This window comes from Gastrolobium bilobum, unplaced genomic scaffold (genome assembly GCF_033153095.1).
Source record: "Gastrolobium bilobum isolate Gb01-03AN ecotype WA unplaced genomic scaffold, APGP_CSIRO_Gbil_v1 utg341, whole genome shotgun sequence".
In the NCBI taxonomy this organism is placed as follows: Eukaryota; Viridiplantae; Streptophyta; class Magnoliopsida; order Fabales; family Fabaceae; genus Gastrolobium; species Gastrolobium bilobum.
In genome coordinates this window covers 72,406-133,353 of record NW_026899046.1, presented here as the reverse complement: position 1 = coordinate 133,353, position 60,948 = coordinate 72,406, and the positions used below count along the sequence as shown (strand labels likewise).

Sequence of the window (60,948 nt, the reverse complement as noted above, 5' to 3'; positions counted from 1 at the left end):
CCACAACCTAAGGTTTGGTGTCAAATTTTCTAATTTGACACTTGTATTAAAGATCCTATCTTTTTTATGAGGAAGGTTATACTTACAACCTTTTATTTTTACAACCTCTTACAATCATATATCATAACCGTTGATTTCCGTCAATCAACGGTTGTCATTTATTATGAATTAATAATTAATTAATGAATTTAATTTGCGAAAATCATAACCGTTGATTGACGGAAATCAACGGTTATGATATATGGTTGTAAGAGGTTGAAAAAAAAAGTTGTAACTATAAAGTTTGACATTTTATTTTAGAGTTGTTAGCTCAAAAAAGATCAACAACTCTGATTTGTAAGCATGTGACATCATTGATCTTTTTTATCTAATGACTTTCAGATGAGGTGTCAAAGGATCCTACCTTTTATATATATATATATATATATATATATATATATATATATATAATTTGACACCTCATCTGAGAGCCGTTAGATCAAAAAAGATCAACAATGTCACATGCTTACAAATCAGAGACGTTGATCTTTTTTTATTTAACGGCTTTCAGATGAGGTGTCAAAGGATCCTACCTCTCTCTCTCTATATATATAACCTCTATATATATATATACATAGGATTTTATAATTCTCATGTTGAAGGAGAATTGAAACCTTATGTTGTTGAGATAAAAAGCATGTGAGACCCATGTGTTAGAAAAAAATATATGTAGGACCCATGTCAGCACGGAAATCGAAGAGTGTGTAGGGAAATTATAATTCTCATGTTAAATGAGAATTATAAAACTCATATATATATATATATATATATATATATATATATATATATATATTTACTTAAATAATCGGTTATAGAGTCAAACCGTAGAGCAAAATTTACATAACTCTTGAAAAAATAATTGATTACTATTTCAATAATTAATTATTTGACCCAAAGAAAGAGCTTAAGATCTAATTAACTCCCGCATAACCAAATATTACTTACAATAATCCATTATCCTGTTGTCAACACAAAAAATTAAAGTTTTAGAAGCTAAAATAATAGGTTATGGAACAAAATGATATATTATTTAGGGAGATCCATTTATCATCATAAAAGTTTATCACCATTACAACTAACTTAATCACCGTTTCGTCAATCTAACAGTTATAATTTATTGAAACTTAATAATTAATTAATAAATGTGACTCAATAAATTATAACCTTTAGATTAACAGAAACTAACGGTTAAGATTTAGTGGTAAGAAAAAATGGTGGTAAGTAGATCCCTCCCCTATTATTTATGGGAAAAATATTTGTTATTTTAAAGAATATAATAATCATTTTAGTTAAAACTAGTATTTTTTATTTAAAATTTTAATTAAAAAAAACCATTCACTTTCTTCCTCGTTATTTTCATTGTCTATCTCTTTTTTTTTCACTTAAAATGATACAATTGTTTTATTATGTATCTATTTTTTCACTTAAAATAATACAATTCTATATCTTTAAAAAGACAAACATTATGTACCAAAAAAAATAAAAAAAGGACAAACATCATACCCATCATTTATATAAGTCTTCAGACTTCAAAATTTTCTGGGTTTACACACAAAATTTGTAGACCCTTTGAAGCGTTTGTGTTTGATTCTCTTTACATATAAATCTCATATGACACAATTCATTCCCAAAACAATATTCGACATTTTGAAACGAATGAATATTAGTTTTTTTTTTTTTTTGGGATAATTGAATATTAGTTTTATATAGTGCATCTTATCTGTCATATCATATAATTTTAGAATTTATTGTATTACCTATATCTCATATCGATATCCATACTTCCTCTGTTTATAATTTATACACATACACAACCATACACATTTTTGTTATACACATAAAAATATACAAAAGTTTTATTTTTTGTGCGGTCAATGTAAATAAATTATTTATATTGAGCCAAAAATGACGTCATTTTTGACAAAAATTAAGATATTTTTATAATTATAATTTATTTCAGGTTTATAACATTCTTTCTCATTAAAAATTAAAATGATGTCATTTTTGAAATTGATATAAATTACTTATCTACATTTATTGGAAACATCAAAAGCCATATACAAATGATCCTTTATTCCATAAAATTTATTTAAGTGCAATGAAAGAAAAAAAAAACGAGAGAAAAAGTTCATCATTTAACTTTGCTGAGCCCATCGTACAGCAAAATGGACAATGCTGAGTCCATCATACCCAAACGGGCTTTTGAACTTTTAACAATTAACTTCAACGGCACAAATACCCAACGGCTCTATCTTATTCTCTATACTCAAAAAAAAAAAAAAAAAAAAAAGAGTCACGCTTCGTCGGCTTCATCCAAAGAGGAAACCTAACACACAACGCCTTCACTGGGTTTCAGTACAAGATTGAATTTTGATTATGTTTTTGCATACCCATTTTCGTAATTAAGAAAAAAAATGGGGGTTGGTGGTAATTTCTGGGACCTGCTTAAACCCTATGCACGCAACGAGGGTTTTGATTTCTTGAGGAACAAGCGAGTTGCTGTGGACCTGTCCTTCTGGATTGTTCAGCACGAGAATGCCATCAAGAACCATGCCAGGAAACCCCATCTTAGGCTCATGTTCTTCCGCACCATCAATCTCTTCTCCAAGGTTCTCTCTTTCTCTTTTTTTTTTTTCTTGCTGGTGGAGGATGCAGTGGAAAGTTATAGAATTTTGGCTTATTTTTTGGGGGAAATGTTAGTTTTTTTAAGAACCTTTTGATCGGATGATTATAAAAAAGCAGAAGAGATTAACTCGTTAGTTAATGAAATATGTTATTATATTTTTTATTTTGCTTGAGTATGCTTCTTTTGTGTAAGGCTTAATGATTTTAAATTTAAATTACTTGAATGGAGTGTCACTAGTACTCTAAATTATTATTATTATTATTTTTTTATTTTAAAAAATAAATCATAGTATGTTGATTTGGCATGGAACAATTAAACAAAGCTTGGAAGTGTGATGTTTGATAATGATATAGTTGTTTTGCAGTTTGGAGCATTTCCAGTGTTCATTGTTGATGGTACTCCGTCCCCTTTGAAATCACATGCTAGGATTTCAAGATTTTTCCGGTCTTCTGGCATTGAATTGACTAGCTTGCCAGTTCCTGAAGAAGGTGTTTCAGCCGAAAGGAATCGATCATTTTCAAGTTGTGTTCAAGAATGTGTGGTGTGATAATTCTTCTACCTTGCTGCATACCATCAACTTGAGACTGTTCTAATGTTTCTACTTTGGCATTTAGCTTCTACACATGTGCATTCATCCATATTTTCTTCCCAAATGTTTCTACTTTGGCATTTAGCTTCTACACATGTGCATTCATCCATATTTTCTTCCCAAATGTTACTTTCATACCTTATATCAAGAACACTTCCTTAGTTATATACTTGCCAGACATGGATACATGTTTTTTGTTTTTGTTTTGTTTGTTGTTCTTTTGGAAGGCCTTTCATGTATTTCATGTTAGTTACTTGTTGTTCGGTGATAGGAACTTGTTGAGCTACTTGGAATGCCTGTATTAAAATCTAAAGGAGAGGCCGAAGCACTCTGTGCTCAATTGAATAGCGAAGGTCATGTAGATGCCTGCATCACAGCAGATAGTGATGCATTCCTCTTTGGGGCCAAATGCATTATAAAATGTTTCCATACCAATTCCAAAGTAAGTGATCATCTTCATTTTATTTTATTTATATTTCATTTCATCCCTTGGCAATTTATAATATAGGCTATTATTTATCTATTTGAATATATTGGTTGCGTCTATTTTTTTGCTTAGTCCATAGGTTTTTATGTCAGATGACTTTTACTAAATGGTATCATGAATCTCGATACTGGTATTGATTGATCACTTGAGTTTTGAGTTTTTATTGCATACAACTTACAAACTTGTTTGGCCCGATATAGTTCAAAGTTAAATTTATGATATCTATCAAAGGCACTTCAGTGTTTCTTCTTTGTAATGTCATGTCATAAAAGGAATCTCTTATCTGGTTCTTGTCTTTTTGAAAAACTTGATAAAGTTGTAGTATTTGTCTATCTCATATCTCCCATAACTTAGCAATGCCAGAAATTGATTGATATCCCACATTTGCTTAAAAGTTTCACTTATATATTTGAATTATAATGTCCTCCTGACTGTCTCAACAATTACAAACTTATGGCTGCGCCTTTTCTGCTTAGAGGGTGTACTTGAGAACACTTTATTGACATTTTAGAGAGATGAAATACACTTTATGCAATACACAAATATTTACCTAGAAAGAACAATTTAAACCTTCGAAAGTACTTGTTTTTTTTTTTTTAATAACTTGTATCCTGCACTTCCCTCTTCCCCTCATTTGTTAAAAGTTGATATGCGTTTAGTTCCTTGCCTTTTTTAGCAAGTTTGAGATTCATTGCATACAGGAACCATTTGAATGCTACGATATGTCTGATATTGAAGCTGGCCTTGAGTTGAAGAGGAAACACTTCATAGCTATCTCTCTTTTGGTCGGAAATGATCATGATATGAATGGTGTTCAAGGGATTGGGCTTGATACTGCTCTTAAGTTTGTTCAAGCTTTTAGTGAAGATGATATATTGAATAGGTATATATCCTTCAGAGTTAAATACTTATATATCAGCCAAATGTTTTTAATGTTACAGAACATCCGCTTGAGATGGGACAGATTACAAGAATCTCTCTTTTTTAAATTTTAACAAATTCACTTTTAATTTCCTTCTCCGAGAAGGTGTTTGGAATCTACCCCATTTTTATTGTAATATTTTGAAAGCTCAGGGGAAAGGTGTATCTATTTGATTCAATCCTTAAATATATCTTAGCTTTTATGTGTAGTCATGAGATTGTGGTTTTAAAGTGAGACGTAGATGACGTGAATAAATTTTTCCGGTGTTGGCAGTCTGGATTGATAATGATCTTTAACGCAGATTACGTGAGATAGGCAAAGGGAATGTTTCACAAGTTCCCTTCAGCATTAAATCTGACGATAATATGGATACGGATGGTAACTTTCCAAATACAAAACAACCTCACTGCTCATTCTGTGGGCATCCTGGCAAAAAAAGAGATCATATGAAGTTTTCATGTGAATATTGCATCACCAATGACAATGAAGGTTGCCTGAGAAAACCAGAGGGTTTTAAATGTGATTGCGTCCCCTGTGATATGGTAAGGCCTCTCGATCAGTTTAATCGCTTGCTGTTTTGTTGAAGTAGTTCGGAATGTCATATCACTGATTTGGTTTTTAATTTTTTATTATACCTTTAGTTGAATTTAAACAAATTGACATGTCGTAGTTCAGTAAAATATAAGGGTGCATTTGGTTTGTTTTATTGTTTCATTTTAGGTTGATATGTTTTCACTAATAATTAGAAAAATGATTCATTGTATTCACCATTTTGCTTTGCAAGTTCTTGAAAACGGGAAATAAAGTGAAAACAAGGTTGAATTTTTATAATTGTTGTAAAAAAAAAATTCATTTCTTGTAATTTGCAGTAGCACTTAATGATATTTGATTGCAGAATAGGAAACATAAGAGACAACAACAGCTGGAAAATCGGCACACAAAAATTTGTCACAAGATTGCTGACGAGCCAAATTTTCCCAAGGATGAAATCATTGACATGTATTTATGCAATGACAATGGTTACTTTTCTGGTACGTTGAACTGTGAGATGAATGTAATCAATGACTTTTTTTGTATATGGTTGTTCCATTAGAGTTGTTTATGTGTGCTATTGTTTTTATGCTCATTCTATACTTTATATACCTTTGTTTGCAGCAAATGATGGCCCTAGCATCTTATGGGAAAGACCCAATATTGAGATGTTGGTTGATTTTTTGAACTTCCATCAGCGCTGGGATCCGTCCTACGTTCGACGGATGATGTTTCCTATGATGTCCACAATCTTTTTGAGGGATATGGCTACAACTAGAGTAAAAAGTTTGTTATTTGGACAATATGAGTTTGATTCTTTAGAACGTGTGAAGATGAAATATGGACATCAGTTTTATGTGGTCAAGTGGAAGAAACATGCAGGAGGAAACATTGCCTCTAAAATTCCATCAAATGAATCTAGCACGCAACAAGATGTTCCAGAGCTCGATGAATCGACGGATCTACTGGATGACTGTGATATTCCTGAGATACATGAAAAAAATGGATGTAGTTTTCTGTTGACAGATGAAAATATGGACCTTGTAGGGGCTGCTTTTCCAGCACAAGTTGACAGGTTTTGGCAGGAACAGGTGTTTATCATTTCTCATCTACCTGTAGTTTGCAACAACTAGGATGATATCAAAATTACTTCTACTGTCCTGGTTATGTTATATTTTTGTTGTTGTTGCAAGTTTGAGTCTAAAGACATGTTGTGATTGAAATTTGCAGGAACTGAAGGATTTGAAAAGAAGAAAGAATTCTACTTCAAGATCTCAAGAAAACGAAAATCCAAAAACACCAAACTCTGTCCAGCTAAACATTACAGAGTTCTACCAATCAACAAAGCTTAAACATCAACAATCAAAACAAGGTGAAAAGTCATCAAAGAATATTGATAGCCAAGGCAGTGGAGCCTCAAAAATGAAAAGGAAAATTTCAAGTCCTAATCTTCCAAAATCTGTTAGGCGTCGCCTTTTATTTGACTAGTATATGCCTGAGCTCTGGAGAGTGTGTCAGTTACAATAGTCCTATGAGTTTTTACCTTAGATTTAGATAAGGTCACTTCTTTTTAGGAAGTCTCTGTAAGGCTCTAGCGTATAGATAGCCTTTTTATTTTTTTTTTGGAATGCCTGAGTCCGAATCTTTCAGGAGTCTGTGTAAGCTTAGCAGTTAAGAAAACTCCTATTGTCATATATATATTGTCATATTCTCTTAGGATTTCCAGTGCAAGCCCAGGGAAATCCCTTCCAATTGAAGTTTCGTAACTGAATCTTCTACTTTTTCATTCCTGCTCGAATTTAGCAAGTCCATTCAGAAACAAGAAAATGACATTGCGATTTGGGTTTGATCTCGACGAAAACAATACATCAATGAGAAGTTCGTTCAATAAGGTTAGTCCATTTTTTTTTCTATTATAATAGAGGATAGGTTAATATAGATATAATATAACTAATATATATAATAACTAATACTAATTAAAGGCGTCCAAAGTTGATTTTTCTTGAGGGTCGGAGAAGGGCCATCACTCATTAATATTAGTTTGCAATTATGTCATATCTCACTAAAGCTGTCGCAAAGTCCTATATTTTACCTTAGCTCATTATGACGTTTTTGTGTTAGGGTTTTTTTTTAGCTCTAATCCTCAAAGTCTTATAATTTAGCAGGCTGGGTTAGGGCTAGCCTGTGAATCAAATTTTTTTCTTCATCAAAATTTTTATTATTTAAAAAGTTATATGAATTTAAATATTTATAAATATAAAATAAATTATAAACATAATATAAGTAAAAATTATTGTTAATTCGATGGAGAATATAAGAGAGTGAAATATGAAAGAAAGGAAAATGAAGTGTAAGGATTCGTAGCGGGATTGAAGAAGCATCAAAGCAAACCAATATTTGTGGAAATTGCAAGAAACGAGGATATAACAAGCACACCTGCAAAGAATAAATAAGCATTCATTATAGATTTTTTTTTGTGGATTCAGTTCTTTATTTATAAAATTTGTTATTATTTATTTGTTGACTTTTTTTGTTGCAGATAATACGATGATTTTTCATACAATTACATAAGTTGACAAAGCTGACTCATACTTAGATTATTTTTTTTTTTACAGTTTCTGCTACTGTCATGTTGTAGTTCGATTTAAAAAATAGAGTGGAATGGAAATATTGTAATTTTGTCTTTGTGGTTCTATTTTACTGTCATGTTGTGGTTCTATTTACCAAGAAAGCATTTAGTGCTTTTTAATTATTAATTTTATTCCTGGCGTTTTTATCAATCCCGCTCTATAATAATTAATTAGTGTACAGTGGGTGTGTTTGAAGAGCTTCTAAATTTTTTTTTTTTTTTTTTTTTTGTAAATAAAGAGCTTCTAAATTTCAATACTCTACTGTGTTACTTATAGAGAACAATCAAGACTCAGCGAGAAAAATACAATTCAAAAAGGAAAGAATCAATTTTTATTTATATGGCAATTGCTCTGTTACATCTTAGTATGATTACAATTGAGATAAATACATTGAACTAAAGGAATATTACAAGTGGAAGAAGAACAACAGTCCATGTATTGAAAATTTACACATAATCAGCTTTTGCAACAATAATAGCTGCTGCCTTGTTATAAGCTACAATGAATAGCTGCTCCACCATTTTCCAAGCTTTCATATTGAAGTACCAATCTGTCCTGCTAGTTCTGTGGTTCAGAAATTGTTGGGTATTCAGTTGATTGTATATCAGAAACGGTTCCCTAAAGAGGATGGGCCAGTACACATCGCTTCTGACAGGAACAAAACATGTTTACATGCATAGCCATGGGCAGAGATGGGGTTTGCAGTGTGATGGGTCATTGCCGAGGGCCTTTTGGCAGTGGCTGCATTGGTGGGATTTGCAGTGTTGTTTGGCGGCGGTCTGTTGATATGACTGCCATTGCCACGGGCTGCAGGGACATCATGGTGTTGCTTTCCCTCATAGGTTGTGATAACAGCCCTTAGGTCATGTGAGGCTCGATGTATATGCTTCCTCACTGGACATCATAGGTTGTGTACACTTGTATTGACTCCTACAAGTCACAAGTTAAACACAATATCAGACAAGAAAGCTGACAGTACCATTATTATTCTAAATAACATGCATACAAGAGAAAAATGGAGGTTGCCAAATTTGACCAATAAATTTTAGACGAGGCAAAGAGGAACTGGTACTAACTAGCATGCTGTAGAGTTTAAACATCCCAAAAAGTCCCTAAAAAGATAGATAGAGAAATAGCATTCATAATGTTTTACCACATTTCAGTAGTTAAGAATTTATTGGCATGAATTTCTACAATTGAGCTCACCCTTTAGCCTAGAAGCAACACTGCCATTGGACATGTATGGATAAACTAAAAGCCTTTCTGTTGGTGTCATACAAAATCCATAAAGTTTTTTGGAGGTTTTTGTGCACTGCCAAGCTTATCATTTCAACTTCAATTTGAAATTGTACCTAATGGTATAGCATCTAGGGAAACAAATATATTGCTGTCAACATCAATACAAATGACCATGTAGAATATATCAAAGAAAAAACATGTGGGAAAGTTATGTAAGGAAAAATCATTCAATTTAAAAAATAACCATGACCAATTCTGAAGGGATCTTACTCGCAGTACTAATTCAAGTTCATGGACATGGGCATGAGAGTCATCCCAGGGCACTTTGATCCTTTTTCTGTGGCACCGACAAGGGGGATTCCATTAATAATGAAACAGCACAATGGAATGCTATTATTAAGCCTCCTGAAACCATTTTAAGAACTGTTAAGCTCTAGAAATCAGGTTACTAATAATAATGAAATCTTCTAAGCTTCAATCACAGTTAATAAATGATTACAGGTATTGGAGGTTCTCAGGTGACCCAGAGAGGGAGGAATTTCCCCATTGAAGAAGTTATCAGAGAGATCAAGACTTTGAAGCTTGGAGAGTTTTCCAATCTCTGAAGGGATTGGTCTAGTTATGTTGTTATCTCTGAAGGGATTTGGTCTGGTTGACAAATACATAAGTAACTCAGTATTCTATTAAACGATTCATCAAATATCAAATGCAATGAACTCATTAAGCTCAACTTCAAGAAAGGCCAATCTTTTCACTTGTGTACAGATGACTGATACATGGATATGTGCAACGGATGCCAGACTTCATTTTTGTATGAGCCAGACTTCATTTTCTGACCACCAATTCAACTGCTTCATGTATTGTAATATCACAGTGAAAGCAATTAAGTGAACTGAAAATGTAAAGGTCCAATACACTGTAATCAGAAATTTAAAAGCAATTTAAATGAGCCAAAAGAATGGACTGGATTTACAAATTTTCTTTGGAAGATTTCAATCATTATTTAGGAGGTAACAAAAGCAAAGTATGGAGCTTTTAAATGATGAAGCAAACTGTTTTCATAGTTAAATATATTGCAAGTAAAACTCATTCTCCAACTAGACGAAACAACACCACATGTCCACAGCCGTATTCAAATAAAATGAGGATGTCGAAAACCAATATTTTGGTCAGACCAGCTCAGAATAAACTTATTATCCAAAATCAGCCATAAGATGAAACTAGTTCAATTATAGCCTCAGCAACAGAATATGAGAAAATTAACATAGATTTCTATAGGCACAAATACACCAAAGAACTTTGACATTACAAATCGGCATAATTGTACTCAGTTAGCCAGTGATCTTAGTCCACAAACAGTACCTTCGAAAATGGAAACAAAAAATGACATTCATGCCTTGTGTAAGCTACAGCCTAACATGTATATTTCAAGGTTCCAGTATGACCATGCGTTGACCTATTCTGGAATAGTCTACAGAAGTATCATGGTCAAAAACCATACAATTAGTTGCCCAACAGAGTGAAGTGAAAGAAAAAGCATACAAATTTCAAGCACAAGTCATCAAACTCCATTCAATCAAAACCTGACATGATGCAACTATTACTCTTTTGATAAGATAGAAGCTTTCTTAGAAGGTCTAAATTGAAAGTTTGAGCATTAGCAATAATGAGTCAAAATTTAAATACCTAGAAAGAAAAAAAAAACCCCAACCTGCAGTGGCGAAGAGACTCATAGCGTTCCTTATCAGTAATAACAGTTTTTCCCTTATACTTGTGGGTGGTCTCATCATTGCAGCATCCAACAAGGAGATAAGTGTTTGGAAACCTTCAATTAAAAAAAAAACGATTGATAGAATAATTCAGCAGGCAACAAAAAAAACATGAAAGCTTCCACTATAGGGTCCGGATTCTGAGAAATCCCAAAAAAATAAAAAAAATAAAAACCTGGTTCAGAGTTTTGGGTTCACTTTGTAAAAAAATAAAAATAAGTCGTTGTGCAAAGACAAACCCCCCCAAAAAAAAAATAGAGAGAGAGAGAAAAAATTACAATGAATTAGGGAAAAGAATGGAGTCAGAGAGAGATATGTATATAATGCGGGTGAAAGATGTCAATGCCCGGCGGAGATAGGGTTGTCAGAGCTGCGTCTTCTCCATCGCAGGGGAGGAGAGAACCAGGGTGGAGTCAGAGAGAGAGAGAAAAGAGTAAAAAAAAATTATTTATGTTTTGAATTTGAACCGTTACATGATACTGGAATCTAACGATTTCGAAAACGGTAGATAGAATAACTTATCCTCTATATATATATATGAGAAATATTATTTTTTTTATATGAGGTAACTTATTTTATTTTTTCTCACTTCAATTTTCGTATCCCACTTTTTTCTTCTTTTTATTTTTTCTTGTAATGATGGGACTCACCTATTTTCTCTCTAATAATTATTTTACGTGGGAGGAGATTAATAAAACCATATATATATATATATATATATATATATATATATATATATATATATATAATACCAAGGATGATTGCAAAATCGTTTGTACACTCTTACATGTAATAAATTATGTCGTTTTCCAATGATACACCTTCTAACTAAGCGAAATTTAGTACCAAAGAGTAATATCCTAATCAAAATTTTCTTGGGTTTTAGAACGAATAAAATGAATCCCCATTTATCATGACTGGTTTACACATTGTACTAATACACACTAAGAAAAAAAAAATTAACTTCAGTTTACATTCATTACGAGTTATTATGTTACACCGATATCAATATGGGACACAGAATATAATATGACACACGATACTCTGACACGTTAATTTTAAAAAATATTAAATTTTGACATGTTAAGACACATTTTGATATTATATAATATTTATAATTTATGTAGTGTATATTATATTTAATATTTAAAAATTTAACAAAAAAATAAAGCTAAATGTATAATACCCATCAATTTTGCAAAGAAACATAAGATATCTTAAATGTTTATATCAAACTCAATAAAATAGTAATCGTAATCAAATAAATTAATAGTTGGAACTCAAAATGCAGCGCAATATAACCTTTGAACATTTTTTAAATCTTTGCAATGAGTATTGAAGTGTCGATGAATGTCGGACACCACACGGGGGATTTTGAAGTGTCTGTACTTCATAGATTAGGAGTTGGTAGAAAAGAATGATATCACAAAATCACTAATTTATATCAAAGTGTTGTATAGTAAAACAATAAAAAGATAGTCTTAAATTCAAATACTTGGGAATACAGATATCTTAACTTAATAGAGAGAGTTTTGTTGTCCATATCATTTTATCCATTCCAATCGAACTAATTGAATAATCCATAAATTGATGGATAATATTAAAAAAAAAATATATAGCAAAAATACATAATATGTGGGAAGATTCAAAACAGATTGCAACGAGAGTAACTACCAACGGAAAAACATGTCCCCTTTACCACTATGCTATCTTCAAACGCTCCCGCCAATATCTCACGCCGCAACGCTTAACTGCCGCCCCAAACCACTCCTGCCGGCGCATGATAGCACCACCGGCGCACGGGGGCGAACGCTATACGTAGCTTGTGCTGAGAGAAGCAACAAAACTTCGACGGGAAGCACAGACGATTACCATTCCACTCTCAGAGCTCTCAACTCCAAAGGCAGATTCCCTAGAAAATCTCTTGGCCAGGTTCTCACTCATTTTAGATTCTGTTTGTTTCCCGAGAAAATTTTAGATGACCGGTTGTGTTCTAGTACTCCAAAATCCAGTTTTTTTTTTCTTCTTGTCTGGAGGTGATATTTTCGGGAAATCGTTAGGGATGCTTAGTTGGGGCGTTTTATCGAACAGAGGGTGGGTGTGTTGTGTGTTGTGCTTGGTTTCGCCTGAATTTTGTGTTGTACCACTCCAAAATCTGAGTTTGTCTTTTTGTTTTGTTGTTTGGAAGTGATTTTTGAGGAAATTGTTTTGATACTCCATTGGGGCGTTTTATCAAACAGAGGGTGGATTCTTGGTGCTACCTGAATTTCATCTTTTAGCTCTCCAAAATCCCATCTTTTCTTTTTGTTTTCATATTTGGAGGTGGTTTTCCTGTCAATTGTTTGAGGACTTCAATTGGGAAGGGAGGGGTGCGCGTGAAATGAGTTTGCTTCTGAAATTTTTGCTCATTTGGGTGTTGATGTGATTTGCAGCATTATATGTTGAACGCCGACATAAATGAGCAACTTGCTGGTGCGGCTGGTGTCGAACAAGGTGATGTAGTGTTGGAAATTGGGCCCGGAACTGGTTCCTTGACCAACGTTCTTTTAACTTCTGGTGCATTTGTTCTCGCAGTTGAGAAGGTTTGTTGATTTTCATTAGTAGAACTAATCTTACTACAAAGATACACTACCTCATGCTTTCCACGACTTGTTAGTTTCTTTGAAGTTTGTCTACAATTGAGACAGTTAGTTGTACATGTTTGCATATGTGAAAGCATGTAATTATGAGTTTAGTTGTGTCTTTTTTGGCCATGTTGTTGTTAACTTGTATATCTCTATATTACATTTAAATGTTAATGGTTGCGACTTAGGTTGTGTAAATTTTCGTATTTTGTGGTAAGTTGGAGTGGTGATTCTTCATTGCTGTCTTCTACTTTAACTCAAGTTTATGCTTTTGTATCTTTCATGGGATTCAGGATAAACACATGGCTGCCCTCGTGAATGAAAGATTTTCAAGTACTGGAAAGTTGAAGGTACAGCTCATGGTGAATTTAAACTTTATATTGTGTGGCATTGGAATTAATTGAGATATAATTTAGTTACCATGTTGTAGGTAAAAGGGGTATATTCCCTATAGTTTTGTTAGCTGATGTTGTTTAACATTGAAATCTAGTTACTTATGGTGCTAACCAAGATTATATTTTATCTTGACACACATCACATGATTGGGATTACTAATGCTCCTTGCTTGGCCTCATTGTTAGAGTCAGAGTGTGGAACTACACTTAATGTGGTATAGTAGTGTCATCTTGGTTTCCCTTTGGTGATTGCTACTAGTTTTTCTTTAGTTTCTTCTTAAAGCATTTAGAAGTTATCTTATGCCACACCTCACCTTGTAACTTCTCCGTAATTCTTGATATTTCAGTTCATTTGTTACTTCTGTTTGTTCATTGTATTGCCTGACAGTATTTCGAATGCCTATGTCACGATTTTAATGCTAGAATTATGATAATTTAGGACCGGTTCTGCTGTATATACTACGATTAATGTTGACCTTTTGATAAAATACCTGTAGGTTGTGACTGAGGATATTGTCAAATGTCATGTGCGCTCTCATATGTCATCATGGGTTGGAAGCCTAAAGCAAATGGATCCAGAAACTAGAAATGCAAAAGTGAGGACTCGACTTCCTAAACTAGCCAGCAACATTGTTTTGTCATTTGTCAATTTTTAGAAGAAATGTCATACTACATCTGATTCATTTTGTTTTTCGAATAAAAAGAGTTGGTAATGCTTTCATTTTATGATCTCCACAGTTCAAATCATGTTTGAAGCTTAAGCCTTACAACTACTTAGATATGATAATTTTATTAAAAATAAATAAATCCAAGGTTCTCTTGATTCACTTGTGAGGTATCGATTTGGGCTGGCCCGCTATGGGCTTTGAATTTTTTTGACTCAGGCTAACATTTTGCGGGCCAAGCCCAGCCCTATGCTGGTTGATGGCTGGGCAGGTCATTTATCTGGTCCCATGCATGAACTTAGAAAAACGAAAAAAAAAATCCTTAACAGAGTCTTTCTAGACGCAATACTGCAGTTTTTTCCATTGTAAAAAGCTTCTCATGTACCTTTGGAATCAGAACAAATCCTTTGAAAATAAATATTGCCTTTGCCACTTGATAAAGGGGGATTTTGATCTTAAATTTCTGCTCCACTCATTACTGTGAGGAAATAGAAAGCATAGCTTGCACTTTGCACAGGTAGCAGAGGGGACTTTGGGGATGCAATGGGCCAATTGCTATCGGTCAGGTCAGCCCAGTATGGGCAAGCTTATATCAGGCCTGGCCTGGTCACATTTATGCAGGGCTAGTTCATCTCACTTGACTCCTTTTGACATCCCTAGTCACTTCTTCTGTTTTACCCTTTATATCTATGTTGGTCTGTATAGGCGTACAGCGAGTCTGTCACTATTTATGTTATAAACCTAAATAAAGTCATTTGACAGCTTAACTACATGGACCCTAAACTAGGTAGCAATATATTAACCATTAAGTTTTGGTGTTCTGCTTGCAAGATTATTCCAGAAAATATGCAACTTAATGTAAATCCTGAATTGGACTGTTTTGGAATGTTGTGTTCAGGTGGTTGCCAACATTCCCTTTAATATCAGTACAGATGTGATTAAACTACTACTTCCAATGGGTGACATTTTCTCAGAAGTGGTTCTATTACTCCAGGTTAGAATTAATAGTTCTCTAGTGTATATCATTTACTTTTGCTACTTATAGTTTCAGAATTTTTTTCTCATTAGCTCCTACGTATTAATTACTGATGTTTCCATCCCGATCATTCAACCCCCTACCCATCATTTACTTGATCCAAAGTGCAAGAGCTTCTCGTGTTCAAGTTTAAGATGGAAATCATTTACTTGCTTTAGTTTAGCATCATTTACTTGCTTAAGCATCATTTATGTGTGCCTTCACCCTGTGTTACTTATTTCTGCTTCAATTTTTCGTCTTCTATAGTAAATCCACCAAAGTTACTGACATCACATCACAGTGATATCAGTATCCGCAGAAGAATAATACAGGAGATTATGTTTTGATCCAGTTTCTCTCAGCCTCCCTTTTAAATGTTCAGTCTTTATTCTTTTGATCTTTCATCTTTGAAATTTACACCAATGACCTAATGGAATGAGATTAGAAATTCCAATAATAAGTGAAACTTAATGTAACAATTATTGACCAAACAAATCAAACCATTGCAGGAGGAGACTGCCTTGCGCTTGGTGGTATCATCACTCCGGACCCCTGAGTATCGTCCCATCAATATATTTGTTAATTTCTACTCAGGTACATATGTAGCACATAATAGTTAAGTGTTATGTACTAACGTTAATGGTTATTGTTCAACAACTGCTGTCCACAATCAAGGATCACAATTTGTCTTATGGTAAACAAGGGCAAATCCCACTCCACAAGTCTCCTCGACTTTTGGGGTGAGGGCCAATTATATATACAGCTTTACACTTTCATTTTTGCAAAGAGGTTGTTCGTTAACTCAAACATGTGAACTTTCGGTCACAAAGGAGCAATCTCACCGTTGCTTTTCTTTTTGTAAAAAAAAAAAAAAAAAAAAAAAAAAAAAAAAAAAAAAAAAAAAAAAAAACCCTGTAACACTGATCCGGTTACTGAAAAGATTGAACTGTCAGACCATCTGTCTTGACATTTATGATAGAAGGAGCTGTAAATCAAGGAAATGCTTGTAAAAATTTGGGTTTAACTGCTGTGGATGTGGTTTCTTAATAAATTACTTATACATCAAAATGCAACTTGAGATTTTGCTATCCCTTACACACAATTTGGTTAATGCGGAAGTTCTGGCTTTCCTTTGCAGATCCTGAGTACAAATTTAAGGTCCCAAGAACAAATTTTTTCCCTCAGCCTAATGTAAGTGATCTGATACTTAAATGTGTCTGTATGATCTTGATTGTGGCATTTTGTTTTAATGCACTTGAGGACAGATAAACTACACAGTATCTCCTCGAAGAAGCTTAGCTGTTTTTTGTCTCCATGTAATTTATTTAGGATAATCCATTATATACAAGAGCCATTGCCTGTATATATGATTCTTTTGATATCAAGAGATAAAAGTGGGTGATGTCCTGTGAAGCAACTTGTTTGCAAGGAAGTGAAAGACATTACTGGTAATGAAAGTAAAGAAAACCTTTTTTTTATAACCAACAATAATAATGAAAGTAATGTCCATACAGCACTTGTAATAGGTAAGAGAAAGGCAGGATCTGTGGTCATCCCCGCTTACATTACCTAACAGAAGATTTTGTGGTTAGGAAGAGAAATCAGTCTGATTTGTTTTCATGTCCCTGCAGGTTGATGCAGCCGTTGTCTCATTCAAGCTGAAGCTACCAACAGAATATCCCAAAGTTTCTTCCAGTAAAAGCTTCTTCTCAATGGTAGCCCTTTCTCCAGCATATACTGTCATGCATTGAGTTTCCAAGGATTTTCATCTTTACTTTCATTAGAAGTCTAATTGCACTGAAATATCCCATGATGCATTAATTGCTGAAGATGTCCATTTGCTAATTTTTATTCCTAAATACTGTAAACCAAGATAATGTTACACACCTCTTTTCACCATTTCAATGACCTTTTAGTTCTGTATACTAATAGGTTAATTCAGCGTTCAATGAGAAGCGTAAAATGCTGCGCAAGTCACTTCAACACATATGCACATCCCTTGAGATCGAAGAAGCTTTAAAAAGCTTAGGTCTTCTAGCCACCGTAAGTGATCAGTGTGTGATACTTTTTTTTTTTCATGCCCTCACTAAACCTCATTTGTTCTGATATTTTGTTGCTCAAGGACTCTGCTGAACCATTTGTACTTTTGATGTTTACAGTCAAGACCTGAAGAACTAACATTGGATGATTTTGTGAAGTTGCATAGCTTGATTGCCAAAGAGTAGCAATCTGGATTACAGTGGAATTGAAGAGCAACCTCTAGCAGAAGAAGGCCCTAGAGGTTCACATATTCATAAGGCTCTTTGTTGCAGCATATACATGATGCGGAGAGCAAGGGTTTTAAGGAGAGCTATGGCATCTCAGGTGGGGGATATATTAGATTCCCAGCAGTTTTATTCTTCTTATGTTTCAAGGATAGGGGCATCTTCATATCGGAAAGAAAGATTGCAGGATCAAGTTATCCAAAAAAGAAAAAAGATTGCAGGATCAAACCCATGTCCATTCAGTGAATATAATTAGACTAGACTTCCTTGTGCTATGTATAATCTAGTAAATTGCATTGCTATAGAAGCAGTGTAGCTAGACTGAATCACACCAGATTGTGTAAATAAAGAGCAATGTATTCCTGAAGCTAAAACAGGTGTTTGCCACATCATAAGGGAAAGGGAAGATATTTTTAATTCTGGTTCTAATGTTGATTAAGTATCTAACTAAATGTTATCAAATCGTGAATAGTAAAACTAATTTTTGAATCAAGGAACCGTAAAATTCAGAGACAACAAAAAACAACTCGAAATATATCATATAAATAATGTATAATGCTCAATGTAAATAATTTTGAATAAGAAATTAGGAATTAACAGAACAACTTAACAAAATTATATGTCATAAATCATAATGTGACTGCACGAAGCCTATATTTAGAAGAACAAAAACAAAGTATTTCGAATAAGGTGCTCATAGACTAAGTCTAACTTTGTAAAGCTTCTAGACCTTAGCATAACACCTTAGCATTACAAGGATGAGTTGATTTATGCAGCCTTAGCTCACTCTGCATTCAAAATTTTCTATGTCTGAGGACCATAATTATCAACAAAAATTAGTTCCCCAGATGAAAAATCAAAACCAGAATAAAAGAAAATAGAGCAAATCAACAACATCATATATGTTGTGTGTCACATATGAAACTAGCCATGAAACTGGTAGACAAGGTCCAATGCCCTCAACCTCATAGCATGTGGATCATAATCCTTCACTCTCCCCACAAACCCATCATCGGACAACCGTTTTTCCTCCACAAAAGCCGCCGCAGACGGCGAAAGTGGCCTTTTTTGGCGCTTATTCTTGATGAAGCAATTCCTCATTTTCTCCTCAACCTTATCAATTGTGCATTTGGAAGTCCCTTCATCATCATCATCGTCGTCATCTTCGTCGTCCCCCATCTGCATAGGTTCACCATCTGGGGCGGCGCCGTTGGCGGAGGAGAAGGAGTTCTCCGCCGCCGGCGGAGGATGAGGAGAAGGGTATTGGAGTGTGGAGAGGAAGTTGGAGAGATGGTGATGGGCATGGTGAAGGCAAGTGTGGATTTGGTGGATATGGGTTGGATTATTGGTGGATGATAGCTGTTTTGCCATGATGGTGGCTTGATGCAGAGACAGAATCAGTTCTGCTAATGATGGGGTTGGTTCATCCATGAAAAAGTTTAAAACTTTTTTTTTTTTCTTCTTTCTTCTTTTTAATTTGTGTTGATGATGATGGTACTACAAAACAATGTGTGTCTTGTGGGATATGAGTTTTTGTGACTTTTGTGGGCGATGTTAAATAAACAGTGTACTAGGTTGGTCTAGAAAGCGTGTTCTAGCACAAGTTTGGTGATGTTTTTTTGGTCGTTACTGACATTCTTCTCTGTATGAAACCCTCCCTTGAATCTCTCGTTTTTTTTTTTTTTTAATTCAACTGCAGTTACTAATGGGTGTGAGAGTGGACCCAAACAGAGTTGGGTTAGATTAGGCTACACTTTGATATAAACAAATTAGATTTATATAAAATATTTTGAGTTTAGTATAATTTATTAGTTTATTAATTGGGAAAAGTGTTTGTCATTTTAAATGACAGAAAGTTACGTCATTTGAAGAGAGATATAGACACGGAAAATTTGAATTTTAAATTAAAAAAACCACCCGCTCTCCTATGATTTTCGTTTTTCTGTGTCTATCTCTCTCTTAAAATGACATAACTTATGTCATTTAAAATGACAAACACCAAACCCTTATTAATTTTGTCTCATTTATATTTAAAAATCAAAAAATCTTATTCAAGTCTATTAGCCAATATAAATCTAGTGGATTAATTTTCTTATTTTATATATTACACACACTTAATATATGAGTGGGGTTCACTAAAAAATAAGAAGATAAAAAAATTAAAATGAGATCCGTCTTTTAATTGTATTCGTAATATGAATAATACTTGTGTTGGGTTCATAAAAAATAAGAAGATAAAAAAATCAAAATGGGATCCACCTTTTAAGTAACATGAGAAAATGTTCTGATGTAAAATGAGAAAATTATTTCCCATAAATCTATGAAATCCTTAAAATCTATTAAGAATTAAACATAATAATAAACATAAATAACATAATATAAGTAGCTCTATAAACTCATGCCTTGTTGTATAAGGTATGGGACCTAGATTTTAAAACCTGAACTTGTTTTATGTTACAAAATATATTAAATCAAGCCAAGTCTCATGTAAATCGAGCAGTAAGTCTTAATAGACCGTTGGTTTATTTACACTCTTACCCCCTAAATATTCAAATTGGATATTTTGCAAAGAAATATTAAATTGCAATCTTTTACTCTAATCAAATTTGTTTTATTTTTATGTATAATAAAAAAATAATTTTATTATTTAATCATAAATTTGAAGATAAAGTTTATAAAAAAGTTTAAAAAAAAATATTTTAATTATTAATCTTTGATCTTTGGGTGACAAAATTATATTGAAAGGTGAATGAGACTCTCAGACAGAGGCAGAATTAGGGGGCTAGGGAGGCGGCCGCAAACTCCACCCCCCTCCCAATTTTATTTTTTTTGAAGGAAAGTATATATATAAAAATAGTGCTTAATGGGTTGTTTACTTGTTTCCCTGATAAGATCATGTGCACAATCTATTGTAGAGTTTGCTTAATTGTCACATATTGTTATAAGTTATCTACAGTTGCGGTTTAAGGGATGGGTTATGTGTGAGACTTCACTTATTAGAGATGATGGTGTTGGTGGGGGTACACAGGAAAGCTGATAAGTGATTAGTTCATACTTTATCAGCCAACAAAGTTAAAGTTTTTTTTTCTTATTTATATTCTTTTATTTTTAATGTATTTAAAACTTAAAAAAAAAAAAATCTGGCGCTGCCCTCAAACCCCTACAACTAAATTTGCAAATATAAATAATATTTTTTTTTTAGAAATATTTCAATCGGTTCATTCCTTCGCAACTAATTCAATTTGAGGCGGGTCCAAGATTAAGATAAATAATATTTTCTGAATTCGTCACTTCCCCTGATATAAATTTCTGGTTCCACCATTAATATGAGAGAAATCATTTTTTAGGAAGTTCTCAATTAAACTTTATTTCTAGCCAAAAGAGACTAGAAGGTTCCAAATTTTCTTAGAAATGGTATATGATATGATATAGCGGTATTCCTTTGCCTCTCAAGTTTTTTACCATTTTACGTTACAATAATAATAGAGTAAACACCCGTTTTAGTCCCTGTCCCTTTTTAGTCCCTGGCAATAAAAAAGGACCAAATTGGTCCCTGAAATTACAAAAAAGGGCCATGTTAGTCCTTATGTCAACTCCCAAATATGTAGAGTGACCATTTTCTTGTACTTTCAGGGACCAATTTGGTCCTTTTTTATTGCTAGGGACTGAAAAGGACTTCGTAGATATTGTCAGGGACTAAAAAGGGTGTTTACTCATAATAATAACTTTTTCTGGATGTTTACAAATTTTCGTTTTACATATGATTCTTTTTAAGAAAAAATTGTTTTGAACTGATCCATTCTTATGAAAAGATAAAGAAGAAAAATAAGGTTTTATCTAGTGAGCTTTTAATTCTGTTTTTAATTTTTTTGGTCAAGTTAGAACTTAAAAGAATGAGTAAAAAATTTATTTGAACAATTACATATAAGTTCACATTATGTTTTTTCTATAAATTGGTGAAAATTTTATCTCTTATACTACATTAAGTTGACATTATATACTTTTTCTTTTTCTTTTTAAAGATATTTTAATCGAGCCATTGTTTCGCAATTAGTCAATTCGAGACTAGTCTTAGGATTAAGGCTTTAAACTCCTCAAAGACAATATTGAAATAAATTTTTTTTTTTTTTTTGTCTTTTCTCATTGTAAGATCCCACCAACATTCATATATATATAGAGAGAGAGAGAGAGGGGTAAATATTTCTACAACCACTTTAGATAAGGTTATCTACAATTATCTCAAAAACTACGTCGTTTTAATTAATGATGGGTATTTTTGTAATTGTAGGTGAATTAATGAAAGGTGTTTCTGTAATTTTGTTTATTTTTTTTATTATATGCATTTTTTTGAAATACCCTTTATTAATTCACCTAAAATTACAGAAACAACATTCATTAATCAAAATGACGTAATTTTTGGAGTAGCTATAGATAACATTATCTAAAGTAGATGTAGAAATATTTTTTTCCATATATATATATATATATCAAATTTTTTGAAGTGTCGGTACATCATAGGTAGACACTTTTGAACTTTGATGGAATATTTAACTAGATTAATATGTGTAATAAAGTAGGCAACAATTATACTTATTATTATTTTAGTCTTATTATTCTTACTATCTGATTGGTTATCGTTGAATCAATTTAAAAAATAGGAAAAATTAACTCTCATTGATTTCAAATTGATCTAAGGTAACAAATCAGGTAATAATAGTAGTAAGGCTAAAATAATAGTAAATATAATCTTTCCTAATAAAATATGGACGTTTTAAATTTATTAAAATTAATACACTTGCTTTGTATAAAGCTTTTTAAAGATAACAAAATTTTTGAAAAAATTGGAAAGGTTTGAAAAGATAAAATTTAAGATAAAGAAGGGGAAATTGAATGTCATTAAAACAAAATAAATTAGTTTAAATAAAAAATTAATAATAAAAAAATTATCAAGTGAGTTTTTGTGAAAGAACATGAATACATACTATAGATATATATAGATAGATATCTGGTCACAGAAAACAAAAAGATGGTCATTCCAACGTACTTAAAGAGTTAAAGCTTGAGACTGTCTCTTGGCCCGTAGGTCCTGACACAAGATTAGAATTCTAGCTCTTCTAGAGTAGTATCTCACTGATGGCTCGGACCCCCCAAAAAGAGGTCTTCTCCCCCCTCCACCTAAGCTGCGCAGGAAAAGCCCAAAGCCAATCCTAGGGAACAGTGAAGCTTCGTAGGGTCTTTCTGTCCGGGTAGAGATAATTCGCATCTTCGCAGACATGTCTATTTCACCGAACCTCTCTTCGAGACAATGCCCGATCGTTACGCCTTTCGTGCAGGACTTGCCTTATACAAAAACTAGAGTCACTATAAAATAAAATCTCTCTACTAAGAAAAAAGTTAAAAACCATCCGGCAAAATTGCAAAAATTTAGACTACTTATATTCCACTGTTGGCAGAATTTGTTCCAACCCCAGTTTAATGCAAACCAATTATTGTCCTTTATCAGCTTTAATTTATCATCAATGTCTTCTCTTTTCACTGTACATGGATCGAATTGAACTAAATTTCAAAGAATCAAACTTCTTTTTATCCCAAACCAATTCGGTTCGGTTTGAAAATGATTCGAGTTGATTTAGTATGAAACCAGTTCGGATCGAACCTATTTTAAAAAGAAAATAAAAAAATAAAGTAATAAAATTAAAGATAAGAGTAAAAGAAGCTACTAAATAAATAAATAAGAAAAATAGAAAAAAAAATTAAAAAAAGAGAAGAGAAAAAGAGAAAAAAAAATTCGATTCTTGAACTAGTTCTTAAAAATTAGTTCGGTTCGTGAACTTATTTTTTAAAAGCCAAATATTTTAAGTACAATTCATGGGGAAGGTTATACTTACAACCTATTTTCTTTACAACCTTTTACAACCATATATCTTAACCGTTGGTTTCCGTCAATCAACTGTTAAGATTTTCGTAAATTAAATTTATTAATTAATTATTAAATCACAATAAATGATAACCGTTGATTGACAGAAATCAACGGTTAAAATATATGGTTATAAGAGGTTGTAAAGAAAATAAGTTGTAAGTATAACCTTCCTCACAATTCAATTCATTTAGTTCAATTTTTTTTTATTCTTTTGCGTACTCCAATTTTTCACTCTCATCAAACTACTTCCCGATTAAAAGCCCATTAATATATTATCTGCAGTATCACAAATCTGAAGATTTTGGTAGAGTTAACTAGTTAAGCTTAGAAGTTCTGGTGTTAATAAAGAATAAAATGGATCACGCTAAGTTGCTGGTGGTTCTTAACTTCGTACCATGTGCTCTGCAGCACCGTCATTATAAAAAATATGCAACAACGTGACCAAGAAAAAGGAATGAAGAGACCACAAATATGGTAACAATTACCATGTTATGTGAGAATGGACAAAGATTGCTTTTCAACGTTTGAGGGTAGTTTATAATTCGACATGAAAACTATGTATTTAGTTTAAGTTATTAGGGAAAAGAAACTTTTTTTGTTTTTTGAAATATTCCAATTGATTCATCGCTTCGTGACTAGTCTAATTCGGAGCGGGTTCAGGATTAAGGCTTTAAACCTCTTCCAAATATGATACTGAGAAGGATCAAATACATACTCTCTCACCTTCACCTCCCATACACCAACTGAGCTACCACCATTTAATAAGGAAAACAACTTTTAAACACTAAGGGTGTCAATGAAACATGACAAGTAAATTCACATATAAGCTATTCCAACAAATGGGCTAAACTAAACTAACTATAATCTAACATTTGATTCATGGGTCCTCCAAGTTATATAGTCTTCAATTATCCTATTACCAACTAATGTTGAATTCCATTACACTTGAATATCCCAACAGATTCCATACGCAACAAAGATTTGACGAGAAAAAAGAAAGAAAATAGATTATTTCAGTTCAGCTACCAGACCAATTTATCTTGCAAAATCTGCATACTATTATTTTACTTTCATTTCTGAGAAAGAATAAAAAGGAAAGGAAAATGTAGTATAATTGTGGTTCCTTTAAACAGTTTTACCTCAAAATAAGAATTATAGAAGGACCATACAAACCTAGCACAGCAAGAGATTCCAAATTGTGCCTGACTCTGTGCATCAATAGAATAACAAGAACAGGCGTAAAAACAGATGTTCCTCTAAACAGTTTCCAGGATCACAAAGTTAAGCAATATGAATATTGCAGTCTCAGACATAACTCACAAATTAAAATAATAGGGAAAAACATGCTTACAAACCACTTTAAAAAAGTGACTAAAGAATAAAGATTCATTTTTTATTTTTTTTTGTAGAAAAAAAAATTGACAAGACTTTAAAAAAGATTCATTTTTGTATTGACAAGACTTTTTCTTTAAAAAATTGAAAGAGACTCAAACCCTTTGACTCTTTTTTAATGTCTCTCAATATGAATTATACATCATAGATAATGCCACTAGTAATTTCACACAAAAACAAGATTCTAACACACCACCATGCACATGGACAGATCATAGTTATAAGATGATGTGGTACTAAGGTTGGTACTTTAATTTACAGATTTAAGGTTTTGTGCCTGATTTCCTGATCTCCAAATTCTTACATATTCGGTTAGCTCCCATTTCAACAGTAGTTAGAGGACCTAGCCTGCACATAATGACTCTTGGTCTGGCAATAAACTTTGAGCTTAATAAAGTTGCAAATAAGTCAACTTAATCAACCTATGATGGTGGCATCAAAGACCTGATTCAGACTCTACATCTCATGCATTGGTGAAGAAAAAAAGAAAGTAAATTGGATCATGTTTGCTCTAATCAAGAATGAAGTAAATTGGTATCACCAACTGCTAATGCAATAAATCAAAGTAATTTTTGCTATAAATATTATAAAATTGAATATCCAATCTTATGGGAAAAATGATTGCTTAATTAGTGATCAGAGATATATTTATAGTTTTGAAATATAAACAATTATGTAACATGTCCAAATTATATTGAAACATGTAAATAACAATTGTAAATATAATTTTTTCAATCATTTTATTTCTTGCATATTGTTATATATCACCCTAGTTTATCCAAATTTTCTAGATGCATCCTATGACAAGGAACATGAAATTTATCACCTTTATCTCAAACTAGTAGGGTGAAAGCATAAAGTTATCAACTGAAAAATAATTGTACAAGAGACAAAATATGTAATTAAATATTTGCTTAATCTCTTATGCATGAACAAGAGTAGTGTGCTTGCTAGAGGAAGCCATGCCATGATCAAAATAACTTCAACTTGGAATGTAAGATATTCCATCAAAAACTAGGCCTGTAGATGCTACAAAAGGAAACATATTATGCACATGTAAGCTGCAGAAATCACTGCTGGCATGCCCAGTTTTACACCACCAAGTAAATAAGAAATCCATATAACAGACAAAGAATTTGAATCTGATCTAACTAGAAGCATTGCTCCACAGAAGCAGAAATTGTGTACTATTTTCTTTTGAGCATATCAACCCCTTTAGGTTTCTTATATTATTGCCTTGATTCTGGCTCTCCAGAAGTTGGTTGTAAGGAGTTACTAACAGTAGGTTCAACATGCCTCTCAATATCTTCATTCCTTTCTGATGTGTGAGAATCATCAATATACTGACTCATGGTAAATGTCACTGGTCTCACATGTTTTGTTTCAGAAGAGTTTTTCAATGGAAGACGGCATACTGGACAGGTAGATTGTTTTCTCAGCCATGTATCAATGCAAGAAAGATGAAAAGTGTGGCCACATTTGGGCATAATGCGTAATACTTCTCTTTCTTTGTAATCTGCCAAACATATTACACACCTGTGGAAGCAAACTTGAGTATTTATATATATTCATTTACTTCTCCTTGCATGAGCTTCTTAATCTATTAAGTGCTTGTTCTATATCATGAGCTCTTATAACAAAAATTTGGAGAACAATATTTAGTAGTAAGAAAATTGCTGTTTCAGTCAACATAAAAAAGTTAAATTCTGCTGTCAAGAAAAGAAAATATGAGGAATTTGTTCTCTGTGACCTCCAATAGAGAGACTAGACTTAACTGTGTATCTTCAATGGAACTGAAAGCCTCTTGATTGAACTTCAAAGTGGGGATTGCATCAACCAGAACAGGTTCTTGTTCAGGGTCATTAACATGATACTCTGGCTATCAGTAAACAATGAAAAATTAAAATCTAAAGCACCCAACCTTAACAGATTAAACATTATTTGACAAAGTATATTCTCTTGTGGCCACTCACTACTTGAAGGGTCAGGAAACATGCAAATTCATGAACTAGAAATTATACAATGAAAAAGTCTCCCATTACAAGGAGGGTTAGAACATGCTAATTCATCTTCCAAAAAGACAAATCAATTTAAGGGGCAGTATATATGTTCATTACAAAATACCCAATTCTACATCTGATTGAAATTCTTATAGCCAAGTCACAGATTTAGTTTTGGAAATAGAATGCAGCATTTGCATCAGAGTCAGAAGTTAAAGTATTGGATCAGAGCAACAATCTACGAGTCATGACCAAATAAAATAGAGAACATACTATTGACAAAAGTTTCATAAGAATTGAACAAAATACCCAAAATCAAGTCATGTTCACAAGCAAAAACAACACATAGGGGAAGGCACAGCTGAAATTACCAGTTCTATATCAATTCTTGATTCAATCTCATACATCATCCGAGATTCAACACCCCCTCGTAGCCTTCCACAAATTATTCTTGTGCAGACAAACACAATGAAGGTTGCACTCATGCAAAACCCAATGACCGTGGTCACCAAATTGGTACCTGAACCCAACATCACCAACACCCCCACTTCACAAAAACTAATCCTCAACACTAAGGATGCAACCACAACAAACCCCAAAAGCTAGGAACACAACAACATGACACCCCCACTTCACAGATTCTTCAACATGAAACCAATAGTGTACCAAAAAGACAAAAGAAAATAAAAACAGAAAAAAGAAAAGAGACCCATGTCAGAGTCCTTCAAAAAAATGGAAACTTTTTGAGGTCAGAGAGAATAAAACCATTTGAACTATGAAGAGGTGGAATCACAATGGCTTTGGTGTGACTCAAAGGTGAACAGACAACACTAGAGAGCTGTGGAAGAAGACCCTTTTGGAATCGTGTTGGTGGGGTCCACTTTCATGAGGCTGGACCCACACAGATATTCTTGATCAGACGGTTGAAATTTGCTGTCTTTTTTCGGCGTCAAAGATCGTAACGGTAAAAAAATGAAAATGGTGAAACAGCGGTTCGGTTAGATTCACTCTGGATTTTGAGAATCAGACAACTCTCAAACTGATTCAATCCCATGTCTCCTCAATCAGGAAAATTACAAGATTTGATGTTTTGTTTTGTCTATCTCTCTTGTCATATATTTCTTGAAAAAATCTTCCCATATTATAATAATGGATTTGGTGTTTGACATCTTAAATGACATAAGTTACGTTATTTTAGAAGAAGAGAGATAGACAGAAAAAATGGAAATCATTTAAGAGAGAAAATAGGTGATTTTTTTAATTTAAAATTTAAATAAAAAGATTTATTCTGTGTCTATCTCTCTTAAAATGACATAATTTTATGTCATTTAAAATGACAAACAATTTTCCCTTTAATAATAGGAAAAATATTTTCTTACGTTGAACAAGAATTCAATTCTCATGTTGTGATCTTTCAATTTACGTGCAATTTTTTTTTCTCTTTTAAATAAATGTGGAGTTCACCACTAGTAAGACACAACCATGGTAGTTAAAATCGGGATTTTAACTAAAATTGGAAGGAAGATAAAAAATCGTGAAACGTAAAATCCTAACGTATAAAAATCGTAAAAAAAAAATCATAAAAACGTAAAAGCGTTTGGAATTTTGATGAAATCGTTTTGATTAAACAAAATCGTAAAAGTGTAGATTTAAATCGAGATTTTAACTACCATGGTCACAACGTGATGAACGAGAATTCAATTCTCATGTTGTGATCCTTCGATTTGCGTGCAATTTTTTTCTTTTTTTCTCTTTTAAATAAATGTGAAGTTCACCACTAGTTGAGTCACACCGTGAGAATTCAATATTCATGTAACAGGAGAAAATCAAATCCATATATATATATATATATATATATATATATATATATATATATATATCTTTTTAAATAAATCGCATATATTTTTCTTTAAATCAATTCTATTCGAGTCAATAATATTCACGTCAAAATAGGGTTATCTTTCTCAAAAAAAATTTGTTACATTTATAAAAATTGGAGCTCAAAATCTTACCTAAGCAGCATATATTAGAACCGACCTCCTTCGGTTTATTTTAATAATGTATTAATACATGATTGAATAATAAAAGTATTTATAGTATATTAATAAAATTATTACATTAGTCGTTGGGCATTTTATAATATATTAATAAAAGTATTTATAATATCTTATTTTAATATCTCATAATATATTTAGTCGTTGAACATTTTATAAACTATTACATTATTTAATAAAATTATTTATTCATTTAATAATTAAGAACTAATAAAGTGCCTGACAAGTATTTAAAAATAAGAAAATGGTTACATAAAAATTCATAAAAGGCTCACCCATTTTTGTGTGATATCTTGTGCAGTAATGCTTTTGTGTAAGAAACAAATATGTCAATAGAACCATGCGGGTAACTAACTAGCTATTAGCTAACATCAAATTCTTGTGGAACGAGCCGTTCTAAACTATTCTTAACTGGTAGCTCAGTTGTTAGTATGAGAATTGAGTGGTGGGAGAGGACCTCGATTCGAATCCCACCAAAAGAGGGGTATAAGTACTGTGATTCTTGGACTCGCACCCAAACTCTGGATTAGTTTCATAGACAGCTCAAAGAGTCGAACCCGTGGAAATACCGAAAAGTTCTGATTCGTCTTAAAAAAATAATTAGATCCTATATAAAAAAAAAAACTATTCCTCTCTCTCCGTACCGCACTACATATGATATCCCTTTTGGTTTTTTTGGTAAATTAAAAACTAGAAGATTTTTCACTATTTTAATTTTAAGTCAACCTTATTTATTAAGGAAAAGAATAATAATGTTGACATACCTTTTTTTTAGTATAATGAATTTATATGTGGTTTTTTTAACAGTATAAGGTACTTAATTATTTTTAAGAGGGGAAAAACAGTTACTTGTTATCAACAACAAACCCAGCTAAACAATTATTTAGGTGTAAGTGTGAAATCTTGCTGCTTCTGATATTTTTCTGTTTTCTTTTAGGGTTTTAATTTTTTCATTAAGTAGAAAAATAATTTCTTATATTATATACACATTTTGTGTGGGCTTATATTTATTAAAAATAAAAGAAATAGATATACAAAAATCGAAAATTCACTGGTGAGAAAAAATATTTCTCCTATAATATAAGAAAATATTTTTTTTTTATCTTTATTTGTACTTTTTATTTTCTATTTTGTTAAGGATTCTCTGTTAGAATAGTAAGTTGAGCAGATGGCAAGATGAGAATTTAGGGGGCGTTTGGTACGCGGTATTTGGCCGGATTCCCGGGAAACTGAATTTTTCTAAATTTTAAATTTTCGAATATTATCGTAAACTGAATGTAAAAATCATATTTTTGAAAATTGAGATTCCCGGACAAATAAAAATTTCTCTTGTACCAAACGCCCTCTAGATTGGAGTTTCGGCAAGGTACTTATTTCAATCTAAGATTCAAACAAAAATAAATAATGTTTTGGATCTCGTTAATGCACATTATGTGCTGTCTTCAGTCTTCACAGCATAATTATTCTATTCTAGTGAAAAGACCCAGTGGTTTCTTGTAACTTGTAACTCGGTCAATGAATATAATAACTTAAAGTGGTGTAGGAAAGCTGCAATTTGCTTTGCCTAATTCAAAATTTTCAATTTCCAAAATACAAGTAATTCCTTTATTCTTGACCATGAACACCTTTAGGGGACGTTTGGTACATGGCATTTGGCCGGATTCTCGGGAAACTGAATTTTTCTAAATTTTAAATTTCCAGATATTATAATAAACTGAATGTAAAAATCATATTTTTGAAAATTGAGATTCCCGGACAAATAAAACTTTCTCCTGTACCAAACGCCCCTTAGTACTACAAACAGGTAACAAGTTCAGTAAAAAAAAAAAATTATTTGATCATCTGAAATTTATACTTTTGTTGTTAGAGATAAAAATATTTTTGAACTTTCACAGGGGATCTGTTTCTCTCATTTCAGTGATACTGATTACATGAAAGCAGTTCTATTAAGAAGCTGTTCAAATGAAAACAAAATGTATATAATTAAACTCAAGAAGCATTTTCATTCCACCAACCCCCTAGACTCCTCCTATATGTTTCTTAATGCTATACAAAGCCTCTCATGAGTCACGTGACAGGGAAAAGAAAACAATATGTATGAGAAAATTACAATCACCGATTCACCAGCACTTGGCTCAAGAAAAAAAGAAAGGTAGGGGGAGCAAAGGAAATAAAAGACACTAGCCATTACATATACAATTTAACTCAGTGTCAATAGTCCACTTTCTGCGTATATATTTATGGAAAAAATATTTGTCCTTTTAAATGACACAACTTATATTCTTTCACTCTCACAAAGAGGTGAGACCTACACCTTTATATTTTTTTGTCCATTCTCTTTCCTTCTTTATCTATCTCTTTCTCTCACTTGACACAACTTTACATCCTTTAAAATGATACACATTTTTTCCTATATTTATTGGGATTTAGAAGAATAATATTGTAGGAAAATGGTTCTATCATGTCATAAAAATACCAAATGTGGGCCCACCTATTTTTCTAAAAAAAAAAATCACACATTTTGATTGATATGCTACTAAGCACATAACCCATATTTATTTTGGGAAAATAATGTTCACTTCTTCCGACATATATAATAATTTTTAAAAAAAGTTATATTTATTTTTATTTTACATGAGAGAAGCTAGATTTTTATACACACAAAATAAATATGGGTCTTATCTTTTTTTTTCTCTCCTCTTGTGGTGGGCTAACTGAGGATAAGCCCAAACGTATTAGAAGGAGGTCCTCTTACTTAACGGATTATTATCAGTAGTGCAATTATGTTACTCTGACGAGCTTTATTACTTCTAATCATTATAATTAGAAAATAGCGGTAAAGAAAATACATTATAAACAGGAGGGGTATTAATAGCCCAAGAGGGGTAGGAATGAAAATTAAGAAAGTTTGGACAATTTCTCTCTCCTTATCCCTTCTCTCTCCTTATCCCTTCTCTCTCTAACCTAATCTTCTTCTACGTTGCAATTCTCTGATCTGGCCACCACATCTTGCCTGTAAATTCCGCTTGTGATATTTTTTTTGTTATATGAGATAATTCTTCTTATGTAGCAAGAGAAAATATTTTCCCTATTTAAAATACACGGAGAATTTTTAATCTTCTTTCAACGATAATCATGATAGCCAAAGATTCCTAGAAACTTTTCTTTGGGTTGCATAAATTTGGAGCAGGATAGATACCAAAAAATTTCATCAGCAAACAGTGTATATAAGTATATTCTTATATATACTAGTTCATTACATGAAGCTAAATAGATGGTGACATATAATTAAAATAGTTAAATGTGAGTTATTAAACAATTTGAAGTATGACATTTGATTTAAACATAAATGTGTCTCACACGAGCACATATATATACTCACTTCGCGAAAGCCAGAATTAATTTTAGGCAAGTGGGAGAAGATTCAGTGTAACCACTTTTCCTTTTGACTGTTCATATGATATTGCAGAGTCAAAATTCTTGGAGAGATAATTTTAACATTCCAACCATATGACCAGCTAAGTTCATTCACTTCTTTGTACACTACATGTAATTTTCACATCACAAGAGCAATTAGCAACATGCATTATATGTAAACAAAAATTTGTAAATGCAAACTTAAAAGTTTTTCTTTTTTTAAACAAAAAATTAAACCCTCTTCAATATTTCAGATTAGTGTACTGGGTACAGTAATTCAATGATATGTATATCAAAAATTAAAAATATAAAATAAATTTAATACTATCAAAGTATTATTTATATAATATCACGTATTCATGAAAAGTTGCGTCTGAAATGCATAAAAAATCTTTTCCAAATAATCAATAAAAACTGTCTCCGTGCTTTCTGCAAAATTGACACGAAAGTTACTTCTATAAAAAGTTGGGGTGGCTAGTCAACATAAGCCCTTGTGAGAGGTATTTTACTTGTAGAGACATAACAATGGTGTAGCCAATAATTCAATGCTGAATTGGTCCAAACTTCCATAGATGATACTGATCCATCATATGATTATGACCACAAAAATGAGGTGCCCATCATATATCCATTTGCCGGGAAAAGGATGAAGTTAGCCCATTTCTCTATCATCCAAGTTCAGCAATAAATTGACTTGATATACATTCAAGAAACTAATCACCTATTAAGAAGAAAAGGTCAGATATAGATATAGATATAGATATAAAAAGGTCAGCTTCAACAACTAATTAGGTTTCATAAGCTTCATATTTATCCAAAATCAGTTCTGTAATTTACTGACATAACAGATTAAGCTTTAGAAATTGGTTTTATAAGAGTTATGTTGTAGGAAAAGTGATTGTGTAATGCTATAGAGATTCGTTTTGCGTGTCTTAATTTTTTTATTTTTTGTTTGCTTCAAAAAGTGCGAGCCCCTCAAAATATTGTGTGCGTAAAAAATTTTTTTGTGTCATGTGGCATGATAGATGCAAACCCCTTTAGAAATATACATAAATGCTGCATCCAAGTTAAATCCTTTTTACTTGTAAGGTGTGGCTCAGTTGGCTTGGTGCCGAATCCAAGGGTTTCGGGCTGTAAGTCTAAAGGGCTTGAGTTCGACTCCTAGTAAACACATTTTGTAGGTAGCGGAGAAACCCTTGTCCTCTCAATCCGCAAAAGGGGATTAGTCTCATCGTATGTGGGGTGGGAATATCTTTGAGTTTACTCAAAAAAAAAAAAAAAAAAAATGTTAAATCCTTTGTCCATCTAGTGATGTGAGTGACATGACATCCATGGTTTCAAATTTTGAAGGTAAAAGGTGAGATTATATCCTATATATGATTTCACAATTGAATTATCCCAGCATGATTTTAACATCATATAACTACTTAGACGAGACTTCTTTAATTAAATTTTGAGAACTTGATTAACTTACAGGGAAAATAAACTTAAAACAAAATTGTACACGCTACCAAGAACACTAGTGGACCCTCAACCTATTTAAAGCATTAGAAGTGAATAATTTATCAATAAGTATAACATATGGTACTTTAAATAGTCCACCTTTCAGATTTCTACATGGCAAATGGCACATGTGTAATAATTGGTTTGCTAGTTTAAATCATATCACGTGAGAATAAAAAAAAATCCCAAAAAAGAAAGGAAATGAATTAAATTTCAGAAGAGTTTTGGAAAATCACTTAACCAGATAACTAAACATCCTGTGGTTAGCCTGTAGCAAAACCTTAACCTTCATCACAATTTCAAAACCCGAAAGGGCACTTTTCATGCATGGGATCTTCAATTTTTCTCTGTCCTGGAAGATGAGATCCACGTAGCAAATCATATATAATGCCAGCTTAATAAAAATTCTTCTTAAACTTGGTTGCCTAGAGCTTTAGTTTACTTTCTTTTTCCTTTTTCTTCTAGGGTGTGTTTGGGAGTTTGGAGGGAAAAGAAAGAAAAGTGATCCAAAGAGAGAAAGGAAAAGGAAAGAAAAGAAAAGAAAAGGTATTATTATAAAATATAAAGATAATTAGAAGAGAGATAGGGGGAATGTGTTCTTATCGTCTGTTCGTATATCCATGATGTTTTGTACATGCTTTATTTATAGACTCAAAAGACATGAAAGTTACAATAATATCATTAGCTACAATTATTTCTCCAACAATCATAACGTCTTCAACGGTCATATAACAGATATGGACAGCCAATAATTAAATTATTTATAATACTCTCCCTTGAATGTCCAATAATCCTATTGAGAAGAAATAGGTATTAGAAACTACCTCATTAAAAACCTTATCAGGAAAACTCAATAGGACAAAACCATGGTGAAGGAAAAAAGAGTGCAGCACGTATTTCACTCCCCCTGATGATAACATTATTTAATATCTATGAGTTTACGCTACCCAATCTTGTATCCTCAAAACTTGAAGTGGGTAATGCCTTGGTAAATAAATCTGCCAAATTGAACGAATTTGTTGAACATCAATTTCACCATTTTGTTAAAGATCATGAGTGAAGAAGAATTTTGGTGACATATGTTTCGTTATGTCTCCTTTGATGTATCTCCATTTAATTGAGTTATGCAAGCAGCATTATCTTCATGCAATATTGATGGAACCTCCTTTTCTAACTAAAAACCGCATGTTTTTCGGATGTGTTGCGTCATTGACCTTGATCAAACACATTCTTGACTTTCTTCATGAATTGATATTATCCCATGGTCGTGCTTTCACTTGTGAATAAATATCCTGTTTGGAATCCATTTTTGTGTAGATCCTGCATTATTCTAGTATCTTCATATCGAAAAGAATTAATTCCTGCTAACACATTTATAAATAAAGATAAAATGTAAGAATAAGAGGGAAGATATGAGGTTCAAAAGCCAAACATCCACTTTAATAATTTTATAATTTTCCCTTGGATGTTCACCTTTTATTATACAATAATAAGATTGTCTCGATTGAACTAAGATATGGCACACACACACACAAAATCATGATTTTTCATGAATATTCTATTTATGTCAATCGAGCTCATATAACCATTGGGGTACTCAATGGATTTGTTATAATCATGTAAAATATCTTTAAATTGCAAGTCAATTGATTTGATAAATATTTTATTAAGGTGATTATACCATACATGCCTTTATTGCTTTAATCAATTAATGATATTTGAAGCTTCATTCAACGAATTTCCCAGGAATTTTTATATGCTTCAAGCATTTTAGATCCTTCTAGGATTTTCATATATATTTCACTATCGATTGAATAAGCCACATAAATAAGCTATAATAACATCTATTAGACGCATGCCAACCTTTTCATGTACTGCCAGATTAGTAAAATATCTGAAGGTGATTTCATCCATCACAAGAGAATATATTTTCATATAATAGATGCCAGTCTTTTGCGAAATTCTTGTGCTACAACAACTTCATTATAATTTTTGCACATATGTACCCCACTGGCATTACACCTTCGTGTGTGGACTATAGGTCCAAAACTTTAAATTTGAATTGTGTCTTTATATTTTGGCCAATCATCATCAATAAATTTAGCTTCAAGATCCTCGTCTTGTTTCATCATTTCATTCTATGCAAAATGTTGTCGACAACTATATCTTGATTGTTCCAACGTTTTCCTGTAATGACATAACTAATAGAGATCTCTTTGTTTTTATTATTTTCAGGTACCTGAACCTCCCTCGAGGTTTAACCAAAGTTATGTCTTCATGATTAAAGATATTCTTCATATTATGACCATCTTAATCATTTGCTCCTTTCCTCCCCTTTTGAGGATTTTTATCTTTGGAACCGATCATTTTTCTATGTACAATATGAATTAGAGCATTTACAGTTGGAATATTAGACTTATTAGTCAATTAAACTATCTGGCAGTCGATATATAATATATTTTTCTCATATTTGCTGGGAGCGAGGATCTATATGAGATAATGATAATGCATTCTGTATTTTCCAACTATTTATTCTCTCCCCCTTATGTTGGAAAAATTGATAACAATAATACTCTAAATCTCCAATCATTATTTCAATATATTATTTAAGGAGATTCATATCCAACATATATTCCTAACTATATTTGGGATTCATCTTTGTGCGTTGTGGTGGAGTAATTAGAATATAAATCGCACATCAAAAATATTATTTGGCTCCTGACCATAAGCCAATGCAATGAGGACATGATAACTTATTGGCATGATGCGTACAAGTATTGCAGCATAAAATATAGCATATCCCTATGCCAGAATAGGGAGCTTTGTTCTCATAGGAAATGTTCTAACAATCAATTGGAGACATATAACATAAATTCACCATCATTACAAAAATTAATTGCCTTTATTGTGCTATTAATATTATTATTTGGGCAAACAATATCATAAATGTCAAGATAGAGAAACATGTGGCCATTTTATAAATGAATCTATTAAATTCAAAATATTTGAAAGGTCCACATGATGGGTGAATGGGTCCATTTATTTCATCATGTATGCATTTCAAAATACAGAAGATTGAATCTCAACTTTAGCTGGTATAATTTCCCTTGAGAACAAGCTATACAAGAAAATTCAATAAATTGAAGAATCTTCTGGTTCTTCAATGCATGATAATATGAATTTTTAATAATTTGTTTGCATCATAATTGATCCCGGGTGGTCCAACCGGTCATGCCAAATAATGTAGCTATCATAATCAACATCCTTTTGATTTACCAAGGCATGTTGTTCAATCATGCTAATATTAGTGTAGTTTTTATCGAAAGAAAAACAGGTAATTTTTTTATTTTATTTTTTTATTCACATTTCTTACCTGCAATATTGTAATAATAGTCAATTTTACCACCATTTGTGGCCTCAGTGTGATATTATTTATAGTCAATTTAGTCCCCTTTGATAATCACATATTAGCTCTTCTAGAGCTTTCAATTAATTTTTATATTGCCAATTATTGTATTGAAATTGGCTTCCTCCAAATCTCTATATATGATTGCATGCATCACATATGAGGGTATTAAAATCATTTTGTATATAGGCAATTGATAAAATAATTCGAATTTTGTTATTTCAGGAGCAATAACCAACAAAGATATTGCTAGCCTCAATAGCGAGGTTAATTTCAATGGCATGAGATTCATAATACTTGCCCTTAATTTAATTTTCCATATTCATTTCATTAGCCACTTTCGTTTGACCTTTTTTCATGATTTGATCCAATGATAGATTTTTATCATCCCTTTAGGGTATATATCATTACATGTGCTCATAGCCCTCAAATAACTAGAGTCTTTCACAAATTTGGCATTTGCTTCAAGCAATGCTTTTGAACCAACGGATCTAAAATTATATTTATTTTCACTCATTCGGATATGGAAAAACAATATAATAAAGATGAATATTCACAATGATTTAAGACAAAGATAATTCATATTATAAATTGAGGTGAATGGAGGTGGATAGATAATAAGCTTATACCCAGTTAAAATAACTTAACAAGTGTTAAGTGGCAAAACACAACAAAGTAACCCTTATTCCTTCTTCACCCATCGGACACCAAACAGAGATGGAGAGATAGTGAAAAACCATTGTTGAGTCACAAAATCATAACTCCTTCATCTCTTCATCTTTTCCACTCATTTCAGAGCCTAAACCACTTCAAATCTTCCCCTCATTCTTAATCCTAGCTTAGTGTTGAGTGGGAACCATTGTGGGTGGAGACTTTGGCTGTTTGTGGGGGCAAAAATTTTGAAGATTGGAGGGCTTGAGGTGAACCATTGTCTCTTAGTTGCTTGATACTTTTTCCTTGGACCCTTGTGGTGGTATTGTGGTAACCATTTTCACCTTTGTTGGTGTTTTGAGGATATACATATTTAGGGTTCCATTTATGAAAATGTGGTTTAAGATTGGGTTGTTTGAGTTTGATTGAGGCTTAGTTCTTTACAAATATTGTTAGGAATGATAAATAAACGATAAAAATGAGTTTAGATTGTCATTTAAGTTATGTTCAAAATTTTGGAAAAGATTGGGTTGTTTGAGATTGATTGAGGCTTAGTTCCTTTACAAATATTGTTAGGAATGATAAATAAACGGTAGAAATGAGTTTACATTGTCATTTAAGTTATGTTCAAAATTTTGGAAAAATTCATGCTTGAAGTGTTGAGTTTCTTGTATTGTTGAGACATTGATTGGTGTATGTTTGATTGTATCCCTTGTAGTGCTAGGATTGAGGCAAATGGACTAACTTTGAGTGACCACCCATTGGAGCAAGCTAAGGAGCTTGATTAGCTCACTTGAATTGGTGAGTTTAGGCCTTGTTTAGGGCAATTGGTTGTGTTGTGGTGGATGAACATGTTGATATTCATTGGTTGTATTTATGGATTGCATGATACCTTAATGTATGTATTAATTTGTCAAGATTAGTTGATTGTTCATTGGTGCTGAACAAAGGTTAAGCTTTGAAGCGCATTGAAGTAAGCTTTCGGATCTTGAGAATTGATCCTTTTATTGTTTCACCAAGTCATGAATGTGTAGTGGTTGTTGATAGTGTATGTAAATACAATAAAGTAGTTTAATGCTTTGTTATATGTATGTGTATGCACTGGGTGTGGCATAGGATAGTGTTTCCCTATGTTTGTATGTTGCATGATGATGCGTAATTCATACTTAGTACTTTAGGTGGCCAGTAGGATTATTTGCATCTGAGTATCCTTAGGACAACATGAGAGCTCAAGAGATGTCTCTTGAAGATGTTTGACGCACTGCGTAGATATGTATTTACTGCATTATTGACTGATTATTGCTATTATACTGTGAGTGAACTATGGGTCAAAAAAATGCTCCAAGGACCCCTGGTTTACTGAGGTATATTCGTATACCTCATCCCGTGTTGTGGGGATTCCCTTTCAGGTACACATGCTGCAGGAGCCTCTGGTGGCAAATGGCCATACTTGGACTGGATTGATACATGAGGATGTTGCATTATTTTGGTTATGCATGTCATTTAGTAGCTCCTATGTATAGGATTTATATTTGAAAGCCATTTGATATGTGTACATCATGCTTTATTTTGGTTGACTTAGCCTATACTCACTTCCTATGGTGTCTCATGTTGTTGATGGGGCCAAAGATTTGATCATAGTAATTTGTAGATAAGGCTTATGGTTATGTATTAAAGACACTTGGATATTGTGTAATGTTGTACTTACGGTATATATGATAGAGGGGCATGGATGCCTATTTTTAAATATGTGTGTCTTAAAATTGTAAGGATTATATCTTATAGTAGTTATACAATGTCAATTAGGAGAAAGAAGACATTTAGGTTGAGAATCAATGTAAATATAAAGATATAATGGCTTGTTGTCTATTTTTCATATCATATATGATAGGCTTGGGCCCTAGTGTCTTAAAGAAAATTATAGATCTTTTTCTTAGCTTTCCAACGAGACCAAGATTGCGTCAATCGGATAAGTATAACTCAAGTTATAGGTAAAATACTAAAGTAGAGTGAAATCTCCATACCCGTGGCGCTGTGGGTGCCAAGTTGGCGCCACCAAACGATGGGTTAGCGCTACTAGCGCCAAAGTTGGCGCTGACGACGCCGTAAGAAGTGAAAAAGTCAGTGTCATGGCGCTATCAGTGCGGGTTTCGCGCTATCAGCATGCCCTGTGAAATTTATCATTCTTTTCTTTAAAAATTCATAACTTGAGCTAGGTGCTCCAAATTGAGCGTGGTTTGAACCCACACGTAGCTAACGAAGAGATCTATAACATAGTGGGAAATGAGGACTATAGAATTAGTTTAAAATTTCTTAAGTAACTAAAAAGTGGAGGTGTTTAGTGTTGAATAACAATAAAAATAAGTTTTAAGCCTTGTTGGTCAAAAAAGACTACTTGGCACACTATGGTAGCAATGTATGTTCTAAATAAAATTACATTAAGTGTTCCACTTATAGTTTAAATTATGATTACAGTTATGGAAATTGTTTTAATTACGAAATTGAATTTAAACAGAAACGTTTATTAACGAAAAGGGAAAAGTTTATCTGTATTATATTCAATTGTTGTGATTGTAACTGCGCTTAATGTCATACGTAATGTTAACAAACCGGTTCTTGAACAGGGTGTTACAGAACCCGAAGGTTAAAAGTTTGATTCTTGAACAAATATTTTTGAGAAAATGCTTAGCCTTTATTATACCTGGATCGAAAAGAAACTATTTAAAAAGCATTTTTGGAAGCCTTTAACATTTTACCACATTTTGATAAAAATTGTGAAATCAATATGTATATTAAAAAAACACATTTAGGGCTATATAATCAGTTTTTAGGCGAAATTGGGGAGAGCATATCTCCTTCCACATAGGTCATATAGGGCTGTGCCTTATATCAAATTGAAGCTTGAGATGTTAGCTATGTGGTGCCAAAATTGGATACCAATTAAAGATGTATTCCTTTATGTATGTTTGTTTTAGTGAGGACTGCCTAGGGAGGCCATGTGCAGGGGCCGTACATGGCTGTAACTTCCACGAATTGTTTCTCCATCTGTGCTTACTCAAATTAGGCTCATAATATGTAGAATTAAATCTAAAAGTGTCTAGTTGTCTGTATAAAAATTTTAGAACAATTGTTTTAGTAGATTTTTCCAGAATCGCAGAAATGGTAAAAGATGTTTAGGGCCCTGTTTGGAGTTGGCAAACAACTTTGCTTATCCAACTTCAAATGGTGATAACCAGATCTAGGAAACTCCAAATGAGGCATGTGATAACTTGTTGGAAAGATAATTGAGTCTAAATTAACATACTAAAAGATGAGAATTTTATAACAAGTGAGTTATGCTCAGTGACTAAAAAACATAAGCATGTACAGTTTTGGGAAAACCGTAAAAGTGATATTTAAGCTAAGTGGGATTTGGGAAACCCTTAGTAACTTATAATAATCATATATATATGACTTGGATGAGTTGAAAATAATCTAAGTTACCTAAGTGAGCCTTGCATGTGATTCTAAGCTATGTAAGTAATTGAAGATTAAGGTGGCTTGTAATAATGCACTAAAATATGTAATAAGTAATAATTGGTCTAGACTTGTAATGGGCATATTATTGACATATGAGTATGAAAAGTGGAATCATTAAATGATTAAGTCGTGGATATGGCTTGATTAATTACTATGTAATTAATGATGTGAATTGTTCCTACTCTAGGTGTGCCTAGAGAACCTTGCACTTGAGGATTTTGTTGGAGCGTACGTATTATATTGGAGTATGGGCTTGTGCTAGGCTCCCTAAGGTAAGCTCTTAGTTCTAGTTGACTCCTCTCTCTTGTGGCCCCACCATGATGGTGGGCATTATGGTTATATTGTATGAAAGTATATGGTATGATGTATATATGCATTCATTTACATTCATATAGATGTTATATGATCTTGATGTTATGATGATGCACTGATGATATATGTTATGAGGATCCTAGCCAGTGATCATGGTATGTAGGCTACCTATGACTTGACTCTGGGAGCTATTTCATACTGAGGTTGTGTTGACTGTCTATGGCTTGACCTTGGAAGTCACACATGTGTAACCGTCTATAGCTTTGACCCTGGGGTTACACAAGGATGATATGATGATGCTATGTTTATGATGTATGCTTGTATTATATGCTTTATATCTGACTGGTCATGCAGAAAGTGGGCTCAGGGGTTAGATGATCCTCTATGAACCTTGAGCTTACTGAGATGTTGTTATCTCACCCGTTTGGGGATATCATTTCAGGTACCCATAGTAGTGGTGATGCTTCTAGGGGCAAGGCCCCGGCGTTGGAGTAGTTGATGATGCAGCTGATGATTTTATATTATGTTTAGACTTGATGTTGGCATGTAGACTTGTTAACATGCTGAATTATTTTATGGAGATTATTGTATGTATTTATTTAAGCTCGTGATTGTATCCTTAGAGCCATGGATTATTACTGATGCTTTTATACTTTGAATTAATATAGACCTGATGCATGTATTCCGTTAATTTGGTCATGGAGCTTTATTGTTCGTATTGACCCATTGAGGGGATTGTAGTCCGTGTGACACTTGCAAGCTATCTGTTTAAATTACCGTATCAATTAGGTTATCTGTATGAGTGGGACCATGTTCCCAGTTATCCGAAATACAACCGTTATACTGTCCGTGAGACTCCGTCAGGAATGACACTTGATGTCATATCTTGATGGTCAATGGCCACTAATACTGGCTCATGAGATTAATTAGTAGATGTATGTTTAGATTTACGCTTTCGCAGTATCTCACGTGAACATTTTTAGAAATGTTTTCATAAAAGGTTTTGGAAAAAGTTTACTCGTATTTTTGTAAAACGCTTTATTATTCTTTTAAAATAAAGTCTTCCGGTGTGTATGCCAAATATTATGTATGTTAACAACCGGAGTACTACGGGGTGTTACATGTTCCACTTATAGTTTAAGATATGATTACAGTTATGGAAATTGTTTTAATTACGGAATTGAATTTCAACAGAAACGTTTATTAACGAAAAAGGAAAAAGTTTATCTGTATTATAATTCAATTATTGTGATTGTAACTGCGCTTAATTGTCATACGTAATCTTAACAAACCGGTTCTTGAACAGGGTGTTACAGAACCCGAAGGTTAAAAGTTTGATTCTTGAATAAATATTTTTGAGAAAATGCTTAGCCTTTATTATACCTGGATCGAAAAACAACTATTTAAAAAAGCATTTTTGGAAGCCTTTAACATTTTACCACATTTTGATAAAAATTGTGAAATCAATATGTATATTAAAAAAATGATAAATGATAATTCAGTATGCTCTTCTTAATAATTTCATTCTATTTTATATTAGTCGACATACCTGGGGAAAAATACTATGCATTTTTAATTAACTATAAAATTGAACTAATTACTTAATTACATATTATCCATGAATTTATTTTATTATTTGTCCAAATAACTAATCTGATTAATAATAAAAAAGATATTATTCATTATTTATATAATTTATTTAACCTTTATTTTATTTCACATAACTAGGAGTAGAAAATTCTTAGGAGCAGCACGTGATCCTCTTACCTATTGTTATCAAACACGAACCGGTCATCGATTCGGTCGAAATATTAGATCAATGAGTCACTAAATCAATCAGTGATTCATTGGTTCAACCACATGAATTAAATATATTATATAATATAAAAAATATAAAATTAGAAATATTTTTGCTAATAATTAGAGTTAGATTAGTAGTAAGTATTAAAATTTATAATCTACATAGTTTAGGTTCAAATCTCATTAGTGGTATTTTTCAAGAATTTTGTCAAAAATTCCACAAAATTATTTTTTTTAAAACCATTACCAGTTTAATACCGATTGAACCTGGTTCAGGATCAATTCACTGATTTTATACCAGACCAAATACATAATCGATCCAATATCTAAATTGAACTAATTAGGGGTCCAATTTATGGGTCAACTGATGAAATCAATCGGGACGATTTTTATAACTGTGCTCCTACCTTTCATATATTGTAAAAGGATAGATTATTCTACATGCCTTTTTGTTCTTACCTTTGCCTACCACTCTCTAATACCATTAGATCTGGAGAGAGAAATGATAAAGGTTATTTGAGATTTTGATCTAATGGTGTTGGAGAGTGATAGACATAAAAAAAAATTGTAATTATTTATTCATCTTTAGAATTTTATGCTAATTGATGATAATCTATTAATCTTTTTTTAATTTTATTTTCTTTATATTTTAAAAGTTTTCTTAATTTTAAGAGATAATTTTTTTATTTGTTTAACTTTATCTTAATGTTTTAATCATTAATTTTATCTTTAGTCTTATAAAAAAAATTTAAAAGTAAAACAATGAAAAGTCTGCCCCCAAGAATTGATAAAGGATGTTTTACCATGGTTGCCCTTGTATTTTGTCCTAATACATTTTAGGGAAATGTAAGAGTTATGTAACAGGAACCAAAATTATTTTCCTGTAGATACAACTTTCGGTGGGACCCACGAATTAAAAAAAAGAGGTGCTGTTATCGATAAAAGTTGTGAGTGCAGGAATTTTTTTTTTTTATTCTTGTTACATAACTCTTACATTTCCCTACATTTTATGTATCGCTTGGCATTTTTTTTCTCGGTTAATATACTTCCCTAATTTTTTTTCAATAATCACTCAATATCTTTTTTATATTTTTTTGATGACGTTATATTATTTAGAGCTGTCAAAATGGGCCAGCCCGTCCCATTTGGCCCTAGCCAGTGTGGGTTATGGCCAAAAAGCCCGCAAGGCCAAATGAACCTCAATGATCAAAGCTCACACGGGCCAAAAGCCCGATTGGTAAAGGTCAGCCCGCGGGCCATTCAAAATTATAATTTCATAATTTTTTTTATCATATTCAATATATTAAAAATTATTTTAACAAATAAATATTCTATAATCATCACACTAATTACATCCGAAGGGGGTCTTGTAAAATATTATGGATGATCTTTCACATGGATTATGAATGACTTTTTACATGGTTCATAACATGTGACTCTTTATTTTTTCATGACTTTCATGTTTAAAAATGCATATAAAATATGTCCTTATATAGGACTATTTGCTCATACTTATTCTTATTTCATTATTTCTTTTATTTTATTTTTCTACACTTCATTTTTTATTTCTTTCATATTTTACTTTCTCTTATATTCCATCAAATTCACAACAATTTTTAAAAGAAAATTAAAAGCATCATCGTATTGAAAAAATTACAAAATTATCTCATTTTAATAAATTTGGTAATAATTTTATATTTTAATGTATTAATTTAATTTTTTTTAATTGTTAATACAGTAAAGAATGAATAATTGCATATCTTATTTGAATTTAATTGTGTTTCGTGAAAGGTTTCAATTATTTCTTCGTAATTCAATCATCACAAATTTAACAATGAAGTTGTAAAATACTCAAAGGTTGAAACTTTAATTATTCGATTAAGATACTATATAGGTATTCGTTGAATAACTTATTATATCTTAAATAATTTATAATAAATTGTGATGTGAATTGGGGGAAGTTATTAAGGAATTCAGTTTAAATTTCACTTGCTACAATTATGTGGTTGCCCCTGGATTTGAATATGTTTTGAATTTAATTAATTGATGAGTTTCTTATAATAATTTGTCCTTTATTTATTATAATAATTTTATTGCAATCATTTATTAATCTTTTATTAATCTTTAGAATTTTATACTCTAATTGATTGTAATTATTATTATTTTTCTTTCCTTTAATCAATTAATCTTATCTTTTCTTAACTTTAAAATTTTTTTATCTTTTGAAATTTTCCTTAATTTTAGGGAAAAACTATCATCATTTATTTATAACTTTGTTTTATCTTAATAATTGGTTATTTTTATCTTTAACTTTATCTTCATCCTTATTAATTTCAATAAAAAAATACCAAGGAGTGTCCTCCTTATATCAAAATAATTTGAGGATGTTTTTGGTTATATATTTAAACAATTTAAAATATCTTAAAAGATCTTTTAAGAATCATTTCTATATTTCCGTATTTGTGATTTGTTTCCTTTTAAAAAAATTTAAATATCTTAGAAAATCTTCTATATTGATTATTAGTATTTCCTTCCACTCCAGCATAAATAGGATTGACTTGATCAGTGTATGCATGAATCCTTGTTCTTCTTCCATCTATTTTTTCACTGCTGAAAAATATAGAGCACAATACAAAAATCCACCCTCAAATTCCATTAGTCATAGTGAGAGGTGTTACTGGCCAATAGAAGCATGCTTTCGGACATTTGTGAGGCCTAAACATAATCAGATTCTGACCAATTTCTGCAAGGATTTGACTGGTATACAACAAAATAAGATTGACAGTGGAGTTACATTGTTTGAGGCTCTACTCATGCATGATGACTTGAAACCAATGGGATAAAGAAAATGTGGTGACCTTAACATATGAATGACTCCGCATTTTTTTCTCTTTTATTTTATCCTAGTAAAATTGAATATATTAGAAATCATCTTGTATTTTTAATTCAATGTCTAATCAATGTCATGCTATAAATAACCATACAAATTCAAATCAAATTATGACGTTCGGTTACAATAATCATGTCAATCCATAATTGAATAAATTGTATTTAATTATAAAATTCACAAATACCGCAACGTTAATAATCATTATTGTCTCATTTAATACATACATGCATAATCATATCAACTCACAAATTCATGCATTAAATTATTGAATAACATTTAACCATGTAGGAGACCAGTGGAGGACTCAGAAAATTATATTTGTGTGTGCATATTTAGTGGTTGGTGCAGCCCCATTTTTTTCTTTTTTAATAAAATTTTAAATGTATTAAATAATAAAAAAATTTAAACAAAAAAAAACTTCAACTTAACATAAAAAAATAGTAATCAAGAGTCAAATAAGCTATTACAATAAAATGATTATATTCAAAGTAAGTTTAATTTTTTAAGCCTAGAAAAGCTTAAGTTATTATTTAATAATATATTATTATTTTATTTAAAAAAATTGATTTATATATTACTAAATGAACTGTGAATCCATGTGAGAGATATACCTGTTTTGCAACAAGGTTTTCTGGTTCTGCAACGCTTAGGATATGGATATTGGTCGCCACCAAGAACGTGTCTCTTAACATCGACGTCTTCGTCAGGCTCTCCGAGATCATTATATACATCGTAATTGTATATCCTCTCAAAGCTCTTATGTTCACCTTGTTCATTGCCACGTAAATGTTCCAGTTCCTCTTCAATCCTTCCGGTGTTTCTTTATTCCTTCCAGTGTTGCTGATGGCAAACAAGATTGTGTCTGCACTATAAATCATCACTTTCATCCATCGAAAAAAAAAAATTAATGTCTGCAATTGCATACATCAGCACTTACATAGGTCCGCCGTTGCACGAGACAACTGTAACGGTTATGAGATTTAATCATATATAAAATAATTGTGACAATTATTTAATCAACGGTTAAATTTCAAATAAAAGAATGAATTTATTTGCAGATCTTCAAACTTCCAAACACAGTCTTAATCTATCTTTCTTGGCTATAAGATTCACTAGACACAAGATTTCCTAATACAATCAATTTATTCCTAAAAAAATAAAACACAGCCACGTGACCATCACCTTACAAATCAAATAATTGGAGCTTAGTGTAGTATTTAAAGCAACCAATTTAACTTAAAAACTTAAAATATTAAATTAAGATTTTTTTTAATGCGTTCCCTCATATAATAATTTATTTGATTTGATGGGTGGACAATATGCAGAAAATTGCAAGATCTCCCTGTTTGTTCCAATAAGAATCTAAGGAGCTCGAGGGTTTTAGGCTCTGATTTAGAAATCATGGGGTAGACATCTTTTGTTTAATTTGGGCTTGAGTCCGTTGGCTGAGATGGTTTAGTCCAATTTCCATTTTAAGATTAGCCCTTTTTTTTTTTTTTTAAGACATGTTAATAATATATTTTTTACTTTTGTTTTAAGAGTTTAGTGTTTATCTTTTTAAGTTGTATCATTTTAAATGGGAGAAAGAGATAAGCAATGAAAATCATGGAAAAAAACTTGTGTGGTTTTTTTTAATTTAAATTTTAAATAAAAAAATACTAATTTCAATTAAAATAACTATCTAAAAGGACAAATATTTTTTCTTTGTTTTAATAAATGAAGTATGGTATTGCGACGCTGACAGAGGGCATACTCATGTTATTCAGTGAAACTGGCATAATATTTTATCTAAGGGTTTTATGTTTATTATGTAACATGATATAACATCACTTTCCTACACACACATTAAAGAGGTGGGGTCCACATGTTTTTATTTCTCTTTCATTATTCTACTTTCTCTCTATTTTTGTGTGTGTGTTGGAAACAACACTTAAATCATGTAACATAACACTAATAAAACTCATTATCTAATAATAAAGGAAATATTAAAAATATCTCAAAGAATATATTATTACCTTTTTTTTTCTCTCTTTTTAATTATTTGGAGCGTTGGTAACAAGTTGTAGTTTAGGTCTTTTTTTATTCATAGAATAAGCTCATTGTTTTCCCCTGGTTTGTTTCGAGTTGGAAGGTCATGTTCGTCTTTTTTCACAATATATATATACATACATATATATATATATATATATATATATATATATATATATATATATATATCTATATATATATATGTATGAAAATAACATCTGTCATTTTAAAGGATATAAGTTTATATCATTTTAGATCCTAACCGTTGATTTCCGTCCATCAACGGTTATAATTTATTGGATCAAAATTATTAATTAATTAATAATAAATTTGGTCCATTAAGTTTGATCCAATAAATTATAACTGTTGATGGACGGAAATAAACGGTTAGGATCTAAAATTATATAAGTTTATATCCTTTAAAAGAATAGATATTTTTCCATATATATATAGGGAAAAGTATATATCATTTTAAAGGAGGTAAAATTGTGTCATTTTAGTTTACCAAGAAAAAAGTTGTGTCATTTTAAGTGAGAGAAAGAGATAGATAAAAGAGTAGAGAGAGTGGACAAAAAAATATAAAGGTGTGGGTCTCATTTCTTTGTGAGAGTGAAATGTTTAAGTTATGTCATTTAAAAGGACAAACATTTTTTTTCATATATATATATATATATATGGAAAAAATGAAAATTCAGTCACTGGACCGTCCAGTGCAGTAAGTTCTCCCTCGAGAACTTAGTGCACTAAATATTATAATGGTGTTCTCCCGGGGGGAGAACATAGTTATAATATTTACTATAATTGTGTTCTCACGGAAGAACTTAGTGCACTGGACCGAATTTTATATCCAGCCACGGACACTCACTAAACCCTATATATATATATAGGAAAATAGATGTATCATGTTGTAGAAAATTGGTTGTGTCATGCTATAGACACAATCAATGTGGACCCACCACTTTCTTTTCTTTTCTTTTTATTTTAAAATGGTAGGGTCCACATTGGTTGTGTCTATAACATGACACAACTAAATTTCTACAACATGATACATCTATTTCCCATATATATATAATGAAAAGCATGTTTGTCTTTGATATTTATTTCGAGAAGTGGGTTGAAGTTCATCTTTGTTTTGTTGGATTGGGCTCGTTTGGGGCTAAGCTTTTGGTACGCTTGGACTTGGTTATTTTATTTTTTTTCTCTTTTAAACAATTGCAAGATAATAAAATTCATAATACACAGATTAAATGATAAAATAATTCAATATTTGATATAAGTAAGAAAAAGTAATAAAATAGAAAGTTAAATATAATAATAATTACTTTCAAAATAAAAATTAAACTAAAATATGTTTTGGAGTTTTCTTATCTAGAAAATTATCTTAAAATACTTACTTTTTAGTGATTTTAGTAGGATTTGAACACACACTCAAAGAGACGAAGTCCGGGAACAGATCCTTAACTACTCATACAAACCAATGTTGGCACAATTATTATTATTTTTTTTTGGAGGACTGTATTCTTTTAATTTGTTGTTACTTTCATTATTCTAATGCTAATAATTTTTTATTTTTTCAATTTGTGATTAATGTTCAACAAAACTTTCCCTTTATGTTTTCTTTTGATTCATGCAGTGATCAATAAACTATATTGGGGATCATGTAGTGTTCCACACAAACAGTTATTCAGCTCATCAGATTCCTTTCGCCAAAGCCCTTAAATATTTAGATGCATATTTAAACATACAATGGGTGATGCTTATCATAAAATTCACAATAATACTGGACAAACTACTCTCTTTGGCATCTTGAGATATCATTTGAAGTGATTACTCCTAATTCAAATGTTCCACGTCACTCATATTAAGACAAAAAAAATAACCATCACAATGATTTAACTCTCTAAACTCAACAAGTTTACAATATTCCCTAACTATATCTGCATACGATGTATCATAATAATAAAATTTTGATATGGTAAATGCATACAAAAGAAAGGACATGAGCACGGATAAGCGGGGCCCACAAATCATTCTAATTACGATCGACAACTGTGAAGTTCCAATACGTCACTGCAACTTCTGAATTTTTAAATTTCTTAAACTTTTTTTATTGTTTTTATTGCATATAATTTTGTTTAATGTTGCGAGGTCATGCCATTCTGTTCTTCACTTGCCAAGCTGACAAACTTGAACCGCCCTTCTCCTGTCGGTTTCTCTATGCATTTTACGCTTGTTCATATAATTTTCTTATATTGTAGAAAAATGGTTATCTTATGTCACAGAAATAAAATTATAAGTGAAACTCATAGGTAAGAGGAGAGAGAAAAAAAAAAGAAAAATGAAATTCACCCCTCTTTTGTATATCTAAAAAAATTATTTTTCTCATGCAAAATAAAATAAATATAACTTATATATATATATATATATGTGGATAAACAACTTCTCCTTTATCACGAGAAGATTACTTCTCCTTTATCACGAGAAGATTTTTTGATTAAGCACTCACATCCCACAAGCATTGAAATATATGATTTGCTTTTTGTTTTGTTTGTTGCAAAACAACCATTGGACCCCACCGAAAAACTCTCTCTCCATGAAAAAAACAACTTCTCCGAGTAGAAGTTGTTTATCCTCTCTATATATATTGTTTATCCTCTATATATATATATATAGAAAATGATATTTTTACTATCAAAATTTTTCACTACTAATTTACTATCAATCTAATTATCATTGGATTAAAGAGAGAGAATGCTAAAAAAAATTTAAAGAGAGAGAAAATGATGATCCAATAGTGATTACATAGGTAGTAAAAAATTTTGGTAGTAAGAATATCATTTTTCATATATATATATATATATATATATAGATCAGGATCATTTTATATCAATGTAAGACTAATAAGTCTTACACCACATCTCAACCGATGATTAATTAATATAACTAATCATTAATTACACTACAAATACCAACCGATGATTTTCATCCATCAAGGATTGAAAAGTAGTGTAAGATTTGTTAGTCTTACACTGGTGTAAAAAGAATCTACCTCTATATATATATATATATATATATATATATATATATATATATATATATATATATATATATAATCATGATTATTTTACATTAGTGTAAGTTACACTCTCAATCTTGTTCGTTGATCCCATATATATCTAAGGGCTCAAATTTTTTAGTAATATGAGACATTGTATAGAAAACGAGAGATAATAATTATCTCCTGCTGACTCATTTTTATAAGTGGGGTCCACTTTCAAGGAAAGATAGAGAAAAAGTAAAGTGAGATCCATCTTAAATTTGTGTGTGTAAGAGATTAATTTTTCTTACGTAAGATAAGAATAATAAATTCCATATATATATATATGTGTGTGAAATTAATTAACATTAATCAAACACAATACCTGTTATGAAATTTCAACTCCATCCAATTAATTGAATCAATTTTTTTGTAATGATGAGAAATAAGAGAAAAAAATATTAAAATAAAAGTGATAAGATCATCACCATTGATTTACTCTTGAATGGTTAGGATCATCATGATCATATTAACTAACACATAAAAGGATATACTAATGTAAACTTGTAGTTGTAAAATATAATATTTGCCATGTTGCCTTTAAAATAAAATTTTCACATTATATTTTTAATCCCACATACATTGACCCATTTTTTTATTTTTGTTTTTGATAGAGCTATGTTCCTTATCATGAACGAGGAGGTGGCACAATATTTTATTTTCAGTTAAAATATAAGTAAAAAACAAACTTATAAAATATTAAAATAATAAACAAAGTAAATTCTTTGCTATGTATTTTTCGAAATTGGTTTTGCGACATTTATCATTTGCCTTTTAGAAATCTCACACGTATTTTACTACTATCTATTGGTATATTTTTTCAACACTATTTTAAAATTAAGTTTCTGATCCAATTTTTTTCAAAAGTTATTAGCAGAAAATAATAAATTATCATAGAAAAGTATAACGGTACTATACAACCACTAGAAATTAATAGTTTTATTTTTATAACTTTTTATATAATTGTTCAATGAATCGTAATATCAAATTAAAATTGTCATAAATTTTTTTAATGAAGCTAATTATATTAATGTTTTGCAAAATTACAAAGGCACAATTTGGATGATTTTGTGGCAAGTTCAACTTGGTTTAATAAGGATTTTAATAAATATTGATCACGTTAACCTATATCAATGCCAAAAAAAAAACAGGTTGACTCGGTCATATATATTAAGAGTTTTGCATTTGTCTACACATACATTGATGTTTGTGCTGCATTTTTTATTTTATTTTATTTTAAACATGATAGACCTCACACTTATTGTCTCTATAGCATGACAAGAAGATTATCCTACAACATAATACTTATTTTTCCCGTATATTAATCATCAACAAGCATGATAAGGCTTTTTTATCCTTATAACCCTTTATTATTAATTAATTACCGATTTGACCTTGATTATAAACTATTTCAAAAATTTAACCCCCTCAAAAAACATAACACCAATCTGCCCCTGTTTGACCGTTGACCACCAAGCCTACCCGGGTACCCCTCTGTACCCGGGTATTTTTTGAAAATTTTTATCTACCCGGGTAGGGAGGCGTGTACCCGGGTATTGTTCTTCGCACCTGAGAAATTGCTTGAATTATTTACCCGGGTAGAGAGGGGTGTACCCGGGTAAATCTTCAACCACCCGGTATGATTACTCTTTGGATCTCTCATGCACTCTTCTTCTCCAAGCTTTGAATATGGAGGCACCGACTATCACGTGCTCTGCCTCTGCAACTTTTTTGGGTCTGTAAAGCACACAAATATTTTTCAATGATTATTTCAGAAAGAGAATTCTCAGTTAACAGTATAAATCCACAACCACAAACCTTGTCCCATGCATGTCTTCCCTGAACGTGATAATTCGTCATTTACCAGTAAAATGAAAAGCTACATGCTCACACTAAATTTCTGTACCATGAACCCTGTCTTTATTTTCTTTCCGTCTCACTCTCCCCAATAGACCCGGTACCACATTTATATATAGGAGCGCGATTTTGACGTACATAAAAGTAGACCCCATCATAATCGATACGAACAGGGACCGCTTTGATGAGCAGTACAGTGTTGATGTATGGAAATTCCAAATCCATTCTCAAAGCTAAAAGCTCTTCAAATTGGTTAGGCATGCTTAACTTGATAATACTGATCTATCTCATTAGCTGTAAAAAAGAGAGAAAAAATACCAAATGGGTGGTCGAAGATTTACCCGGGTACACCCCTCTCTACCCGGGTAAATAATTCAAGCAATTTTTCAGGTACGAAGAACAATACCCGGGTACATTCCTCCCTACCCGGGTAGACAAAAATTTTCAAAAAATACCCGGGTACAGAGGGGTGTACCCGGGTAGGCTTGGTGGTCAACGGTCAAACAGGGGCAGATTGGTGTTATGTTTTCTGAGGGGGTTAAATTTTTGAAATAGTTTATAATCAAGGTCAAATCGGTAATTAATTAATAATAAAGGGTTATAAGGGTCAAAAAGCCAGCATGATAACTTGAACTGTACGAACCTCTATCAGCTATATAAATGATGAATTGTGCAGTACAAAATTGTGGAGTTTTCACAAGCCAAACCAGTGTGTTATGCAAAAGCCAAGCTTCATTACATCACCCACAAAACAAAAGTACAAAAATAATAGTGGAGATGGGTATATACCAACCTTCACTCACTCACTTCCAAAGCCTTACACATATAAATATTGCAAAATCAGTGTCATCGATCTAAACCAATACTATTTTCTCAATCCCAATCATAATTACAATCCTCATTTGTTTTATATAGTAGTTATGGCAGAAACTGAAGCTAGGAAATATGCTTCTGCTACAAACAATAATAAGATTCAATTGAACAAACTGAACACCATCAAAAGGTTCATTGGGGTGAGGCAAAGACCTTCAGGAAGGTGGGTGGCAGAGATCAAAGACTCATCTCAACATGTAAGGTTATGGCTTGGAACCTATGACACACCAGAAGAAGCTGCCAGGGCTTATGATGAAGCAGCTAGAGCTCTACGTGGTGAAAATGCAAGAACAAACTTTGCATCATCAGAGAATAATCAAACCATGGAAAAATCTTCAGAAGCTTATTCCAATGATGGTGGAAAGAATGGATTAAGCACTTTTGCTTCATTGAGAGCCAAGTTGAGTAAGAATCTTCAGAGCATCATGGGCAGGTCCAGTGATTGCAAATCATCAAAAAGTAGGGTGAGTGACAATTTTACCTTTGCTAGCATATTCCATCAACACCAAATCTCTCCAATGGATGTTAAGAACATTGAGAAAGTGGTGCAGCCTAGCATTGTTGTGCCCCCTTTGGAAAATGAACATGCTTCTTGGGACAAATCTAGTGTTTCTAATTGTAGCTATGATTGGGTCGGGTTCCGGCAACCCGGGTTTGAATCCGGTTCCAATGGGTCGGATGTAAGGGAGTTTATGGTTGGTGGTGAACAAGGGTCTTTGGACCAATTGATGGGGTGGGTGAATAGCTCAGATATTTGTGCTTGTGATGGAAATGATGAGGGTTCAAGGAGCAAGAGGTTTAAGGTCTCTTCTTCTGTGGTTGTGCCCCCAACATTCAATGTGTCTCCATATGATTGTGGTTCTCCATACAATGTTCATGGCTCTCAATATAATGGTGGAAAGTGAAATTGAAAGCATATTGTGTGATATATAATCGAAGAGTTGCTTCTGTGTTGGATCTATTTGATGCACAAACTAGTGAAGTGCTTCTTATAGAGGTGAAAAGCTAAATATAGCATTACGATATGTTGTGCTAAAGATAAATTCTTCGAAGCATGTAAATACATATAATGCATAAGAGCTAAACTTCCGCTTTGGGAAGGTGTTCGATATATGTCATTAATTCTCCAAGGACATGACGATTGAGTTTGGCTTCAAACTTTACTCTTTCAAGTTAATTTTAATTTTTAGATAGGGTCAAATACAAATTTTAGCCCGGGTCAAATTATAATTAATTATATTATTAAGATATATAGTCTCACATTAATTGTGTGGGCAACTAACGGGGCCTTTATAAGGCCTTGGACACTCCCACCCTTTGAGTCCCACCCTTTGAGTTAGCTTTTGGGGTGATGTATCTCAAGGTTCTTTACATGGTATCAGAGCTTGAGTGACTGTAGGGTCACAAGTTCGATTCTCACGGCTCTCCACTTTCAAGTGGAATTAAAATAAAAAAAACACAAAAAGGTAAACCAAAAATTGGGCCTTTCAATTCCACGCTTCTAGCCCAAAGGGCTCTTGAAAGGGCGTGTTGAGATATATAGTCTCACATTGATTGTGTGGGCAACTAATGTAGCCTTTATAAGGCATTGAACACTCTCATCCTTTGAGCTAGCTTTTGGGGTGGTGTATCGCAAGGTTCTTTACATATATGATTATATATATAATAAGTACAATTTATTAAAATTTAGCCCGGGCCGAGGCTACCCCCAGCTACTAAGTGGCGGGCCCAGCCACTAAGTGGCTCCGCCACTGGATACGACATACGGGATATGATATGACACGACATCCGACATGTTAATTCTAAAAAATATAAAATTTTGACATGTTAGGACACATTTTGATATTATATAATATTTTTAATTTATATAATGTATATTATATTTAATATTCAATAATTTAACAAAAAAATAAAGCTAAATTTATAATACCAACAATTTTGCAAAGAAACATAAGATATCCCAAATGTTTATATTAAACTCAATAAAATAGTAATCGTAATCCAACGAATCTAATAGTTGAAACTCAAAATGTAACGCAACGTAATCTTTGAACTTTTTTTAGTCTTTACAACGCATATTGAAGTGTCGGAAAATGTCAAAGTATCGATGAGTGTCGAAAAGTGTCAGACATGACACGTCAGAAATTTTAAAGTATTGATACTTCATAAGATATGGTAACGCGAAGGAGAAGTTTTATGCGAGTATTATTTAACATATGTACTTTATTCAATAATTGACATGTGTAAACATATTTTATTAACTAATGCAATTTTATTCGTATTTAATATTGAATCAAGTATATAAATGTGGCAGCATATAATTATTAGCATTCATAATATAAATTTAAAGTATCTTAATGGTACCCTGTATTCTTTAATGACCGTATAAAGTAATGACAGTCACAGCAATGGTGTGTGAAATTATATTCACATTTGAATGAAAATAAAGAGAATTAAATAGACAATAATTGAAAATCGAACTCATAATTGAATTGGGTTTTATAAGAGTTATGTTGTAGGAAAAATAATTGTGTTATGTTATAGAGATTCGTTTTGCGTGCCAAAGTTTTTATTTTTTTTTGCTGCGGGTCCCACAAAATGTTGTGTGTGTAGAAAAATTTTTATGATCATGTTAAATGATAGATGATAAACCCAATTGAATTACATTAAACAATCCAAGTCAAGTCATCAGTTTCACCCCCATCACATGCTCTGCTTCACTAGCAGGCGGTCTCTTTCTCTCTCTCAGCTTTAAAAATGCCAACTTTTAAATATAATAAGTTGGCATCATATTCGAAAATTTCATGCCCCAACAGCAAGGTCAAACATGTGTTCCCACTTCCCACACTCTGTCCACTTCACACGTTTGACATTGCCGAGCGTGCGTACAACATCTAAGTGTAAGGACCAATCCCGAATTCACACGTGGCAGATCATCCATGTCATCTCCTCTTTTAAGGTAAATAAATTTCCAAATTGCGGCTTCACAAATTTAACTACTGAGTCGTTAATTTTTAGAATGTTAAAATATAAATGTGATGATTAAGAATTTCATGTGTTTTTTATATAATAAATATTTTTTTTATTTATTAATTTTTATTTTTATCATCTCAATTAAGAGTTTAATGTTTCTTGTATCAGAAATAAATTTATTTCTTACACACATAAATTCATGTTTTTTTTTTTTTTTCTCATATGAATCTTACATATTTTATATATGTATAAAAAATAAATTTATCTATTAAATCATGAGAAATGTTAAACCCTTCAATTAATTTCTTAAAAGCATTTGTTAATATTTTCTCATGAATTATAAATTTAAATTATGAATAAAGAATTTCTCCGATCAATGAAGATAAGTTATATCCGATGAGCCCAAAACGACGTTGTTTTGTGGCGAAAATTAAGATATTTTGTAATTCTAATATATTGCAAGGTTATATTAGGTTTTATCATTATAATTTTTTACTCTTATAATCCAAAACGATATCGTTTTAAGTTCACTAAAAATAACTTTTATATCCAATGACTGAAGAAATATTTTTCTCGTAAATTATATTAAAAAATTATTATGTCTAATGTTAAGGATACATTATTCTATCCGTTTTTTTAATAACTATTTTATTTATCAGTTACCAAAACAGTTAGAATAAAATCTTATTGTAAGAGATAAATGATAGGTAAAGTAATCAAGAAAAGAAAAAAAATAGATGAAATAATTTATCCTTTATATTAACAATGATTAAAAATTTAGGATTTACTGCACGATCAATATTTACCCAATCCCAACGGTGGCATTGTCTGTCCTGAGATGAATCTTGGCCGTTGGATCAGGAGACCTGCTCGACCTTTAAACCAAGTTGCTAGAATTATAAGCTTTCCTTCTCTATTGACAGAGTAAAATAATGCCTTTTACAGAGAGAATCTTGAGACAGCGAGACTGACATACTTATCTTCCATTTCTAGAGAGAGTGATAATGGAGAGAGAGAGAAAATGGTTCAAAGTTTGATTTTTGAATTGTCAATGTGAAGTGAAACCGTTAATGTTATATATTGCACTTTTATTTTACTATTTTTGTTTTGTCAAACTTGATCATCACCGTTGATATCTAGGCAGAAGATTCTTCTGATTTCTTCAGTGTTTTTTTTTTTTGGTACTTAAAAAAAAATGACATTTTTAAAGCGTTTTATGTCTGTTTCTCAATTATGAAGCAGAAACTGTTTCTGGGTGTTTCTGATTTTGAGAAAACTGTTTCCGGGTCGTTGTCTTGATGTCTTTTGAACAAGAAAGACACGGTTTTGCTGAATACAAGGGTGTGTCTTGATTGCTGATTCTGTAAGCATTGCAAGACTTGATATTGTTGAGAGTTGTTAAAGTAAAGTCTTGGGTTGTTTGTTGGTGATCCTTTGAGGCATTCTGGGTTACTACATTTGTGTGTATCTGAGACAGAGATTGAAAGTGTGTGTGTGAAGTTTGAAGTTTAAGCCAAAGTGGGTTGGTTGCCTTATGATCAGTTACTGATTCTTAAAGGTTGGTTGATCCATGAGTTATTTTTTTATTTTTTTATTTTTTTGGGTTCTTTGCTTCAATCTCCTACTTCTGTAAAGAAAAGTTATGCTCTTTTGTTTCCCTTTTTTTTTTGTGTGAATATTAGATTTTGTCTTTTTGTATGTAGATATCATGGAACTTGGATTCTCTAACTTACTATTGTTTTTTGGGCTTTACAGAAACAGTGGAAAACAAGAGAGTTTTGGGCATCATCTGATGGCTTATAACATGATAAATTCTTTCAATATTGAGAAGTCAAATTGATTTGAGGTATATAATGTTGAAAAAAATAATAATTATTTTTTGAATTTTCGTCATATTTTTGTTTTTTTTTTCTGGTGATGATTCATTTTACGTACTTGCGTATACAACCGTAGATAGAGACATGTGTCTTCCCTTCAAAGGAAAGCCTCTCCTTTTCTCATACCAGTAAGCACCATTTATGAGGAGAAAGATTGGAAAACACAGCTAAGGGTTCCACTTTCCTCAGTCTCTCTTAGAAGAATCCTTGACCGTTGGATATGATATGAGTCAGAACCAAGCTGCTTCATGGTTGAAAAGTAAAGTTGGAGATTTGTTTCTTACTGACCAATATATCCCTAGAAAGGATGCCAATATTACATTTGTACCACATACTTTTGGGCCTTATATTTAGGGGTACTTTTGGATTTATGACAAATATCTGCCGACGGCTTCTTTATGGCATGGCATTGTTAGCCGTTAAGAGCATTTTCATCAACAACCATAGTTTAATTATAATAATTTTTTAATTTATAAAAAATTTAACTTATGATTATAATTTAGCAAGGGCATTAAATGTTCACTAGCTAAAGTAAGAAAAAAGACTAGTGGGGCATGTTTAGGTACTTAAGTTTTGTTGGTCGAGTCATGCTGTCAGTAAACAAGCTTTGTGTGATCATATACAAGATTCTCGAAGCTGTGTTGTTGTTTTTTTGTGTCTCAGAATTTTCTGTTGGAGTTTTAATTTATAATGTACGGATTTATATGATTGCAACTGCTCCACAACCTTTTAATTTTCTATGCTAATATCATTCTCTTTTTACAAATTGGCAACTTGGTCATTTCTTTGAAGGATTGGTTTTCTTCTATTCTATTTGTAGCAGCTTTCCTGGTGGTGATTATTGATTCTGCTCCTACCAAATCGAAATCATGGTGGAGGATGGTGGAGATGAGGTTGCACTTGATGCACGTTCCACAGAAGATTGGTTGTTGCATGCACAGGAACTTGTTCCTTTAGCACTTGATAAGGCAAGAGAGGTTAATGGGTTTCCTGGTAGATGGAAGATGATCATTTCGAAATTAGAACAGATCCCATCATGTTTATCAGACTTGTCAAGCCATCCATGCTTCTCAAAGAATGCTCTTTGCAAGGAGCAATTGCAAGCTGTGTCAAACACACTCAGAGAAGCGATTGGGTTGGCTGAGTTGTGTATGAAGGAGAAGTATGAGGGTAAGCTTAAAATGCAAAGTGATCTTGATGCATTAACTGGGAAACTGGATTTGAACTTAAGGGATTGTGGCCTTTTGATCAAGACTGGTGTGCTTGGTGAGGCTACTTTGCCATTGGCTTTGTGTGGTTCTGTGGTGGAATCGGATGTTGCAACACACAACAACATAAGGGAATTGCTGGCACGCCTTCAGATCGGTCACCTGGAAGCAAAGCACAAAGCTTTAGACAACCTTGTTGAAGTTATGAAAGAAGATGAAAAGAATGTTTTGGCTGTTATGAGTCGGAGCAACATTGCTGCTTTAGTTCAACTGCTTACAGCTACATCTCCAAGGATAAGGGAGAAGACAGTTACTGTTATATGCTCGCTTGCAGAATCCGGTAGCTGCGAGAATTGGCTAGTTTGTGAAGGAGTTC

At 32.0% G+C, this 60,948-nt stretch overlaps 6 protein-coding genes and 1 long non-coding RNA gene across 9 annotated transcripts in view; 4 read left to right on the top strand and 3 right to left on the bottom strand.

Annotated features, from left to right (window-relative positions):
• The first annotated feature begins 2,412 nt into the window (after positions 1–2,412).
• On the top strand, positions 2,413–7,776 carry LOC133286536 (flap endonuclease GEN-like 1). The gene is made up of 9 exons (XM_061483962.1): positions 2,413–2,648; positions 3,030–3,206; positions 3,526–3,696; positions 4,443–4,624; positions 4,965–5,205; positions 5,559–5,694; positions 5,819–6,285; positions 6,425–7,086; positions 7,734–7,776. The coding sequence occupies exons 1-8, from the start codon at positions 2,454–2,456 to the stop codon at positions 6,680–6,682; spliced, it is 1,827 nt and encodes a 608-aa protein (XP_061339946.1). The 5' UTR covers positions 2,413–2,453; the 3' UTR covers positions 6,683–7,086; positions 7,734–7,776.
• A 402-nt stretch (positions 7,777–8,178) lies between these two features.
• Positions 8,179–11,239, bottom strand: LOC133286547 (uncharacterized). 2 transcript variants are annotated; one of them, XR_009748141.1, is made up of 6 exons: positions 11,111–11,239; positions 10,775–10,888; positions 9,795–9,911; positions 9,563–9,711; positions 9,334–9,468; positions 8,179–8,754 (listed from the first exon to the last, which is right to left on the bottom strand). It is a non-coding gene; the product is annotated as an uncharacterized LOC133286547 (long non-coding RNA). The 2 variants fall into 2 exon arrangements; XR_009748140.1 differs by having other exon boundaries at positions 9,563–9,911.
• Positions 11,240–12,481: 1,242 nt separating this feature from the next.
• On the top strand, positions 12,482–18,196 carry LOC133286538 (ribosomal RNA small subunit methyltransferase, chloroplastic). 2 transcript variants are annotated; one of them, XM_061483971.1, is made up of 10 exons: positions 12,482–12,764; positions 13,265–13,414; positions 13,750–13,806; positions 14,349–14,447; positions 15,415–15,510; positions 16,041–16,125; positions 16,670–16,722; positions 17,163–17,246; positions 17,464–17,574; positions 17,730–18,196. In XM_061483971.1, exons 1-10 carry the CDS (start codon positions 12,519–12,521, stop codon positions 17,754–17,756), a joined length of 1,008 nt encoding a protein of 335 aa, XP_061339955.1. In that variant the 5' UTR covers positions 12,482–12,518; the 3' UTR covers positions 17,757–18,196. The 2 variants fall into 2 exon arrangements, with proteins under 2 accessions (XP_061339955.1, XP_061339954.1); XM_061483970.1 differs by having other exon boundaries at positions 17,691–18,196.
• A 162-nt stretch (positions 18,197–18,358) lies between these two features.
• On the bottom strand, positions 18,359–19,298 carry LOC133286549 (uncharacterized). The gene has a single exon (XM_061483979.1). The coding sequence runs from the start codon at positions 19,224–19,226 to the stop codon at positions 18,720–18,722; it is 507 nt and encodes a 168-aa protein (XP_061339963.1). The 5' UTR covers positions 19,227–19,298; the 3' UTR covers positions 18,359–18,719.
• Positions 19,299–26,068: 6,770 nt separating this feature from the next.
• On the bottom strand, positions 26,069–27,909 carry LOC133286542 (RING-H2 finger protein ATL5-like). The gene is made up of 3 exons (XM_061483973.1): positions 27,479–27,909; positions 26,883–26,986; positions 26,069–26,643 (listed from the first exon to the last, which is right to left on the bottom strand). Exons 1-3 carry the CDS (start codon positions 27,638–27,640, stop codon positions 26,337–26,339), a joined length of 573 nt encoding a protein of 190 aa, XP_061339957.1. The 5' UTR covers positions 27,641–27,909; the 3' UTR covers positions 26,069–26,336.
• Positions 27,910–54,561: 26,652 nt separating this feature from the next.
• Positions 54,562–55,419, top strand: LOC133286509 (ethylene-responsive transcription factor ERF094-like). Its single transcript, XM_061483930.1, has one exon. It carries the CDS (start codon positions 54,562–54,564, stop codon positions 55,417–55,419), a length of 858 nt encoding a protein of 285 aa, XP_061339914.1.
• A 4,559-nt stretch (positions 55,420–59,978) lies between these two features.
• Positions 59,979–60,948, top strand: part of LOC133286528 (vacuolar protein 8) — a 2,062-nt gene continuing 1,092 nt past the window's right edge. Inside the window, exons 1-2 of the mRNA XM_061483948.1 lie at positions 59,979–60,056; positions 60,188–60,948. The exon at positions 60,188–60,948 is cut by the window's right edge and continues 1,092 nt beyond it. Coding sequence (XP_061339932.1) covers positions 60,234–60,948 — 715 coding nt within the window. The 5' untranslated portion in view covers positions 59,979–60,056; positions 60,188–60,233. The remainder of the gene's footprint in view (positions 60,057–60,187) is intronic.

Coding starts and splice junctions, on each gene's coding strand:
- LOC133286536 (XM_061483962.1), top strand. CDS start 2,454: ATGGGGGTTGGTGGTAATTTCTGGGACCTGCTTAAACCCTATGCACGC. Junction 4,625..4,964: donor GAAGATGATATATTGAATAG/GTATATATCCTT, acceptor TCTTTAACGCAG/ATTACGTGAGATAGGCAAAG. Junction 6,286..6,424: donor ACAGGTTTTGGCAGGAACAG/GTGTTTATCATT, acceptor TGAAATTTGCAG/GAACTGAAGGATTTGAAAAG.
- LOC133286509 (XM_061483930.1), top strand. CDS start 54,562: ATGGCAGAAACTGAAGCTAGGAAATATGCTTCTGCTACAAACAATAAT.
- LOC133286538 (XM_061483970.1), top strand. CDS start 12,519: ATGTCCCCTTTACCACTATGCTATCTTCAAACGCTCCCGCCAATATCT. Junction 16,723..17,162: donor ATTTTTTCCCTCAGCCTAAT/GTAAGTGATCTG, acceptor ATGTCCCTGCAG/GTTGATGCAGCCGTTGTCTC. Junction 17,247..17,463: donor GTAAAAGCTTCTTCTCAATG/GTAGCCCTTTCT, acceptor GTATACTAATAG/GTTAATTCAGCGTTCAATGA.
- LOC133286542 (XM_061483973.1), bottom strand. CDS start 27,640: ATGTTGGGTTCAGGTACCAATTTGGTGACCACGGTCATTGGGTTTTGC. Junction 26,987..27,478: donor CAAGAATTGATATAGAACTG/GTAATTTCAGCT, acceptor GTTTACTGATAG/CCAGAGTATCATGTTAATGA. Junction 26,644..26,882: donor AGTTCCATTGAAGATACACA/GTTAAGTCTAGT, acceptor TTGCTTCCACAG/GTGTGTAATATGTTTGGCAG.
- LOC133286549 (XM_061483979.1), bottom strand. CDS start 19,226: ATGGATGAACCAACCCCATCATTAGCAGAACTGATTCTGTCTCTGCAT.